The following is a 72089-nucleotide window of genomic DNA, read 5'->3' as shown; positions in this document are numbered from 1 at the left end:
ACTGGAAAACTTGTCATTTAGCATCATGATCTAGCCGATCCATGAATTTACATATGTTGCAAACTATCTATTGTAACAATAATGTTAAACAAATTTGATCTGAAGACAAACCTTTCAATTATATGTTTCTGTTGTATTTATATTAATTACTTTGTGCAGTATTCATTGATATTACATTATACAAGGTTATCAGCTCTTTATAGTTCTATGAGAGGCAATATAGTTGAGTTACTCAGAAGTTGTGCAAGCATGAGACAGTACAATCAATGATTTTGTCAAAATCAAGTCTTTTACTTCTTTAAATGAACATGTTTTTGTGTCATTAATGTGTATTTAAAATGCCTTGGTGCTTATGGAGGACTAAATGTGCCATAATATTAAATAAATAAATATATAAATAAATAAATATATAAATAAATATATAAATAAATAAATGCAACGCTGAGGGGCTTGGGTTGGATAGGTTGGAAAACAGGGTAAAAAAACAACAGGTAAATAGTCTCTCAATAGTATTCTGTTGGTCAGTTTAGACGGAACGGAACCATGTAACGGAAAAGCCTATTTTGGAAAAACATGGAAGGAGGAGAGTGTAGCTTTCAAAATGGCGGTTTTATTTTAATGACAAACTCAAACGCCAATTGGCATAGGCATTTGGTGGTTTAAGTGTTAAAGAGTTCTCAAAGGGACACAATTATGTATCCATAACAGACATGGAAACAATGGAACTCATTGTGTGCTACTAGACTTGATTGACATGCAGCGCTCATTGAATAGTTTGCACTCAAGTGCCCTATCACAGTGTTTCATGCATAAAACACTGCAGTCCAATGAGGACAGCTCAATGAAATGGGTTAGGTCCCACCCCATTGCATTTGGACAATGTACTACTTCACCATCCAAATGAAATTTCTATTGCATTTGGACAACACACAATTTCACAGCATAAAATATTACTTGAGTTGTGTCTGTTTTGTCCAGCCTGCCCGGACCTGGCCCAGCTCCCTCTATTTAACACCTTGTGTCTATTTATTCTATCGGCAACAAAAAAATATTCCTATGGTAAAATCTGTATTTTTCATACCTTGTAAAGACTTCTGCCTACTACTGAGCTATAGATTGGTGATGGCAGCCTGGCACAAACAAGACACACCCACTTCTCCAGTCCTCCACCTGATTACGCACTTGCCACAATGAAAGTAGTCTAACTGAAAACAGGCCAAATGCCAACAACATAAATTCTCAGGTTAAATAGTTCTCAAAGCGACCCAATTATGTATCCATAAAAGACAAGGGAGCACTGAAACTCGTTTGTGTGCTACATGATTGACAGCCCTCATCTGGTGGTTTCTTCTCAAGTGTCCAATCACTGTGTTCCAAGCATAAAACATGTGGTCAGCTCTATCAAATGGGTGAGTTCCTGCCCCATTGCATTTGGATGACGCACAACTTCACACCATCCAAATGAAATGTTTCATTTCATTTGGATGATGCATAAGTGTACACAATGCAATATTTATTTATTTATATATTTACGTATTTAATTATTTATATTTTTATGTATATATTTATTAATATATTCAATTATTTATATATGTATTTATTAATTTCATATTATGGCACATTTAGTCCTCCACAGGTGCTGCTGCCAATAACATTGTGGACATCACTGCATGGGCTCAGGAACCCTTCCGAAACACATTGTCTGTGAATACAGTACGTCGCTGCATCCACAGATGCAAGTTAAAACTCTACCATGCAAAGAAGAAACCAGACATAAACTAGATCCAGAAATGTCGCTACCTTCTCTGGGCCTGAGCTCATTTAAGATGTACTGAAGCAAAGTGGAAAACTGTCCTGTGGTCTGACATATCAAAAATGTATTCCCAAAATGAATCGGCATCCACTATTCTTTTTGGGAATCATAGATACTGTGTCCTCCGGGCTAAAGAGGAGAGGAACCATCTGGCTTGTTATCAGAGCACACTTGCCAGCACCTGTGATGGTACGGGGGCAGTGCACATGGCATGGGTGACTTGCACATCTGTGAAGGCACCATTAATGCTGAACAATATATATACGTTTTAGAACAACATTTGCTGCCATCCAGACAACATCTTTTTCAGGGACTGCCTTGCTTATTTCAGCAAGACAATGTCAAACCACATTCTGCACGTATTAATCCAGTCCTGACCAGTCACACATTGAAAACATTTGGCGCATTATGAAATGAAAAATAGGACAAAGGAGCCCCCAAACTGTTGAGCAGCTGAAATCCTACATCAAGCAAGAATGGGAAAACATTTCACTTTCAAAACTAAAGCAGTTGGTCTCCTCAGTTCCTAAACGCTTACAGAGTGTTGTTACAAGAAGAGGTGATGCAACACAGTAGTAAACATGCCCTGTCCCAAAATCTTTGATACGTGTTGCTGGCATCAAATTCAAAATGGGCATGTATTCATCCAAAAACAATTACATATCTCAGTTTCAACATTTGATATGTTGTATTTGTACTATTTTCAATTGAATATAGGAATAAATGATTTGCATCATTGCATTCAGTTTTTTTATTTTTTTATTTACATAGCATCCCAACATTTTGTATTGTACATATTGTATTTGACAAGACCTGGAACACTGTGAATGGGATTTTTAAAGCAGAATGTAGCCTATGTCACGTTTCTAATTAAATTGAAAATATTTGTAAATTAGGTAAAAAAAATAAGCTAACATGCGGGCTTGTAAGGAAAGGTGTGTAGAAATCAATCACAATTCAAATGTTTTACCTCTCACTACTTTTTCATAGCCATTGCCTACAGTAAGTAATGAAAGTCAACAACCTTTTGTCTCATTTCATTTTGTTCTCTGACCATGTGCTGGATTAAGAAAGATTTCCAAATAACTTGGATGCATAAGAAAAATATATGTATATTTAAGAAGATTTGGTTTATATGAATTCCTATGGGTGCTATTAATCTTAACACACTGTTTGTTTTTTGAGAAAAGGATTCATGATTAAGAATTTACTTTTATATATTATTTGTTACTCATCCTTCCCAAGGGGGGCAATAATTCTGGAAGGCACTGTATGACCCCACAATTTGTTCTTTTGAAATGAGTGACTGAAAGGGAATTTTCAATTATTTCTATAACCCCAGTTCACTGAAGAAAGGAACAGGGTATGAAACATGAAATTGTTAGCCCTGCACTGTCAAGGCGCTATGGATACCAGAGTTGAATTTGAATAGGAGGGCTGGGCTGTGATTACATCACATGTAAGGTGGGGTTTCCAGTGGTGCTAAAGCCCTCTTTGGCTTTGAAAGGCATGATTGTATACTGAGTTCAGATATTCATGTGGTGTAACCAAGGCCCTTCAGGGAACCAGTTTTATAAACATAATATAAAAAAAACTTGCAACAGAGAGACAACAGTGAAACCTCAAATACCCACTTAAGTCTTCCCTACCAAGGCCATTGGGTAGTGGATAGTGGGAAGCTGAAAAGTATTTGAGCTGTGAAAAATATGGTTTACCAAAAAGCAGCTTCTGGAAAGTATCTTTCATGTCATAACATCTTTAGCATATTTATTTCTGGTTGAAGATGTGTCATAAACGATATTGACCACGACCCTATGAATTAACTGAGTGTTTATTGTCTGTTTATTGCCTTGCCTAGGAAATAAAGAGACAATAAAACACTCAGCTTACTCTAAGTCTTTCAGTCATATCTTTATCAGTCTAGAACATTTAGGGATAATGATTTTTTTACCACAATCCCCTCAGTTGGTCTTCCTCTCTTAGTTTCTACCTTTATTAATATATTACTGAATAACAAAGGGGGAAAGAATAACACAAGAAAATATTCTATCCTCTCTTCTACCAGAATGAACCCTGATCTGGGAGATGTAATTCATGACCACCAGCAGAGACATGTGGGCTTCCAACAGTGCCAGGGACAAACCAATACGATGCTCATTGCACTGGAGAGCTGGCAAGAGCTAGTGTTTAGCAACAGGTGACAACAGTAATTCAAAGTATGTCTGGTACTTTTCATTTTCTTTATAGCGCTTTCATCAAATGAAGCAATCAAACCACGCTGAATGTATTCTTGAGGCTAAATGTGCAGACACGACATTTCCTGAGAAACAAACACATACACATACACATAGAGTACAAAAAATGTATTTGAAAAAAGGTCAGAAGAGGGCAATAGACAGATTTATATTGAAACAAGACACTCCTTACAATTATAGGCATAACATAAATAGTATTGCCTCTGACTTTTCCCACCAACAAATTGTTGTACCAAGTAATTTAGTGTCAGGCGTCATAGGCAGATTACATTCAACCCCTTCAAAGTGGGCATGCATCATTTAAAACATTTTGGAGAGAATGTAACAAATTTGACATTTTGCAGTGACTCAATTTACATGGATGGTGATTTGATCTCAATCGGTGTTCTGTGACTGATGAACTAAGTTCAGTGTACTTACAGCATACTGCATCTTTACCATTTCATGTCAGACTCCAACAGCATTATTTCAACTTCAGAAGAATAAAGTAACCAAAGTGTGTGTGATTATATACAGTACAAGTTTGGGGTCGCTTATAAATGTCCTTGTTTTTGAAAGAAAAGCTAAGTTTCTGTCCACTAAAATATTACCAAATCGATCTAAAATACAGTGTGGACATTGTTAATGTTGTGACCGACTAATGTACCTGAAAATGACAGATTTTCAATGGAATATCTACATAGATGTACAGAGGCCCACTATCAGCAACAATCACACCTGTTTTCCAATGACATGTTGTGTTTGTTCATCTAAGTTTATCAATTTAAAAGGCTAATGGATCATTAGAAAATCCTTGTGCAATTATGTTAGCACCACTGAAAACTGACCTTCTTAAGATTAGTTCAATATCTGGAGCATCTGTGTTTGTGGGTTCGACTACTGGCTCAAAATGACCAGAAAACTCGTCAGTCTATTCTTGTTCTGAGAAATAAAGGCTGTTCCATGTGACAAAATTGCCAAGAAACCGAAGATCTCGTACAACGATTTGTACTACTCTCTTCACAGAACAGAGCAAACTGACTCTAACCAGAATAGAATGAGGAGTGGGAGGCCCCGGAGCACAACTGAGCAAGAGGACAAATACATTAGAGTGTCTAATTTGAGAAACAGACGCCTCACAGGTCCTCAACTGGCAGCTTCATTAAATAGTACCCGCAAAACACCAGTCTCCACATCAACAGTAAAGAGGTGACTACGGGAGTTACAAAGAAAAATACTTATCTCTGACTGGCCAATAAAAATAAAAGATTAAGATGGGCAAAAGAACATAGATTCTAGACAAAGGAAGAACTCCTCCTCGAAGGCCAGCCTCCCAGAGTTGCCTCTTCACTGTTGCCTTTTTTAGTTTTTTAGTGCCTGGAGTTTCTTATTCTGCGTGCTGTGAGTCAAGCTAGTTGCCTGATGTGTTTTCATGTAAAGCTTTTTGGCATCAAAGTTCAATTAATAGCTGCAGATATTCAGAACATTGGCAGTACTTTTTATTAATTTACTAACCAGCCTTGCTAAAATATCAAAGAAATATGCTTGCTAAGTTATCTGGGGAAATTCAAAGAAATGTTATAGCTTGATGGTTAGCAGTTACCATTTACCAGTAGCTAACTGCATTTACTGTCCCATAAATTTGACAAAAATTCAATTTCTTTTTATTTTTTGTCATCCCAAAGCTTAACCCTGTCCCCTGTCAGTTTTGAATGTTTGCATATTTCCACAATGAATTTAGTAAGATCTCTTGGGTTTTAGTAAAATATCCTGTAGAGTTAATTCAACCCTATGAAGGTGTTTATTATGGTCAGGGGTTTCAACACCTTGAAACAATCTGGCTGGATTCGGGACAGCCCTGTCAAGTCATTACACATCATTACATATTCAGACCACATGTCGTTGCATATATTTAAACACATCGTTGCGTCCGTTAAACAGCTTTTTTAGTAGAGGTTAGGAGCTATTGGACTTGGTCACGGCCCTGATGTCCTCGTCGCATGCATGGCCAGCTCACTGGAATGCAGCAGACAAACTGCGGTCGGGATCTAATGTGAACATTAATCCATTAGAAAAATAAAATGAAGAGGTTTGTTTTCTGACAGGTGGTGATGTATGAAGTCTAGAAAGAATACTCAAAATAAGCAACATAATTATAAAGCCCAGCATATTTAACACTTTGCAGTATTTACACATTCATCAGACGGGGATAGAGGGAATGTGTAAATGCACTTACAAAGTGTGAATGTTGAACTATAGTCAATCAAAGAATTCTAACAAAGGCATTCTCCTCTTCTGCAGGAGCACATTTGGCTGTGTTAATGCTTATGCTGTGGCAGTTGGCACAAATTTAGGTCACAAAAAACTCAGTTCAAAGTTACCTAAATATACATCATTATGTAAAATGTAATTGAGACAATGATTTCCTAGGTATAATATGTACTCCTGCAAGGAGTCTTTCTTGAGCCCCTAGGAAAGGAAATAGCAAGCAAATTAGTGGGATCCATGAGGCATAGGCTAGAGATCTGATGATGTGTTATTTTTAACACTAACGTTGTTTCTCAATTTGCATAGAAGGTTTCTGCACCTATGAACCAGGGTCAGCAACCACAAAACTCACACATTCATAAATGAAACATCTGACACTTTCTTTCCTGGATCCATAAATTGTGAAATTCTCACCAAGTTCCTCTACACCCCCCCTCGCCCCCCGCCCCCAGCCTGTCTGCCCCCTAAAAGCCTCACACTTTGAAGTGCGAGGCACCAGCTGCGCTGAGGACCTAAATGGGTTTCACATTATATGCGCACTCGCCCAGTCCGGCAATTCACCAATGGGACCGCTGATGAGGCCGCTGCCATGAGAGCTGGTTTCACCTGGCAGTATGTGTGCCAGGCAGGAATTAAAACTGCAACACACAACACACCCCACAGAGATCTGATTAAAACAAACAAAAAACTATTCAGCAAGAAGCACTAGTCACCCATCTATAGAAATGATCCCATTCTACCAGTCCAATTCCACTTTTTTTAATACAGTAGAGGTCCTCAGAATAATATTAACAACACTAATAAAATAAAAAGTGGTTATTTTATCAAGGATTACAAATGGCAACATAGGCATGTGATTCAAGGAAAAATGTATAGAATTTCCAATTGTATTTACGTTCAGCCCAAGTCCTTTTTAAAATGCACAACAATAAAACATTTATAAAACATGCTATTCAAAGATTCATGAAATGATACTGTCATGATTTTGTACAGGTAATTTATGCTAAGTAGGCCTACTGAGATGAATATAGATGTAACACATTGCAACAGATTTGCAGTGTAATACAGCACAGGCGATGCACACACACACCAAGCTTCACACAGAAAGATAACCGTTGTCAATTAAAAGAAACACTCAAGATTTGAGTTCGAGCCCTGTACTTGTTTGCAAAGAGGTATACCTGACAAGCAAGATGGAGAAGAGGGCTACATACCAGGGTTTCCAACAGCCACATTAGTAATTTTATATGCACCACAAAAAAATTACAAAAGACAGACTACTTTGATTCTGACAAAATGTCTGTCGACTATTACAATGTGCCACCATTCTAATGTGAACCAGTAGCCTAAAGATGTAAGTGTACGAAAACAGGAAAGACACACTGACTGTACAATATCACTTTAATCTAGTCTAAATATATAATTTTGGCCTTTTAATTCAATATACCAGAGGAAGTAATTCAATTTACCAGGGGGTGCTGTAGAATATCCAGAATCAACTTCCCGCAACTCTGAATTGCAGGCTTTGCTTTCAGCCTTCAACTAACAGCGAACATATTGTCCGTACTACAAGGAGAGGGATAAGAAGAGATGTACTTTCTGCGTAAAGCAATAAGGATGACCGTGGTTCCATGTTTCACCAGTCTTTCATCTCTGTGTAAGCAAAGTGTATGGTCATTTTCTTTTATTTATAGCAATGGTTGTACTGTAGCAATCGGTCATTGAAAAACTACTGTGAAACAAGGGAGATGGGCTAAGAAAAAAAAATGTGTTGCAACTAAATATAAACAACATTCGGGAGCATGGTTCCAAAGGAATATACTGGAGACAGGAAGACACTGTATTTAGTGGCAGTGCAACTTCTAAGCTCTGAAACCTCAGTTGGCACAAATCATGTCAGCCTGTATTAAATCATCTGGCCACAGGGGACTTTGTCACTAGTTCTAATGCTTTGCTGTTTAATACCATTTTAAAAAGTCCCTGTTAGACTTTCCAAGGTAATAATAGCCACATGGGTACGTCAGTAAACGACCACAAATGACGTTTTTATGTAAATTCGACCCAGACTGTCACGTTCCTAGGAAGAAGACGGAGGCAGGCGCAGAGGTTGAGGCGTCTTTTAATGAGAAACAAAAGGAAAGAAACAAAACGGAGTGCTAAGCACTGCAAAACACACTCATAACATGCAAACACACAATGACCGACCAGGACCGGGAGAACATGGCTGAACTAAACACACAGGCTCACGAGGAGAACAGAAACAGGTGGGGGCTAAACACAGGTGAAAGGAATAGACTGATAAACTGACACAAGAACAGGAAGGACCATACAAGGACAAGACAAGCCAAGGACAAACAGAAAGCAGAAGCGTAATAGTCCCAAGCAAGCTGGGACCGTTACACAGACGTACAGTTTCTGTCCCGTGTGAGGGTGATTCATGACGTGGAATACCAGAGGGGAGATGAGATAGGAAACACTGAGGAGTTCGATATTCACTTCCCCTCTGCCCCTTGAATTCTCCCTTTCTTACATGTCCCTTAGGTTTTGTACACCACTTGGAGGGGCAGAGGGGAGGTGCCACCGGCCTCCTCATTCACTGGGTTTTGGGAGGGAGAAGGGGATGTGGGAGCTAGGAGAGATATTCCAGTTTCTGACATGGTCTCAGATGCATGGTGGTGGAGTAGCTGAAAGTGGAATACAAAAAACTATTATTTTGAGATAAAATTGATTTCACATCTTTTTGACCACTTTGTCAATCATGGCCTTTCCATGACAGAGGCTTGGGCAGTGGGTACAGAACAATTCCAGCAGATCAACTGTGGCCACAATATTAAGAATATTCAAGAATGAAAAAAGTTACATGTATTTTAGTTGATTTGATTTTTTTCTAATATCATTGTGTCTTGTGGAAAGTAGTTTGCGACAGTTTCGCAGACATACATAAGCAAGCATGAACAAAGAATGGCCACAAGCTTGTGTATTGGAACTGTGGATGAATTCATCAAAGATGGATTAGGGAGAGGAAGAGAAAGAACTGAAGATCTGAAATGACATTTGGTACACAGTTTTTCAAATCAAATCTATCCCTTTTTACATCAGCAGTTGTCACAAAGCGCTTTTACAAAACACTCAGCCTGAAACCCCAAGGAGCAAGCAACAACAGTGTTGAAGCACAGTGGCTAGGAAAAAACACCCTAAGAGGGGCCAAAATGAAGGAAGAGACCTAGAGAGGAACCAGGCTTGGAGGGGTGACTGGTTCTGGCTGTGCCGAGTGAACATTTAAAGAGTACAAGTTGTAATATTTAAGAAACGCATTTGGGCTGTGTGCAGAGTCTATAAAACCTAATCCAGGTCAGCGGCATGACCAGATGATCAAGGACTGGGACAACACGGGGGGGGTGGATGATCAGTAGACTGGCAGCTAGAATCAACAGGTATCGTCTTGATCTGAAACACAGCCAGAAGGACTTTGGACAAGGGTAGCAACGAATCTTTTGAGCCTGGTACTCGGGAGACCTCATGTCCTCCTAAGTAAAAACATTTTTTGGAAGAATTTTGTGTGCATTCCTTGGTTTTATAAGGAGAAAAAGAACTGACCCTACACCCCTGGCACAATAATATAGTAGCATAAAAACTTAGGGGTGGTCCCAAACAGGGCCCAGCAGCAGGAAGTCAATCCACCAACTGTACACCAACCAACCACAACCACCCTGGAATGAGGGCAGAATACTGCCAGCAGAGTTCACCTCAATTGCACAATGGGCATAACAGAGAGACAACAACAAGCCAGTGACTGCACCCCTGAATGGCATTGGAGAGAGGGCATCCCAGTGGCGATGAGAGCCCACCTGGCAAGACAGCAAGTGTGGACAGTATCAAGCCTTTCTGGTTACCTTCATGCCCCTGGGCCAGGCTGCACTTAATCAGAAACCGTGCTGAAGAGATGAGTCTTCAGTGGACATTTGAAAGTTAGAATCTTAATTGGCAGATCATTCCACAGCTCTATGGGGGAAAGCCATGCCTCCAGCTGTTTATTTGGAAATTCTAGGTACTATTAGAAGACCGGCATCTTGCGATCTTAGGTTACGTGTAGGTATGCATGGCTGGATCATTTCAGCATGGTAAGTAGGAGCAAGTCCATGTATTGATTTATAGGTTAACAATAAAACCATAAAATCAGCCATAGCCTTAACAGGCAGCCCATTTAATTAAATATGTATGGGTGGGATATGTGTGTGGTATGACGATGAAGCTGAACTGGGAGCACAGACAAAACTAAGCCTGTTTCACTGTTAAATCAATTGTCTGGACTAACCAAAATTAAAAAAGGGGTTACTTACTATAAACTTCTCAGACTTGTATGCTGACCAGGCTAAATGGTGACATTGGAAATCACTTTTTAATACATCTGTAAGAGCAAATACAATTTGATGGTGTCTGCATTAATAGACTATAAATTACTTTGGAACAGGATGTTTTTAGTAAGTCACCACAATTTACGTTTTCAGTCTAATTATGTACACATTGGAACAGGGATGACCCAAACCACCTACAGTAAACAAATGAACTGGTATTGAGAAAACTTTAATTTGCTTAATTAAAGATGAATACAAACACACAATGATCAGATTTTCCCTAAAAGCACGATATTTGTAACTTTTTACTTACATGAAATAGGTTGCTTAACATTACTTACATGATATAGGTTAACTTGAATAGAACCTGCAGACAATTTTTCATCTAAAGTTTCAGTTATGGGCTTTGTTTTGCTTCAACCCTTGAACAGGGTGGATCAAGGTGGGTCATAACATTTCACACAGCATGTGTCCCATGTCTGTCAGAATGTGTTCACACAAAGTGGTCTGTTCCCTGGTGTGACATAGCGTGTGACACACTTGATATGATCCATTTTGGACTTATTTGAATACAGGTTGACATGACCAGATGTCTTGATCTTGAAAAGGGAGATATGTCATGCAGTGTTCAGAGTTTTTATAAATTGTACTTAGATTTGACGTAGATACCAAATAGTATAGTATATTATATATACTATATATATATATATATATATATATATATATATATATATATATATATATATATATATATATATATATATATATATAAATGTGCTATATATATATATATATATATATATAAATGTGCTATATATATATATATATATATATATATATATATATATATATATATATATATATATATATATATATATATATATATGTGCATTTCCTAAAACATTTGGTAAAAAAAAAAATATATATAATTTTTATGCCAAAACCACTACTGGGTCAAGTGTGCAGAAAATAACCTGTTGTCTGTCTGTTGTATCTGTTGTAAAATACGGTGGTGGATCTTTGATATCATGGCACTATTTGGCTTCCACTGGTGCTGATGCACATGTTTTAGGTCAATGGGATTTTTCATTTAATTCAGTTATAGGATACCCCAAAAAACCTTGTTGCATCTGCCAGGAGGCTAGAACTTGTCCTAAAGTGGATTTTACTATAAGTCAGTAACCCCAAGGCACACATCAAAATCCTCAAGAAAATTTAATTGATCACAAAATCAACATTTTGCCATTTCCATCTCTGTCTCCAGACTTAAAAATTGTTGAAAACATGTGGTTTGAATTGAAGATGGCAATCCATAACCACATATCAAAGGACCTTTAAGATGAAAACAATTCTGCATGCTCGAATGATTTAAGAATCCTTTCAATTTATTCTTACAACTTGTAAATTTATAACTTGTATAAAATGTTGGGAAAAAGTTGCCATTTTGACTGGAACCACAAAGCTACAGCAATAATTTTAGGGACACGTTAAATTCTTTCAACTGTTCAATGAGGTTGTCGTGGAGTTTTATGTTAAACAAAGACAATTAAGTGGCAGACTCTGAAACTGTTCTGGAGAGCCCCTAATGCAACTGAAGGTTAAAAGGAACCCAGTATTTGTAGTGTCTACATGGTGCCTGGGAGGGCATTCCAGAGGCTGGGGGTGGTCCCCTCTAAAGCTTGAGTTTGCTCCTATAAGGCCATGGAGGAGCAGCCAATCCCTTGGAGCTTTAAAGGAGCTTCTAATATGTTGGTACTAAAATAATTTTGTATTGGAGGATTCCCAAATTGTTTAAGAGATTTTCTGTGGACCAAGGAAGAGTAACTGTTACTTTGTCACGAGCTAATGTGGATTAAAACTAAACATAATTAAAATAAACAGTGATTTTTATTTAAACTTTCATCAGCGAATGAGCCACAAAATTCAAGCGTTGCTATAAGGATTCAATTTGCTCATGGGCCAGTTTTGCGGACACATGTTTAAACTAATTAACTAGTTTTTATAACCTCTCATCAGGGACACGGTATGAAAACATAAAAATATCTGGGTAGACTGATGGACTTTGCATCGTGAACATCTTGTATCACTCGGTTCCTTCTCTTCCTTGCTCCTCATCATTATGCACCTCTAGTGAAAAATAACATATTTGCCAGAGACAAGAACTCTGCTCCAATTACTCTACAAGAGCACTGTAATCTAGGTCAGCCAGAGGAACACACACAAACCAGCCTGGAAAGCCAAGGTAGGTGCCATTATCTGGAACCTGTTTTGTTTATTCTGAACTAGGGTCATTATAATATTTATTTGTTTACAGTGTCTCAGGGCCTGCAGGGCTGCCTCTCTAGGCATCTCTATGTTTAGTTTTTTGGTTGTCCCTAATAAGAGGCAGCTGCCCTGCGTTGTCTCTAATTGGGGATCCTATATGAGCTGCTGTTTCTCTACTTAAGTTGGGGATTATTGTTTGTGCCTAATACGTTTCAGTTTTCAGTTGCTTATTGTGGTCTTAAATACATATACAGTGGGTAGAACAAGTATTTGATACAATGCAGATTTTACAATGCAGTACCCATAGGTACACCTCAACTGTGAGAGACGGAATCTGAAACAAATCCAGAAAATCACATTGTATTATTTTTAAATAATTAATTTGCATTTTATTGCATGACATAAGTATTTGATACATCAGTATTTGTATCAAATATTTGTTCTCCCCACTGTGTATATATATATCATCTCTCATTTCATCTTCATCCGCTTATCCGGTATCGGGTCGCGGGGACAGCAACTCCAGCAGCTCCAGCAGGGGACCCCAAACTTCCCTTTCCAGAGCCACATTTGCCAGCTCTGACTGGGGAATCCCGAGGCGTTCCCAGGCCAGTGTCGAAATATAATCTCTCCACCTAGTCCTGGGCCTACCCCGAGATCTCCTCCCAGCTGGACGTGCCTGGAACACCTCCCTAGGGAGACGTCCTGGGGGCATCCTTACCAGATGCACAAACCACCTCAACTGGCTCCTTTCGATGCAAAGGAGCAGCGGCTCTACTCCGAGTTCCTCACGGATGGCTGACCTTCTCACCTTATCCCTAAGGGAGAAGCCAGCCACCCTTCTGAGAAAACCCATTTCAGCCGCTTGTACTCGTGATCTTGTTCTTTTGGTGACCCAGCCTTCATGACCATATGTGTATATATATTATGCATAAGGAACCATTAAAAGGAATCTTTTCTCACAACCTCTCTGCACCACGGTCTTCCAACCATAATATATGGTAAATCATTATATCAAATAAAAAGTAAGCACCTGTTGTAATTATGATGAATCATATATTTTTAATTACCCATAATTGTATAATTACATGTATTCATATTTTCTCTTTCAATTATGGGTATGCAGGTATGAGGAGTTTTTGACTCAGGACATTGCCTTCATCTAGGTATTGAAAAGAGAATTTAAGACTGGTTCCAGTTTGTAACATGAGCCTGAGATGTGTCCCTGGTTTATGAAAAAACACAGCACCAAGTTCTCAAACATTTCCTTGGGCCTCTGCAGATTTCCTATGTAATCTTTAGTCCTAAACTTGCACACTTTTAATTTAATTAGTCACAGGATTGAGGATTGAAATGATTGTGTGACCGTTTAAGGTTAAAATACAATGTGAAATGTCTGGAGAGGCCTCGTCTCGTCTCAAATTCATTCGTTCAACGCAACTTGGAGCTCTCATGTGGTTCTTGTTCGTTCTGTGACCTGTTATTTTAGTTGACAATTGTAAATTAAGGGTAAAAAATAAACCTTTAGTAACCTTATGCGTATCTGAGGTTGTACTGAATGAGGGAAAATAGGAGTGATTTAAAGGGCCACCTATAAATGACATTTGACCACTTCCTGCAGGATGACTTCATTTAAAATACATAGAGTATATTTGCAAGCGGCAATGCTGGGGTTCAATCTGTGGATATATTGCACCACCATCAGGACAAGGTACTGTAGCTACGTTGCCCAATGATAACATGTCTCTGTCCTCCAAAGCAATTTTGCTAAATTACCTCTGCTTCAAACAGGTCATGCAATATGTTCGTATTTGATGTACACAGTATGTGTAAGGAATTTGTACAAACTCAACACCTGGTATCATATGAACACATGTAAAATCTGTACAGTAGCAGGAAATAAGATTTAAAACAGAACAAAAGGTAGTTTTGCTCCACGGCACAATGTTTAGGACTTCAGAAAGGGATCTATAATACAATTTATTTTGTTGTTTGTTTTTTCCTCTGCCATGCAGATACATATTAATATTCTGAACAGTCTGGGGTCACATGGGTTGCTAGGGAAATGTCTGTTAGTCTGATAATAAATCTTCTCAATTAATATTTGAGTGCCTCAGGTATATAGCATCTATGAAAATATTTCAAAATGTTGTATTTTGTAATGCTCTTGTTCCAACATTATACCCATTATGAGCCAATGTGCTTCAATTAATGTTCCCTGTCCATCAGTGCCCCCATACAGTCAAAACCATTCTGTATAACACTTATATCCCTTGAGCAAGTGTGTCAGATTTCATTCTGAGTCAAACAGTCTAAGATAACGCATGTCTGTTATAGCGCCACCTTTTGGTGGTTTTCAATGTGCTGGCGTAAGTCAGTGGTTGGACCATAGACTTTTCTAATTTAGATGCATTATGTTCCAGACCAAGCCAGCATAAATGTTTATTGTTACCATTGTTTATACCTCTGTTTTAACATAGTTTAATGAAAACCTTTGTATTTGCAGGGGGCTCCAGCAGGAAGACCGTGAGGTAACGCTAACTCTAAGCCCCTTTGTTCATCTTGCAAAACAGATTCTGAAGGTACATGATTTCACGTTCTCCACCACAAACTGTGATGACTCATACAAGTACCAGGCTCCATAGCCTCCCATCTACTATCAAATCAATACAGTACTGACATTACGTCACCTGTTTGGATGTTATTGACTTAAAAAGCGTAGTTTTTAACTTTAACACAAGATTTGGCTATTCATTACCAATGTGTTGTCGTTGTGTGTTCCGCACATTTGATCATTCTGTTGCTAATAAAGTTAACATGTGTTGTGGGTGGACAGTAATAATTGTATTTACACCACGATTATTCAGTGACCACACATTCCACTTTAATGAGATGCAAAATGAATAATGATGAGCCATTAAATATGTTTGGATGTTTTTTCTCAGGCCTTAATTTTTTCCCTCTAATGTTTCTTTATTAACATCAAGTCAGAATATGCATAATAGGGATTTCTACATGTCTCATTGTAAACTCAAAGAACCACTCGTTCACAAGTGAAAATACCACTGAGAAGAAAATCTGTGAAAATCCTGACACATTATTCTTTTTAATAATCTGTTTTGTTATATTGATGAAAAAAGTTATTGTAGTACTTTCTCTTAAAAAATATAGAACCAGGCAAATGTTGCAAGTGAGAAGAATGTGCCTCATTGCTTCTCGCAACACATTTACTTGTTGTAAGTAGCTCTCATGCCCCAAAAAAATGGAGACTCCTAGTTGATAGACATAGTATCCAATATACTACATCAAGTTTCCTGCCGAACCGCCATTTTGAGCCGAAGGAAAGTTTGTGGCAAATTTGCATTGCATTGCATGGGAGGGTGTGGCCCGATGGGCTGTACCACCACGCAGAATTGCAATCTCATATTCCTGAGCATCTCATAGGAATTTGACATGTTACTCAAATTTTACCCAGAAGGGCTATAATGAACTTAAAAAAAACCCCCACATAAACAGAGTGAAGCGAGTAAGACAGACAGAAAATGAGAGCAAGATGAAAGGATTTGGGGGGGCGGAGGGAGAGAGAGAACAAAGAGGTGTTTAAGGACTCTGCCTCCCAGTGAGGTACCAACGAGGAGAGGCGGTCACTCACATGAACTCACACCCACTAACACATCCACACTCATAGTACCATTTCCACAGTCAGACAGAGTTGGTTAAGGAGAGCTGACCATTGCATCGTGAACATCTTGTGTCACTCTGTTCCTTCTCTTCCTTGCTCCTCATCATTATGCACCTCTAGTGGAAAATAACATATTTGCCAGAGACAAGAACTCTGCTCCAATGACTCTACAAGTGGACTGTAATCTAGGTCAGCCAGATGAACACACGCAAACCAGCCCAGAAAGCCAAGGTAGGTGCCATTATCTGGAACCCGCTTTGTGTTTATTCTGATGTGAACTACTGTCATTACGATATTTTTATGACACTAATACATTATTGTAAATAATATTTACTAAGCAGTTCTCATAATTATGATGAAAGCTAAATGTTTTCCTTACAAGAATGATGTAATACATTGTTTGTAATACATTATCCACAAGTCTGTAAAACTCACACTGAAAGTAATGCTAGTGATATTATTAGAGTTGAGATTTTTTTTATGCATGAATAAAGACAGGTAATAACTAGGTTTACTTTGGTGGTCTGGATAATGAGAAGGTGGTAATTGTTACTGATGATGGCTCTTGTGTGTAACTGGATGCATGGCTAGTGAGAGCAAATATGAGCATTTTATTTTTTTATATTTTATTTATGAATTGATCCCTGGACATGTCAGATGTTTTTGAAACAATTTATGTGGCGTAGCTAGAACACAGAGCAGCATACATAAGCATCTACAGTCTCTTCTTGAACTAATTTACGTAGCTCAACAGGGCCCCTCTCATGTGGTTCTTTTCCATTCTTCTTTGAGCAGCGGTTTTGGTTTACAATTGTGAATATATGCCAGAAAATCTAACCTTTTATGGTTTTATACATATCTGAGGCTGTAGTAAATGTGTTGGAATGTTCAATGTTTTGAGAAAAGAGTTGTGATTCAATTTAGCAATTTAATCCTGCATCTAGCCCACATTTATGCTTGTTAAAGGGATCATTTTTGATCAAGATATTTTAGGTGTTATGCAAACACATGATTAGAAATTAATGGAATACACTCATGCACTTTCTGAAAATACAGATGCATAAGGTGCTTTGCATATCACTACATTTGTTTATTTTGAAATAAAAATAACATTTTTAATGTGCTACATTTCTAAGTTTATCTCGTTATTATCTCAATAATGAGATAATATATATATATATATATATATATATATATATATATATATATATATATATATGTATATATATGCATTTATATATATATATATATATATATATATATATATATATATATATATATATATATATATATAATTTAGTTTATCTTGTTATTATGAGATAGTATCTTGTTATAACAAGAAGCCATGCAAAGCTACCACAAAACATCACTGAATCTCATCCATGTTTAACTATGTGGAAGATGTTCTTGAAAGCCTTCATATTGTTGTCTGTAAATATAAAGATAACATGCTTTCCAAAAAGTTCCAAGTTGGTCTCATCAATTCACAGTACATTGTCTCAGAAGGACTGTAGCATGATCAGGTGTATTTTGGCAAATTGCTGTTGGGCTTTTTCATGTCTTTCAAGTTTCCTACTGTACAACCCATATTCACTGAGTTGGTGAGGGATGAGATGATTAAAAACTGTCAGACTTTGTACATGATTGTTTGACTTGCTCTGTCTGTCTGGCAAGTCTCTGTTTTTTACATGCTCATTGCGGTATACAATTGTGGTTTCAGATTTGAGGTTTTGTTGTAATGAAAACCGAAAAAAACATGTGGATTTCAAAAGATTTTTGAATTTCAACAGTTGCCTAGAGGAAATATTTAAGTGATATACAGTAGAAGGGTGCCAATTCTTTTGGCCGTGATTTTATTCCATGTGGCACTGTTTCCCCTGAAACTGTGCTGGATCCCTGCAGGAAGGAGTATAACTGCATTTCACTTGAAGTGTGTGTGTGCATGTGTGCATGTGTGTGTGAGTGCGTGTGCATGTGCATGTGTGATAGCGAGAATACATGTGGGAACCAGAGGTTTTGACACAAAGTGTTCAAGGTATAACTTACAATTGGTGGTTAGTGTTGGAATTGGGGTTACATGTATGCTTTGGTATCACTGGTTAGAGTAAGGCATAGGGGCTGGTAAAAGTTCAAACTAAAACCTTTAGGTTATATATAGATATGTGTGAGTGCAGAGTTTATGGAAAGTATTAAGAGCATGATCTCCACAGTTGTTGTGGTGATAAATGTATGTATAACCTATAATTTTTTTTAAAGGCAACATTTCCAAGGCAAGAATAATTATGTACATCAGCTTTGTATTTCCATTTTTTTTAATGTGTCTAAAAATATGTTTTTGCTTTTCATTATGTGGCACAGTGTGACTGCCCTGCAGGTTTCATTATGTGGTGCAGTGTGACTGCTCTGCAGGTTTCATTATATGGTACAGTGTGACTGCAGTGCAGGTTTCATTATGTGGTACAGTGTGACTGCAGTGTAGGTTTCATTATGTGGTACAGTGTGACAGCAGTGCAGGTTTCATTATGTGGTACAGTGTGACTGCAGTGCAGGTTTCATTATGTGGTACAGTGTGACTGCAGTGCAGGTTTCATTATGTGGTACAGTGTGACTGCTCTGCAGGTTTCATTATGTGGTACAGTGTGACTGCAGTGCAGGTTTCATTATGTGGTACAGTGTGACTGCTCTGCAGGTTTCATTATGTGGTTCAGTGTGACTGCAGTGTAGGTTTCATTATTTGGTACAGTGTGACTGCAGTGCAGGTTTCATTATCTGGTACAGTGTGACTGCAGTGTAGGTTTCATTATGTGGTACAGTGTGACTGCAGTGTAGGTTTCATTATGTGGTACAGTGTGATTGCTCTGCAGGTTTCATTATGTGGTACAGTGTGACTGCAGTGTAGGTTTCATTATTTGGTACAGTGTGACTGCAGTGCAGGTTTCATTGAGTTCAGCCCTAAGCCACCAAGTAATTTCTATGAAATCTTTGAAGGTCTTGAAATGGACCATTCAGCAATTTGATAAAGAATTTCAGGATGTCTGTGTTTGTGGTATATACACCGTACAGACGTGTACATGTTATTTGAACATTGCATTCCATTTTGCCTTACTGTATGTTTAGGCATCCTACCATAGAAAAACATTGCCACATATACTGATGGTAAAACTATAGTTAAGAAATACCTAAAGTACTGTTTAAAGTGTTTAAAATGCATTAAGAATGCAAAATGTTTCATATATATATATATATATATATATATATATATATATATATATATATATATATATATATATATATATATACAGTGGGGAGAACAAGTATTTGATACACTGCAGATTTTGCAGGTTTTTCTACTTACAAAGCATGTAGAAGTCTGTCATTTTTATCATAGGTACACTTCATCTGTGAGTGACGGAATCTAAAATGAAAATCCAGAAAATCACATTGTATGATTTTTAAATAATTATTTAGCATTTCATTGCATGACATGTGTTTTTGATCACCTACCAACCAATAAGAATTCCGGCTCTCACAGACCTGTTAGTTTTTCTTTAAGAAGTCCTCCTGTTCTCCACTCATTACCTGTATTAACTGCACCTGTTTGAAATCATTACCTGTATAAAAGACACCTGTCCACACCCTAAATCAAACAGACTCTAACCTCTCTACAATGGCCAAGAACAGAGAGCTGTGTAAGGACATCAGGGATCAAATTGTAGACCTGCACAAGGCTGGGATGAGCTACAGGACAATAGGCAAGCAGCTTGGTGAGAAGGAAACTACTGTTTGCACAATTATTAGAAACTGGAAGAAGTTCATGATGATGGTCAGTCTCCCTCGATCTGGGGCTCCATGCAAGATCTCACCTTGTGAGGCATCAATGATCAGCCCAGAACTACACGGCAGAGAGCTGGGACCACAGTCTCAAAGAAAACCATTAGTACCACATTACGCTGTCATGGATAAAAATCCTGCAGCGCACGCAAGGTCCCCCTGCTCAAGCCAGCGCATATCCACGCCCGTCTGAATTTTGCCAATTACCATCTGGATGATCCAGAGGAGGAATGGGAGAAGGTCATGTGGTCTGATGAGACATAAGAAACATCTCATGGTCCTAGAGTGGCCTAGCCAGTCTCCAGACCTGAACCCAATAGAAAATCTTTGGAGGGAGCTGAAAGTCCATATTGCCCAGCGAAAGCCCCAAAACCTGAAGGATCTGGAGAAGGTCTGTATGGAGGAGTGGGCCAAAATCCCTGCTGTAGTGTGTGCAAACCTGGTCAAGAACTACAGGAAACATATGATCTCTGTAATTGCAAACAAAAGTTTCTGTACCAAATATTACATTTTATCAAATACTTATGTCATGCAATAAAATGCAAATTAATTACTTACATTGTGATTTTCTGGATTTTTGTTTTAGATTCCGTCAATCACAGTTGAAGAGTACCTATGATAAAAATTAAAGACTTCTACATGCTTTGTAAGTGGGAAAACCTGCAAAATCGGCAATGTATCAAATACTTGTCCTCCCCACTGTATGTATATATATGTGTATATATATATATATAAACACACATACAGATGCATCTCAAAACATTTCAATCCTTTTTTCTTTCAATTTTGATGATTACGGCTTACAGCTTATTGAAATCAAAAATCCAGTATTTCAAAATATTAGAATAAAACATTTACAATGCAGAATTATCAACCTGAGAAGAGCTCTAATCAGCTAATTAACTCAAAACACTTTGGGGCTCCTTTTGCATGAATTACTGAATCAGTGCGGCGTAGCATGGAAGAATCAGCCTGTGGCACTGCTGATTATGGAAGCCCAGGTTGCTTTGATAGCGGCCTTTAGCTCGTCTGGGTGGTTGGATCTGGTGTATCTCACTGTCCTCTTGACAATACCCCATAGAATCTCAACCAAGCACAGTAAAACCATGGGCAGCAAACCAGTTACCAGTTGTTTTGTCACTTTGTGCCGGTGCCAAGTCTTACTGGAAAAGGAAATCAGCATCTCCATAAAGCTTGGCAGCAGATGGAAGAATGAAGTGCTCTAAAATCTCTTGGTAGACGGCTGCATTGACTCTGGACTTGATAAAACACAGTGGACCAACACCAGCAGATAACATGGCACCCCATATCATCACTGACTGTGGAAACTTCAAACTAGACTTCAAGCAACTTGGATTCTGTGTCCCTCCACTTTTCCTCCAGACTCTGGGAACTTGATTTCTAAAGGAAATGCAAAGTTTACTTTCATCTGAAGAGAGGACTTTGGACCACTGAGCAACGGTTCAGATCTTTTTCTCCTTCTCCCAGGTAAGACACTTCTGATGTTGTCTCTGGTTCAGGAGCGGCTTGACACTAGAAATGCAACACTTGTAGCCCATTTCCTAGACACGTCTGTGTGTGTTGGCTCTTGATGCACTCCAGCCTCAGTCCACTCCTTGTGAAGCTCCACCAAGTTCTTGAATCGGCTTTCCTTGACAATCCTCTCAAGGCTGCAGTCATCCGTGTTGATTGTGCACCTTTTCCTACCACATTTTTCCCTTCCAGTCAACTTTTCATGAACATGTTTTGATAAAGCACTCTGCGAACAGCCAGCCCTTTCAGCAATGACCTTCTGTGGCTTACCCTCTTCGTGCAGGGTGTCAATGAGTGTCTTCTGGACAAGTGTCAAGTCAGTAGTCTTCCTCAAGATTGTGGTTGTGTGTACTGAACCAGACCAAGAGATTGAAGGCTCAGGGAGTTAATTAGCTGATTAGAGCTCTTCTCAGGTCCACCTAGTATTGGTCTATATTTTGGGATACTGGATTTTTTTATTTTCATGAGCTGTAAGTCATAATCATCAAGACTGACACAAAATGTTTCACTTTATGTGCAATGAATCTAGAATGTATGAATGTGTCACTTTTTAAATTGAATTACGGGGAAAAAAAGATATTCTACGATATTCGCGCCTATATGTATTTATTTTCTTTACCTGGAAATGTATTCACATAATTTAGTTACCTAGTGTGGACAAAATATTTCATTGTAATTGAATTTTGGAATTTTATATTGGACAATATCAGAGCCAGTTAAATGGTAATTGTTGTTCTTTAAGGGACCATGTGGTTCAGAGTGAACAATGGAGGTGTTACATGGGGTAAATATTCTACAACTAAATGCTTTATACAGATACAACGCAACATTTCTAAATGCAGCACTCAGCCATTGTACAGTATATTGGTTATAGACCACAAATCTTATTGATATTATAAACCAAGTACCAATGCAATTATAACATTAAAAAGTTGTCATAACAATGGCATACTGCCTAATATGCCACAGCGTTCAGTCAATCAGCTTTAAAAATTCAAACCACACTATATGTAATGTTGTATCATATAGTATTATAATGTGTTTTCTAGTATTAGTAGTCACAGAAGTAGTATTAGTAGCTGTAGAAGTAGAAGTAATGCCGTGATAGTTATCTAATAACTTTGGTCTGTTGATTGCAGGCTAGGCATCTGTGCTTTGCCCTCCTCCTCCTTTACTTTCCAGTGGTGTGGTGTGGTGTTCCTGGTCCATGTCGGTACTCTCTGACAAAGAGTCACCTCGTCAACCTCAATCGCCTGGTGAGAATAACTCATACTAGACTGAATCCCACAGCAATATCGAAAGACTCAACAAACCAAGCATCTAACTGAGATACAATATCTAATTACTCAAAATGTCACAAGTCATGACTAAAACTGGAGTACTTGAATTCTGTATGGCTGCATGACAACTCTCACACTCTTACTGGGTAATTATATCTAGTCAATACACGGTTTCTAATTATATTGTTTGCACTTTTTGATTGCTTTGCAGATGGACAACCAGTTGGAGAATGGCTGTCCAATTACCTACGTATTTACTGAGCGTCAGAGTCTGGTGGGTCATTTTCCTACAACCCTGTAACAAATTACATTTGTATACAATAAGATATGCAAATAAATAATGTCAGACGCAAAATATACATCAGCCTTTAAGTTGCCCTGTGTTTGCAAGATATGCCAAACATAATACATTTTTGTAAATATTTGATTATATCTTTTCATATGACAACACTGTGGTAATTCACTCCAGTGCTCTAATGTTTGACAAGGGCTGTTCGTATCGGATCTTTAGCTCACGCTGGCCTTCACGCAAAGATGTAATTACATTTAAAATAAAAAGCATGTGGCAACACATAGTGAAGACCGCCAACCCCCCCCCGAGCTCAGCAATCAGTGTTTATGGTTTAACAAGGTCTTTGACAAAGTGATTAAAGGTTCTCTTGGCGATCCTCTGGGAATGTCAGGGGTTTATGAAGTGTTAAGAATGAGAGGAGAATATTCAGAACATGTGGGTGTGTTGTATCTGACAGGCCATATACCGTATCTCACAAAAGTGAGTACACCCCTCACATTTTTGTAAATATTTGATTCTATCGGTTCATGTGACAACACTGAAGAAATGACAGTTTGCTACAATGTAAAGTAGTGAGTGTACAGCTTCTATAATAGTGTACATCTGCTCTCCCCTCAAAATAACACAACACACAGCCATTAATGTCTAAACCGCTGGCAACAAAAGTGAATACACCCCTAAGTGTTTTCTATTAGCACAGCTCCCTTACAGTGTATTTGTATTGCAGGAGGGTATTGCTAAGAGAAGGAGGGTATTGCTAAGAAAACATTCCTGTTGCATAGCCACGGTGCTTGGAGTGCTGCTGCCCCCCCAAAACCCATCTCCCATCATAGTCTCAGCACCCTTTGACGAGACTCCCCCTGGCGTTGCACGCATGGTGACGTCTGTTTAATACCAACAGCATCCCCTGGTCTAAACACCTTTCTGTGTCTATGATGTGTTGACTGATGAGTGGGCAGGAGGTTCAAACCTCAAGGTACAATGTGGCAAAACGGATGTTACAATATATGAACAAAGCAATGAAAAGTATATTTTCCTTTCATCCACAGAGTGAAGTCTGTTATGTCAAAGCAGCCTTTCCACAAATCCTGGAGCTTCTGAACACCCACTTTAGGTTTGCTAGGAAGTCGGACAACGGGCGCTATGTCAAAGCCTTGAAAAAGGTCATGTATGACCTCTATTCACAGAACTGCATACCTGAAATCAACGAAGAGGTAGAAGTGAGTGTTAATTGTTTGTCAAATTTGCAACTCAGTGTTAACAAGGCATTCATATTATTATCGTTAACATTACATACACGTTTATAGCTGCATACACTCACAAGTAAATGTGCTTAGAAAATCCTTTGGGGGTGTGGCTTTGTCGAAGCTTTGCTTGTAGGTCTCTCATTAGCATGATTCCTGTTTGTCATGTTCTTACAAATTATAGTAATTTCACTTGAATAAATAACCCTCAACTTGGATCACTTAGTGATTTGAAAAATAGTTTTGAACCTAGTGTGAGCTTAGCTTTCACATACCTCCCTGCTCCAGCATGTTCCTTATCAGTACTTGGTCCTCTTACACATGACCAAAACAAATCCTTCATCTTTTGCTACTGCTAGAAATACAGTGATGACCCAAAACACCTCACTTGTGACGAAAGCGACATTGGGCTACACCCTAGGGGACATTGGGCTATAGCCTAGGGGACATTGGGCTACAGCTTAGGGGACGTTGGGCTACACACTAGGGAACATTGGGCTACAGCTTAGGGGACATTGGGCTACAGCTTAGGGGACATTGGGCTACAGCCTAGGGGACATTGGGCTACACCCTAGGGGACATTGGGCTACAGCTTAGGGGACATTGGGCTACAGCCTAGGGGACGTTGGGCTACACACTAGGGAACATTGGGCTACAGCTTAGGGGACATTGGGCTACAGCTTAGGGGACATTGGGCTACAGCCTAGGGGACATTGGGCTACACCCTAGGGGACATTGGGCTACAGCTTAGGGGACATTGGGCTACAGCCTAGGGGACATTGGGCTACACCCTAGGGGACGTTGGGCTACACACTAGGGGACATTGGGCTACAGCTTAGGGGACATTGGGTTACAGCTTAGGGGACGTTGGGCTATACACTAGGGAACATTGGGCTACACCCTAGGGGACATTGGGCTACACCCTAGGGGACATTGGGCTACACCCTAGGGGACGTTGGGCTACAGCCCATGTTTATGTTCCCTTAAGGTGCGGTTTTGCACTCAGGAGAGTGTGTCTGCCACAAGGGTGACACCACCTCTGATTACGTCTCACCCTTTCTTGGGGCAAGCTGTCCCTCCATATGTTGGGTTTGGTGGTGCCTTAGCACCTTCCAAGCTTGTTTGAAGAGAAAGAGGAGGTGACTGTGCTCCCGAGACTCCTTCATTAGACTCCCCGTGACCGTGGGTTCAAGGGGGCAGAAAGAGTGTTCTTTCATGGGCTCACTGGGCGTCAGTGTTCTCTCATCCTTTTGTTAGCCCTAGCCTGGTTGCTCAGCAGGAGTGGAAAAGCCCTTCTCTTTGGGTAAAAGAGGGTGCATAATAAAACGTACCTACCGTGCCGCATGAGGAGGGGATGTGAGAATTCCCCCTTCTTTCATTCCACTGACGTTGGAGAAGCTGGCCCCCCCCGGTGTCTTGGCCCGACCGGGGCCCCTTCCTCCCTGGCACACGTGGTTATTAATCACACGGGCACAGCACAGGGATTGTCTCTCCACAGGTGGGCGCTTGTCAGCCGAGGAAGCGTAAAATGTGAATGCGTACCATGTTCAAATCGACTGGGACAAAGTGAGGGCAAAACACAGAGAAACCCCTGAGGGCCCAACACTGCCTGAGTGCCTGTGAAAGCAAGGTTTTATAGCCTGGGAGTTGGGCCCTTCATCTTTCTTGACACCTGTTTGACCTTAAAAGACACCATTTTAATGGTGCTCACATGGGTCGTGAGTCTATGTGCGCTCTACCGTAGTGTTGTACCTTGTTCATGCCATTGCATTTGTTTGCCTCTTTTATGTTATCAGACAATGTGATCTCCTTTTAAAGATTTATCATTGATGTCCATGTCGTTTGAAGCAAAAATTAATCTACTTTATTTGTCTACCTGCAATGACAATATCATGTCTGCCTGTCTGCTGTTGGCAAGCATTATCTCTGTATTTAAGTGCTGGAAAAGATTAAATGTCACTGCCATGCTCTGTGCTTTTTTAACATGTTTCATTTATTCCATTGCTATTAAGGCTCTTCGCTACTTTACATTTTTAGTACTTCAACTGCAGTGACCCAAGGATTGGTAATATAGTAGTATAGAAATTATGGCCCAGAAATTACTTCAGCTTTTTAAATAGCCAAATTAAAATCAATGTTCATCCCACCCAGAAAGGCAATTTCAAGGCATTGGCTGCTGTCTGATCCAGTTTATGTATACTTCCCATGATTTCTGCCAGGGGTAAATTCTGTCTCCTCCATTCCTTACCTATGTGGAATACTTGAGGCCCTGCATCCAATAGTACTTGTGTTTATACAACCCCATAGTAGATTTTTTCATAATGAGCTGTGCTACATTTCAGTCCCTTGTGGTGGCTGGAGTAGTGAGTGCACATTCTGTATACAGATACAGGGAGTTTGGTTTTTTGGTGCAGTTTTGAGGTGGTCCATGTTTAGACAGATGGCTGGATGCCATAGCTAAGGAAAAAATAAACACTCAGGTGACAGAATGTTGTGTTCATTATTGACCCGTACTACCCACAGGGCCTGCTCTAACCATCTGTGAGCCCTAAGCAGATGGTTTTGGTGCTCCCTCCCCAAGCTGCACCTAGTGGTTGGGGCCATAAGCGACCGCTTATGTCGCTTATGCCTGGTTGGGGCCATAAGCGACCGCTTATGTCGCTTATGCCTGGAAATTGGACAAACAACCCACCCTCAGTCTGCCTGGTGGCAGAGAAGTTTTGCAACAGTGGCTGGCCAGTCTCAGCGTCTGTCTAGTGTAAAATAAACTGGACTGTCCATTTAGCTGTTTCCTTTACAGCAGGCTTGTGCTTGAGACCAAAACCAAATGCTGATGGAGGGGGGCGTGACTGAAGGGGCGGCGGGGCTGGAGGCAAGGCCTCTGTGGTGCCAGCTGGGGATCCTGCTGGAGGTTCTGCTGGCCTGGCTTGTGGTGTTGCATGGTGGAGGGCACCGACCGGAGCTGAGCCCTCCGGGAGTTCCGACACTGCTCCAGATTCCTCCTGGAACAGCGCCAGGAACTCCACATACAACCACCACTGTGTCTTACAGGTCCCAGCTCCATGCCCTCCCGCCCTACCACAGCAGGGCTCTCACTACCCCGTCCTGGGGCATCAGACACAGAAACTCAGTGCTGAAATGCAGTTACACCTGCCGCAAGAAAGCCCTGACTCTGGTTGGACCCCTTTTAGGGTGGCTGGCCGCACTCCCTCTTGTCCCAGTGGGTAAGGGGTTTGGTAGGAGGGCACCTCGTTCTCCTTCTCATCCTGCCCATAATCCCAGAGGTAATCCTAGGGTGTCTCCTCCTCTTTGTCCTGCATGTAATCCCTGGGGCCAATTCACAGCTTCTTCTCTGCTGTTTTTACAATGGGTCGGTCACTCTGTACCGTTGTGGAAGTAGAAGGACACAGGGGCTGAAGTGGCGGACCGAGGACATTGAATAAACAGGCTCAATAACAACAGGCTCATTTTGGTCGGTAGTCCAAGAGTCTCCTAATTGTTCAAAAGTATTTACAATTCAATAACAATATTATGGTGGATAACCTAAGGGATAACAGTTTGTTTATTGCTGTATATAATATGTTACAGCCTGACCCTGCTGGCTAAATTGATAATGTCACTTGGCTGCCCAGTTAGCTAAGATGAATATCTTAGAAAAGGTAATAAGACGGTGTTATTAAATAGGTTATTTCCCCTGGTCTTTTTTTCTGTTGCAGCTGAGAATTCTCCAGCTTTTTAGCTTTGTGTTGGAAGCCACTGGCTGAGTCATGCAGTGCTTGTATAAAAGCAGACTAGTAGTAAACATGAATGCTGATCTGTGACTGTGTATTGGCAGTACAAATTATTGGAACTTGTAGCCAGGCATATAACTGAGTTTAATTTGAAGGACATTTTGATTGTCGGTTTTCTTTCAAGGGGAAAATAATTTTAGATATTTATGATGTTACACAAGTTTCTGAAAATAAAAAGGTTTTTGACTTTTACAGCAAATGCCTTAGGAAAATGTTATGTTTTTATGTATAAGTTAAGTTATTCAACGGTCATTGTGGTCAACCCACTATCCTCAGGCAAACAAATTATGTTTTTTCATAATTTGATCTTGCCATAATTCATCCCACACAAACAGTTGCATTTATGCATTTTATTGAATACATAAATACTAACTCAATGCAAAATTCAGTCCACCAAATTATAATTAGAATCTAACTCTTTCTTCAAGACAATTACAGGATATGCTAATTCTATTAGCAAGAATGCTAATATAATTTCTGACGGCACGCTACCTGAATTACCTGAATTGAGGAAGTAAGAGGCTCCACGAGACAGCACCCACTGTCCTAATGTTTGGCCAGCACACTCCAGTAAATCTGGGAGAATCATTTGTCGATATTAGATTATGGCCAGAAAAGGGAGTGTTATCCCAGGATGTCTCTGGCTACCCTGTGACTGATTTTGGACAATGATCCCTCATTTCCTATCAGTCTCTTAAAGAGACCTTTGTCCAACATCTTGAAGAGATCTTTGTCAAACATCTTAAGTTTTTTGATGAAAATTATTCGACCCAAGTTAAGGTATTGAATGTATGATTTCTCAGTTGATTTCCATTTATTAAAATGGAGTTTGGTTAAAATATTTAAATACTGTTGCAATTATAGTGAGATATAAATAATCATTTAGAATATCCAGCTTCTCTGGTAACTCCCTTCACAAAGATTTGTATCATTACATTTGATAAAACATTTCAGTTTGTTCGGCATTTTATATTATTTGAGAGGTTCATTTTAAAACTAAAGTAAACCAAAGTTTCATGGCGTTTTGAATTGTTATTGTAATATCTCTTCTCTCTTGCTCTCCTCTAATCTGTGTCACAGGACAACCCAGTGAAGTTTGTCAGGATGCACAGCACCTCGCCCAGAGAGGCTCTAAGGAAAGCCTTGGGGCTAATGGAGATGTATATGACTCTGATTACCAGGAGCATTGAGCCCATCGACTGGAACTGTGAGGAAGAGTATGCTGAAGACTACTCAGAATTCACCACAGCCGTCTCCATCCCAATGACAGGTAAAGGAAGATTATCGATAATATATATATATGAATAGAAACTTTAAGCAATAGGTGATTTTGTTTCGTAGCATGGGTGTCAACCTTTAAACATGGAAACTGAATTGGTATTGTAAATGCTCTAAAACATAAATGACAATGTGATTTCTTTCGGTGCAGACTTTAATTAACACTAAACATAAATTGCTGTGTTAGACACTGTTGTGTAATTTAAAAATAACGAGAGAAAAAGTCACATTTTAGGTTAGGTCTGGAGAAGAGCATTACGGATCACCAAAACATATTGACATGTATCTGACCCAATACCTTGGTCCTGTCCATTAGCTTGTCTGCTAACAAGTGTGTTCAGTCATTTACTGGATGTTTTAGTCTCCCATCAGTCCCTCAGACATTATTGATTAATACTGCTGTTCAATGAAACAAAACAATGACTTATTTTCCAAAGCCAGAAGAGCCCTTGGCAATGATTTAGAGATTTTGTTCATGTTTACTTAGCAGCTTGATTAACCCAAGCTGTTAGTTTTTTTGTTTCTTTTGTCAAGCTTTCACCTTAATTATGATCATGTTACATCTTTCTCCTTTGCCTCTAGCTGAACCTGAAAGCCAGTGTGCATGTCCATCTGTGGGTCCAGTGGCTCCTAATGACTCCCTGATGTCCCACATAAAATGGAACAATCCATCACAGGCCACACTCTCCCCACCTACCTCAGCCATGCCTCCCAAACCACCCTACCCCCACTTGAGGACCAACAACGCTGACCCTGAGGTGTTTTTTAGGAGTCCTTCTAGCAAAGGTCCCCCCTCTCCCAGGGAGCAACAGAGGACTGTCCCAAATGGAAGTTCACTTGGAGGGAGTAGAGAGGAAGAGATTCACTGGGACTCTCGTCCAAATCCACCCACTGAAACTGAGTCAAAATCTGCAATCCATAGCCGAGTTGCCGACCGCCCATCTGCACAGAACCCGTCTCGGTATTCCCCTTCCAACCTGGTTCTCCAGGGAACCACTGGATCCAAAGACAATAATTTTTACTTCCCTGGGACTGAAAGGATAACAGAGGCATCCACTGTCAGATCTGCAGGGAGAGAAACTGACGGCTCACCCCCAAGTTCCTTTACTGTCCCCAGGACCAAAGGTGATTCACATGTCCCTTTCCTGTACAAGGTGGTTGGCATCACTCCCAGTAGTGACAGTGAGAGCTCTGCCTATTTGTTGGCTAAGAGGTCGCTGGATGCAAGGACCAATGAAATACGTCAAAATGGGCTTTCAACAGAGATTCCTCAGCAACAAACAAGAGAAACCCATCCAGGCACAGAGGTGTATTCACATGATGGGGACCTTGCAATTAGGAGAGCTACAACTGAGGCATCGCCACATTTGAAGATGACAGAGCCAGAAAGACCACTCACCGCTACAGAGGTCCTGGACCCAGTCATAAAGACAGAGTCAAAACATGCTCTCACATCTTATGAGGAAGTCTTCCCAGGTGAATAGCATAGCACACTATTTTAATTTGTTTTGGGGTCCTCCATTCCGGGCAAACACCAGACAGGCTAGTCTGTAACTTATTTTTGTTCAGCACTGCCCACAGAAGATGTGATCTATTGACTCTTTGTGAAAGGTCAGGCACCTGCAAGTTCAATCATGGTTGTTGGCCAGTGAATACATTCTCCTCCATCTGCTATGAAAAAAGGCTACCAATGTCTATTAAAAAGTAATTGCTTGACGAATTGATGTTACACTCAATATCTGGTAATTGACAGTCATGATTTCATTTATCCAACACACTCCCACAACATCACATACAGTGCATTCAGAAAGTATTCAGACCCCTTCCCATTTTGTTATGCTACATCGTTATTCTAAAATGTATTAAATCATTGTTTTCCTCATCAATATGCTCACAATATCACCCAGAATACCCCATTAACACTATAAAATATAAATGTCTCATTAGAAATCTCAGTACTTTGGCAGCAAAAACAGCCTTGAGTCTTCATAGGAATGATGCTACATTAAAGGCTTGGTAGACCTGTTTTTGGGGAGTATCTTCCATCTTCTCTGCATACCCTCTCAGGCACTTTCTGGTTGGATGAAGGAATTCTCAGGATTAAGGTATTTTCAGGTTTACCCAGAGATGTTTGATCTGAATCTTTGATCGGGATCATCAGACCAGAGGATCTTGTTTATCATGGTGTGAGAGTCATTCAGGTGATTTTGGCCAACTCCAAGTGGGCTGTCATGTGCTTTAACTGAGGAGTGGCCTGGATTGCTGCAGAGATGGCTGTCCGTCTGGAAGGTTCTCCTATCCCCAAACAAAACTTCTGGAGCTCTGTCAGAGTGGACATCAGATACTTGGTCACCTCTCTGACCAAGGGCCTTCTCCCTCAATTGCTCAGTTTTCCATCTCGAGCTCCCCCATTCTAAATTGAGTGTATGATCAAGCTGAAGAACAACAGTGACCATTTTACTAGGATAACATGTTTAAGACCAATATACAGCTCCGGAAAACATTAAGAGACCACTGCATCTTTTTCTTTCCGTTCCAAAAAAGTTGAAAAGGAAAGTTTTGAGTTAGGAACAGAAGCGTTCAATTTGCAGTGGTCTCTTAATTTTAACCTTTCTGTTTCTCACATATATATATATTATCACATAGTTGTTTGGTTCTATTTTAAATCATAATGATAACAGAAATCACCCAAATTGCCCAGAGCAAAAGTTTACATACCCTTGAATGTTTGGCCTTGTTACAGACACACAAGGTGACACACACAAGTGAATGGAAAATGGAAATAAAGGTGAATTTCCCACACCTGTGGCTTTTTAAATTGCAATTAGTGTCTGTGTATAGTCCATGTGTTTGTTAGCTCTCATGTGGAAGCACTGAGCAGGCTAGACACTGAGCCTTGGGGAGCAGAAAATAACTGTCAAAAGACCTGCGTAACAAGGTAATGGAACTTTATAAAGTATAGAGAGTAATTTAAAAAGATATCCAAAACCTTGCAAATGCCAGTCAGTACTGTTGAATCACTTATTAAGAAGTGGAAAATTCGGGGATCTCTTGATACCAAGCCAAGGTCAGGTAGACCAAGAAAGATTTCAACCAAAACTGCCAGAAGAATTGTTTGGGATACAAACAAAAACCCACATGTTACCTCAGGAGAAATACAGGCTGCTCTGGAAAAAGACTGTGTGGTTGTTTCAAGGAGCACAATACGACAATACTTGAACAAAAATTAGCTGCATAGTTGAGTTGCCAGAAAGAAGCCTTTACTGCGGCAATGCCACAAAAAAGCCTGGTTACAATGAGCCGACAACACCTAAACACCCCTCACAGCTTCTGGCACACTATAATCTGGAATGACGAGACCAAAATAGAGCTTTATGGTCAAAACCATAACCGTTATGTTTGGAAAGGGGTCAACAAGGCCTATAGTGAACAGAATACCATCACCACCATGAAGCATGGCTTACTGATGTTTTTGGGGGTGTGTGAGCTCTAAAGGCATGGGGAATCTTGTGAAAATGTATGGAAAGATGAATGCAGCATGTTATCAGAAAATACTGGCAGACAATTTGCATTGTTCTGCACGAAAGCTGCACATGGGACACTCTTGGACTTTCCAGCACGACAATGTTCCTAAGCCCAAGGCCAAGTTGACCCTACAGTGGTTACAGCAGAAAAAGGTGAAGGTTCTGGCCATCACAGACTCCTGACTTTAATATTATTGAGCCACTCTGGGGAGTTCTCAAATGTGCAGTTCATGCAAGACGACCAAAGACTTTACATGACCTGGAGGCATTTTGCCTAGATGAATGGGCAGCTATACCACCTGCAATAATTTTCTAATTTACTATTACGAAAGACTGCACGCTTTCATTGATGCTAATGATAGCAATACACATATTAAGAACTAAGGGTATGCAAACATTTGTACAGGGGTCAGTAAAAGAAATTCTTAGTTTTTCATGTTTTCTTTAAAATTGTGCCATTCTGTTATAACCAACAGTTAAATGTGAATCCCATAAGAAATAAAAGGCATGTGTTTTGCCTGCTCACACATATTTCTTTATAAATGCTACATATATTACCAATGCTCTAAGGGTGTGCAAACTTTTGAGCACAACTAAATATACATATATATATATATATATATATATATATATATATATATATATATATATATATATATATACATATATATTTAGTTGTGCTCAAAAGTATATACATATATATATATATATACACACACACACACACACACACACTACTGTTCAAAAGTTTGTGATCACTTGTGTGTACTTGTTTTTGAATGAATAGCACATTTTTTGTCCATTAAAATAAAATGTATCAGAAATACAATGTAGACATTATTAATGATGTAAATGACTCCTGTAGCTTGAAATAACAGTGTCTCAGTGGAATATCTACATAGGTGTACAGAGGCCCATTATCCACAACCATCACATCTGTGTTCCAATGGCACATTTTGTTTGCTACTCCAAGTTAATCATTTTATAAGGCTAATTGATCATTAGAGATCCCTTTTGCGATTATTAAGCAGCCTTAATGGGAGAGTTACACAAAGAAAGACTTTGTTGAAAATACAAACGCTAGAATATATACAGCTCCGGAAAAAAAATTAAGAGGCCACCGCACCTTTTTCTTTCCTTTCCAAAAAAAGTTTCCTTGAGTGAGGAACAGAAGCATTCAATTTGCAGTGGTCACTTAATTTTAACCCTCTGTTTCTCACTCAAACCCCTTCCTTTTCAACTTTTTTGGAAAGGAAAGAAAAAGGTTTCAGTGGTCTCTTGATTTTTTCTGGAGCTGGATGTGAGACACTCTCTGGAGGACGTGGAGGAAGATATTTGGTTCAATGAGACCAAAATGGACTAAACACTAAGTGTGTGTTTGGTGCCTAACACCACATATCCTGAGAACTCAATCTCTACCTTGAAGCATGGTTGTAGCAGCATCATGCTATGGGGATGTTTCTCAGCAGCAGGGACTGGGAGACTTGTTAGGATTAAGGGAAGGATGGACTGCGCAAATCACAGTGAGGTTCTTGAAGCAAAATGTCCCAAATTTGCTGAGTTCAGATATGCAGGTAGACTTTTTCAAATAGACTCATGGCTATTATTGCTGTCTAAGTTGTTGCTACAAAATATTGGGGTGAATACTTTGTTATTTTCTTTTTATTATGTGTATTTCACTTAGAATAATTTTGAGGTTTTTAACTTTGACTTATGCATTATGGATTTCTTTGGCTTGATCTGATATTTTTTTTTCATTTTGTCACACAATAAAATGTAGAAAGGTCCAAGTAAATACTGTAAAACAAATTTCCTTTCCAAACAACTTATAGTGTTCTTTCTCATCATCCTTTAGATAATCTGTCAAAGAGGACAAATGTGGATGATGCTCCTATTTCGGAGAAGCACATTGAAGACTCAGAAATAGAATTCCCGAAGGGGGATACTGGTCATTCAAGAATCTCCTACCAGACAGCCTTTATCATTGCAGCTGTGTGCATCGGTTTACTCCTGATTTCAATCCAACTATGTCTCAATGAGAGAAAGGTAAAAGGGGACACAAACTAAAGAAGTAATTGTAATGCACAACTCTCCTGTAATACAAATAAGCTGTTGGACAATTATTTAACATCTATGTTGGTGAAGATAATGCTAACCTCTCTGAGTCCTACACAGAAATCTCATTGAATATTTTATGTATTTTTCTAAGAAACTCCAAGCCCTTCTCCACAGTGACAGCATCATTGAAAACCAGAGGTATGTTTATTTAATAACAACAATTATTAATATTAAATTGTAAATGCCAAGGTAGAAAAAAGCGAAAACTGAATAGCACAGTCATTTAACACAATATAAATTCAGTAATGTGTAAAGGTCTTAGGTAACTAAAAGTCAAACTAAAGCCACTAATTTAGGGAGTGTTCATTTGCAAAAATGCATATTCAAATATATCAAATATGTACTGTATCATATAAGTGTACATATTGTTTGAAATAAACACTTGCTACCCAAATAAATGCCAATAGTTCGACTTTCAAGTGTATAAGACTTTTGCACATTACAGTATATAATGAAAACCAGAAAAACACACATTTTCACATTTACCTGTTTTCCCTGAAATTGAAACATTCTGGAATCAAGATCCTTCTTTATACTAATTAGATTATCTAGCAAACTACAAAACCATTTAAATGTTTGGGGTCTCTTGTTTTTGATAAAAAAAAAAAAAAGAATTGTCCATTGAAATAACATCAAATTGAATACAGTGTAGGCATTGCTGATGTTGTAAATAACTATTGTATCTGATTATGTGTATATGATTTTCAATGGAATATCCACACAGGGGTACAGAGGCCCATTATCAGCAACCATCAGTCTTGTGTTTCAATAGTGTGTTGCATTTGCTATTCTAAATTTATCATTTTAAAAGGCTAATTGTTTATTAGAAAACCCTTTTTGATTATTAGATTAGATTCAACTTATTAGATTCAACTTTATTGTCATTGAACAGTACAAGTACAGTACAACAAAATGCAGTTAGCCTCTAACCAGAAGTACAAATAGAGAAGGGCAGAAAAAAAAAGCGCAGAACATTTATGTATATACATCTACACATTTTTGCAGTTATGTTATCACCGCTGAAAACTGTTGTGCTAATTAAAGGAGCAATAAAACTGGCCTTCTTTAGACTAGTTCAGTATCTTCAGCATCAGCGTTTGTGTGTTTGTTACTGACTCAAAATGTATAAAAACAAATAACTTCTGAAACTTGTCAGTCTATTCTTGTCTGAGAAATAAAGGCTATTCCATGCAATACATTACCAAGAAACTGAGATTTCATACAACAATGTGTACTACTGTAGCCCCCTCACTCAACAGTGCAAACTGGCTCTAACCAGAATGGAATGAGGAGTGGGCATAACTGAGCAAGAGGACAAATACTTCTAGTTTGAGAAACAGATGCCCCAAAGGGTCCTCAGCTTCATTAAATAGTATCTGCAAAACACCAGTCTCTATGTTAACAGTGAAGAGGCGACTCTGGGATGCTGGCCATGTGTGGCGTCTGTTTCTCAAACTAGACACTAATGAACTAGTCTAAAGAGGGACAGTATTATTGCTTTGTTCGATTGCACAACAGTTTTCAGGGGTGCAAACATAATGGCAGAAGGGTTTTCTAATGATCAATCAGCCTTATAATATAACAAACTTGGCTTAGCAAAGACAATGTGTCATTGGAACCCAGGAGTAATGGTTGCTGATAATGGGCCTCTGTACACCTACAGTGGGGAGAACAAGTATTTGATACACTGCCGATTTTGCAGGTTTTCCTACTTACAAAGCATGTAGAGGTCTGACATTTTTTATCATAGGTACAAAAATCCAGAAAATCAAATTGTAAGATTTTTTTAATAATTAATTAGCATTTTATTGCATGACATAAGTATTTGATCACCTATCAACCAGTAAGAATTCCGGCTCTCACAGACCTGTTAGTTTTCTTTAAGAAGCCCTCCTGTTCTCCACTCATTACCTCTATTAACTGCACCTGTTGGAACTCATTACCTGTATAAAAGACTCCTGTCCACACACTCAATCAAACAGACTCCAACCTCTCCAGAATGGCTAAGACCAGAGAGCTGTGAAAGGACATCAGGGATAAAATTGTAGACCTGCACAAGGCTGGGATGGGCTACAGGACAATAGGCAAGCAGCTTGGTGAGAAGGCAACAACTGCTGGCACAATTATTAGAAAATGGAAGAAGTTCAAGATAACAGTCAATCTCCCTTGGTCTGGGCCTCCATGCAAGATCTCCATTAGAAAACCATTAGTTACACACATGTTACTAATGCAAGGTCCCTCTGCTCAAGCCAGCGCATGTCCAGGCCCCTCTGAAGTTTGCCAATGACCATCTGGATGATCCAGAGGAGGAATGGGAGAAGGTCATGTGGTCTGATGAGACGAAAATATCAAATCAAATCAAATAAAAAAATATAGCTTTTTGGTCTAAACTCCACTCGCCGTGTTTGGAGGAAGAAGAAGGATGAGTACAACCCCAAAAACACCATCCCAACCGTGAAGCATGGAGGCGGAAACATCATTCTTTGGGGATGCTTTTCTGGAAAGGGGAAAGGATGACTGCATCGTATTGAGGGGAGGATAGATGGGGCCATGTATCGCGAGATCTTGGCCAACAACTTCCTTCCCTCAGTAAGAGCATTGAAGATGGGTCGTGGCTGGGTCTTCCAGCATGACAATGACCCGAAACACACAGCCAGGGCAACTAAGGAGTGACTCCGTAAGAAGCATCTCAAGGTCCTGGAGTGGCCTAGCCAGTCTCCATACCTGAACCCAATAGAAAATCTTTCTGGAGAAGGTCTGTATGGAGGAGTGGGCCAAAATCCCTGCTGCGGTGTGTGCAAACCTGGTCAAGAACTACAGGAAATGCATGATCTCTGTAATTGCAAACAAAAGTTTCTGTACCAAATATTAAGTTCTGCTTTTCTGATATATCAAATACTTATGTCATGCAATAAAATGCAAATTAATTTCTTAAAAATCATGCAATGTGATTTTCTGGATTTTGTTGAAGAGTACCCATGATAATAATTACAGACTTCCACATGCTTTGTAAGTGGGAAAACCTGCTATATCGGGAGTGTATCAAATACTTGTTCTCCCCACTGTATATAGATATTCCATTAAAGATCAGCTGTTTCCAGCTACAACAGTCATTTAGAACTTTAACAACGACAACAACGTATATCAGATACATTTGATGTTATTTTACTGGCCAAATAATTTGCTTTTCATTCAAAAACGGGGGAAATTGTAAGTCACCCCAAACCTTTGAACGGTAGTGTTTATTTAGGTTACATTTTGTGCATTTTCATTCTGAGCCCAGTGATCCTAGTTTTGTTAGTACTGTGCCGTTGCCATGCGTCTTCTGTGTTGCCTGTATATTTATATTTAATCCTACTACCCATCATCCTCTACAGGAGGCCCTTTGCCTCCTGCCAGGCTGTCATGGTAAATAATGTTTTGTACTAATCGACTTAACTGGTAAAATAAAGGTGAAAAAAAGTTAACCAATAACATCCTGTACATTAATCTAGATAAAACGCACAGTTGTTGTTTTGTTGTGTTGCGTATATTCACAGAATTATTAAATGCTCACCCACAAAATGCTAATGATTAGTTTGCACGGAAACCTAACCAGTGTTGTAATGTGTTCCTCAGGGCATTCAGCAGCACTGAAAATGTTGAGCTGCAGTACATAGCCAAGGATCTGGTAAGAGCCACAACCCTTCCTTTTAGTATGTTCAGTGAAATTGAAAAGCACAATGATTCATGGATGCCATTAGAGAACATCTGCTATTTCTCTCCAAGCCCTCAGAATTGCAATGGAATGGTTTTGTTTTTGAGCATTTCATTTTAAATGTTATTTGTCTGTCTGAATTGTTGAAGATGGGAATCTTGGACTGAAGACCATTGTTGTGAATTGCCTGGGATTAATGCTCCCTTGTTGAGTTCTTATGAAAACAGTAAATGCTGGCTTCAAATCAAGATACGCTGTATCATTCAGTCAGTGACTTACACAAAACCTCTTTCTCTCTTTCTTTAGGGATTGATTTCATCTTGTCAATGAAGTCAAATGAAAATATATGGAAATTTGTCTGAACAACTCTATTACTCAAGATTTTAAAATGCCACACTGTTGTATATAAATAGTTAAAAATATCTAAAGTATTCTATTTTTGTACAAATTAAGTTTATTATTGCTTACCTTTTGGGAGGGTTTTCTACCACGGAATCTTATGCTTTAAAGGTTATACAGTATCAGCATGCTTCCGTTTTGTGCTGTTATAAAGGTTTTAATGATTGTATCGCTATTGGCACACAACACTAACTTGACTCTTAAAGACTGACTGGACGCTGTTATATACAACACACTATAAATATCTCTCAGTAGTGTGGACCACACTATCCTTCACATCTCTTTCAGGGCATTGATTAACTACTTTACCCTGATTGTTTCTACTGGCGGTCCCCTATGGTCAAACGTCTCCTAATGTGACCTCAGTCAGACTTCAGAGGGGAGCGATCCTTTTCTTCAAAAAGCAGCATCTGTGTTTGGACCTGCATGAGGCTCCCAGTGGCATTGACAGTCCAGAGTGCAAGACTGCAAGTCAACATACTGTATGAAACTCTATGAAGTCTGTGTGACTAGAATGCTCTCGATACTTGCTAAATGAGTTTGGGTTCTTGAGACAAAGTTATATCAGGTGCAATCCCTTCAAATCAACAGAGAAAGTATTGTTTATTTAGGGATTAACAAATTAAATACAAACTCAACACCCAAAGAAAGAATTTAACTCTCCACATACTGGATTAATTTGGCATTTAACATTCTTTTGTTTTGTCCCTTCCAAACATAAATATACACACATATACATATACATATATGTATATCACTTTTGTGAGATACTGTATATATATATATATATATATATATATATATATATATATATATATATATATACACAGTATCTCACAAAAGTGAGTACACCCCTCACATTTTTGTAAATATTTGATTATATGTGACAACACTGGCAAGACCGTGGTCGTCTTGGAGGTGTGTTTGGGGTCGTTATCATGTTGGAATACTGCCCTGCAGCCCAGTCAACAAAGGGAGGGGATCATGTTCTACTTCAGTATGTCACAGTACATGTTGGCATTCATGGTTCCCTCAATAAAATGTAGCTCCCCCAGTGCCGGCAGCACTCATGCAGCCCCAGACCCTGACACTCCCACCACCATTCTTGACTGTAGGCAAGACACACTTGTCTTTGTACTCCTCGCCTGGTTGCCGCCACACATGCTTGACACCATCTGAACCAAATAAGTTTATCCTGGACTCATCAGACCACAGGACATGGTTCCAGTAATCCAAGTCCTTAGTCTGGTTGTCTTCAGCAAACTGTTTGCAGGCTTTCTTGTGCATAATTTTTAGAAGAGGCTTCCTTCTGGGACGACAGCCATGCAGACCAATTTGATGCAGTGTGCAGCATATGGTCTGAACACTGACAGGCTGACCCCCCCACCCCTTCAACCTTTGCAGCAATGCTGGCAGCACTCATACATCTATTTCCCAAAGACAACCATGGCAAGGCCTGTTCTGAGTGGAACCTGTCCTTTTAAATTGATGTATGGTCTTGTCCACCGTGCTGCAGCTCAGTTTCAGGTTCTTGGCACTCATCTTATAGACTAGGCCATCTTTATGTAGAGCAACAATTCTTTTTTCCAGATCCTCAGAGAGTTCTTTGCCATGAGGTGCCATGTTGAACTTCCAGTGACCAGTATGAGGGAGTGTGAGAGCGATAACACCAAATTGAACACACCTTCTCCCCATTCACACCTTAGACCTTGTTACACTAACGAGTCACATGACACCGGGGAGGAAAAATGGCTAATTGCACCCAATTTGGACATTTTTACATAGTGGTGTACTCACTTTTATTGCCAGCAGTGTAGACATTAATGGCTGTGAGTTATTTTGAGGGGACAGCAAATTTACACTTTTATACAAGCAGTACACTCACAACTTTACATTGTAGCAAAATGTCATTTCCTCAGTGTTGTCAAATTAAAAGTTATAATCAAATATTTGCAAAAATGTGAGGGGTGTACACACTTTTGTGAGACACTGTATGTCTATATCATATTTTACCAAATACGTCATAAAATAACAGATCCTTAATTACAATGACTGCCTACTAAATTTAGGTGATTCAAAGCTGTTCTTTTAAATTAATATATTTTAAATTAATTCATTTATTCAAACCGCTGCAAATACCAAAAACATTTTACCTTGCTTTGACTAACTACACTATTATTAATGTAACCCATTTTGTATTTTGTCAGAGTCCAGGATTTTTGAGTTACACAATTTGTCACAATATTATTTTTAAGATACATTTTAGGGCCAACTGAGCATGTCTCAACAATACCTCAATGGTCACTGATGAAGGTTTGTGCTTAGTATTAGGCTGACTAGTAAAAATTGGAAAATTAGCAAAATAGGCAATTTTATTGCCATGATGATCACTGACTTGCAGTCATGAGGCTATGTTTTTGCACCCCTATAGTGTAATTTAGTCTAAACTTTCATTATCCCACAATTCTGGGTTTTGATTATCAGAACAACTTGGGATCAGAGGTGCAACCCATGATTCATAGTACAAATGTCTCTATTTCTATCATGCCAAGCCAATCAATGTTATTCTATGAATTGGGTGGACAATCCATTTTACTGATTTGCAAATGTATTTTCTTTACTCAACAAACTAAACAAATGAAATTAATTGAATTGTACAAATTAATGTTTGCCTTTGGAAGAAAGCACAAAGTTTGACCTGATACTGTATATGCTCAAATGTTGTGTAAACTCTCAATCAATTTAAGGTAGCTCAATATGAACAGGCTTGTTGAGAAAAATCAGTTAACAATATGTAATTCAATGTGCATGTGCTAATGATGCAGAGAGAAAAATTAAATGTTCTAAAGAAATCCAATATGCTAATGTGTGAACTTTTTTCATCCAACTTACAGTACTGCAAAAGTATCTCCATTTAATATTACAGACATGGCTGAGGTTTCAATAACCATAATTTAGTAATTCTTACAGTTTACAGAAGGTGATTAAAATGATGTATGAATATCATTACCCGTATGAATATCATTACACTGCCTGGTATACAATAGTAATTAGACCAGAATTGACATAATATACAGTTAAATGTACAGCCTTCCACCAATTTTGGTACAATAAAATATGTATTTGCTGTTTATAGTCTTGGTTCCTTCATTTAGAAAATGTACCACAAATTGAGGACTTTAGTTGAAGGAAAATTACAGAAAGAATTTACTGTGAAATAAAAAAATATATATCAGAAATATGCCACAATTATTGGCAACTCTAGAAATGTTTATTAATAACATCTAACTGAAGTATATTTGCATTCATATAAAAAAAAAAGTTTTGCCTGTATGATTAGGAATATTGAGTGGTAAGTCATGATTTCCTCCTTTTCTGGGGTACAAAAAATCCCCATTACCACCATCAGGGCATTAATTAAGCAGTTTAAAAAGATGTTTTTTGTGGTCTTATTGTTATTTACAATAGTATGGTGCAGGATTAAAAACTCCAAACTGATCTTACTTTATTGATTTGGCTTTAATTGGGTTTGTAAACACCCAACAGATCAGTGATTCAACAAGCACATTTGTTTAGGCATTAAAACATAACATAGTGCAATTCTTTTAGTTAAGTCTTAGAAACAATCAGTTAGTCCAAGATCAAACAACGTAGTGCACATTCAAAATGACTCTTTGAAGTACTAAAGGTAATCTGTTACAGTCTATTTCACAGAAAATGATTTCCATAAGTTCTATCCCATAATCAAAAGTGTGATCAATGTAGGCATCTTCGACAATCATTAATGCAAAAAAGGAACTTTTATTGCAACACATTTTTAATTTTTTATCTAATCAACTGTAGGAGGGTGACCTGCTCATGGGGATGACGGTCATAGACCTTCCACCTCCATAATGAATTGGAGCAGGTCTAGGGTCAGGAATCAGGGATTTCCAAACCATTCCTGAATCACCTCTAAATGGTGGAACACACAACTTCACTGAGGACCTCAATGAGGTGTTCAGCCACAGCATTGTAAGACCCAAGAAGGAGCTTATGTCCTCGCAACCCCTCTTCAGATATGCCTGCACACATCATAATGTTTCCCCCACGTTGACCAGGCACATAGACAGTTGCTCATTGGCCAGTGATATTGCGCCAACACCGTCAAGTTTTGGCCCAGTAGAAGCCTGCTTTATCAATAAAGATGCACTTGTGAAGGATCACAACATTTTGGTTTGTAGTTTTGACCCTGTACAGGGGCAATATAATTTACTCCTCTGACTTGTTGTCTATCCTGGCAACAACATTTTACTTTTACTGCAGCATGTTTTTTCATGTTGAAAGGCATTGCCAGTGTTCACATGGTTTTTATGCTTATATGCTTACCAGTGATGGTTACCACTATGGATGTGTAACAGAGGCCAGCGAGTGCTGTGCAATTGGTGAAAACCTCACTCCCCGACGCCATTAAGAGGCGCTCTAGTGATGGACGCTACAGTATGGCCAATGGGCTTGCCAGAGCGCCCGACTCCCATCCTGAGGATCCGGGTTTGAGTCCGAGTAGGACCTGTTACAGATGGCAATCATGTCCTGTATATGACAGTATTGTATTGCACACAGGCAATGCAGTGGTCTTGAGTCTCACACTTTCAACAGCGAGGTTGTGGTTTTGAATTCCATTGCGGTCATTAGGGTGGTGATTCTGTACTTTTCAATTTGCACATATTAGGCCAAATTATGTAGAATACATACAGTATGTTGTGAGTGATGATAAATTAGGACCAACTGGCATAGTGATAGTAAATGGTATTTTAACAATAGAGAGTCATGCCTGTACTTTGTATAATCAACTTATTTCAATGTGAAACATGTCTTTGTAGATGTTTGTTGTACTCAGACAATGTCAGATATGAAAAAAAGACTTTTCTGATGATTTGTCAAGTTTATTGTACTAAGAATGGTGAAATGTTACCACATATTCTATGAAGAGTACCAAAGCATCTAAAACAGTTAAGCATCAGCCTGGAAGAGGATGTGTGCTTATAAGGACATGTCACACTGCGAGGAGGATGGTTTGAGTGGCCAAAGAATCTCAAAGGATCACAGCTGGAGACTTGCAGATGTTAGTTGGGTCTTGGGGTCAGAAAGTCTCCAAAACTACCATCAGACGCAACCTCCATAACCGCATGTTGTTTGGGAGGATTGCCATAAACATGTTTTTGCTGTCAGCTTGTTTTCCAAATGTTGCTGGAACATTTAATAGGGCTGGGTTCTATGGTCAGATGAGAGCCTTTTGGAAACAAACACCAAAGGTGGGTTTTAGCATTGACAGAAACATCGTCCAGGAGGACAATGAACCAAGGCACACCTCAAAGTTCACACTGAAAGAGTTCTTACAACGGATTCATGGTTTTGCCATGGCTCTCCTTGTCCCCTGACTGAAAGTGAACTGGTGGGATGAGGTGAAGAGGAGATTCCACAAACGTGGACCTCGGGAATCTGTAGATTCTGGAGAGATTCTGTGTGGAGAAAGGTCTCTTATCCCTTTCTATGTGTTCTCCAAACTCATTATACATTATAGGAGAAGAGCTGTTATCTTAAAAAAGAGAGGTTGCAGAACATATTAAATGAAGAGCTGCCAATAGATGTGGCACACATATTTGAGAAACATATTTGTTTTATGTCATGATGTGAATACTTTTTTTCTTCCATTAGTTTTTCTTTAATTTGTGTAAATATTTTGACTGAAACATCAAGAGTACATCTCCAGAACAAATTAAGAGATCACTGTACCTTTTTCTTTCCTTTCCAAAAAAGTTGAAAAGGAAAGTTTTGAGTGAGGAACAGATGTGTACCATTCTCAGTGGTCTATTCATTTTAACCCTTTTTGACTTTTTTGGAAAGGAAAGAAAAAGGTGCAATGGTCTTTGAATTTGTTCCGGAGCTGTATACACAAGAAATAATAATAATCCAGCTCATTTTGCTCATTTACCAAGTCTGTCTATAATATAGTTGGAAAATATACAAATGTACAGCAATTTTGCTTAACATTTCATTTACAAACTCAAACTTACAATTCTATTGTAGCTGGGTTTATTAATCCAAATCTTTCTTTTTGCTGTGTTCAATTTTAAAGACAGACAGTGTTAACCAAGGAGTTGGTCAAATGTTTTATATTTGATTAGAATAAAAAACGTTTACCCCCTTTTTATCCCTTTACCAATTTTGACATAATAATTCCACATGTCAGGGAAAAATTAAGATCACTGCATGTCTTCCTCATGGGCAAGCACGATAAGCCATTCCTTTGATATGTGAGGGGAGCGCTTACTCACTTGACAATTTCAGATAGCTTTGCAGATGCTTGGGCCACCTGAGCAAGTGACTGAAGCACAATGAGACCAGCAAAACCCTACTGACGATGCCTCCCCGCACCCCAGGTGACACTTCCAAGCCACTTGTCAGCTAATAACACATTCAAGTCTCAGAAGTAGAATGTAGTGGTTGGTTTGCTGCAATGAGAGAAAGCCATAGGCCACTGTGCTACCCAGGAGGCCTTTTGTGCGCCCTTTGATCCAAGCCAAATGCAGAAAGATAATTTTCTTAAATGTATGAAATAGAAACAATGAATTATCCCTATTTTGTGTGTGATTTTTATGATTCCATTTCATTGGCTGTTACTCTGATGACATGGATGGTGTAACTGTTGACCTTGGCTGAATGTATATATTTTTATGATATTTGTATTTGGGGGGAGGGGGGGGGGGGCACACACTTTTGTGTGTATTGGACAATATTCAAAAAAAGTGTGAAATTGTAATGGGACCCACATGACACTATATTCATAGGACATATTCACTGTGTCTATTCAACATTATCTAACCCGATGGTTTTAAGGAGTGATGCAAACAAGTAATATCAATCATAACACAAATGAAACTGACAAGGGAATCATAAAGAAAATGGACTGACTTTCAATTAACACTGTAAATTAATTATCACATTAAGCAAAGCATGCGGCCTAAATGACAAAATAATATTATTCAAAACAAGAAGTACAATGAGACAAAAACATAATAGCCTGATGACCATGTTACAAACAATTCCAGAGAAAGAGATATTATCTCATTACAGAATCATCTACCAAACCACTGACCAGACCAGAAAGGCTACTATGATATTGAATAAACGGGAGAGAAAGTTGCTGTTTTTCACTGTAACAATTCACATGTAAGGACAGATAAGGTAAGAGAGGGTAGTGGGGAGGAATCAATGGATATGTGCATGACATTTTTTTTCCAGCCCCTTATGAACTTGCACTAACCAAATGTCCTTTCAAAGCCATTAGTTGTCCTATATCAAATATACTCTATATGTTCAAAAGTATGTGGACACCCAACCATCACACCTACATACAGTATATGAGCTTGTTGGAGACCCACAGTCATTAGAGCATCTGGCCAGAAGAAATGCACCTTGCTACATGTGAATTGGTAGAACCAAGAGAGGCCAGGCTCTAGAACCAAGAGAGGCCAGGCTCTAGAAACAAGAGAGGCCAGGCTCTAGAACCAAGAGAGGCCAGGCTCTAGAACCAAGAGCGGCCAAGCTCTAGAACCAAGAGAGGCCAAGCTCTAGAACCAAGAGAGGCCAGGCTCTACAAGGGTTCTCTCCATTCAGGCTATTGTGTGATCGCCCATGCAGAGGCATCATTGACGTTGCCAAGGAGAGACAGTCTGCTTCTGCTCAAGCGCAATAACTTGTTGCCAGACCATTCACCTTACTGTCCTTTAGATCCTCTCAACAAGATGATGTCATCGTTATTGTATTTTTGGTATTGAAAATTTGGCCTTATTGATATTGAATATTCATGTGTCTGCCTGTTCTACTAGGGCAAGAACTGTTGGGTACGCTTACATTATAACACTTTTTAATAATATGTTATTAATCAATGAAAAACAGTAACAGACTGTAGTGGATACAACAATTATATACATTTGACCATGATTGTAGATCTATAGTGGGTTTATATACACATTTAACCCAACAGGAAACTCTATAAAATCGTCATGTATTTTTTTGATGACACCATGCTGAGAGATTCTGGTCGCTTCCCTCTTCAGGGTCAGTAGATCTTGTTTTGGTGTTTGATCACCACAGTCGTGTAGTTAACAAAGCTATCATCATCATCATCATCATCATCACCGTCTCCCCCATCGTCCCTGTCTGGCAAGTCATCTCCTGTATCTCTCTCACCACTCTCTCTGTCTTCTGCTGGGCTGTCTATCCTGGTCGGAGCCTCTTCTGTCTTCACATGGTCAAATCCAGCATGTTCCTCCTCCTCTCTTAGCTGCTCCTTCACATTTTCATAGTCGTCTCCAGGGCTGTTCTGTCGACCGTTGCACATCGCTCCCAGGACGTTTTGATAGCTACCCCTCAGAGATGCTTCAGGGCAAACGTTGATGTAATCTTTGTCTTGGCCACGGGCTCTGACATTGGGACCAAAGGCGAAGTTGTCTGACTGGAAAAGTCACAAGGATGTGTTAACTTTATGTGTGTAATATGAAAGAGACTGACATGATGTTCTCCAGTTTAACATAACTACAGTAATGCTGTTTGATTTTGAGCGTCAAATTGTTTTGGCTGTGACTGAAGGCAGAGAAACGCATTCAACTTCCTGGGAGGTCACTCACCGAGTCATCAGAGCTAGTTGAGGAAGTCTCGCTGACAACACCTAAAACAATTTAGATATTTAGACGTTTGGACGTTTATACATTTAGAAATGTAGACATTTCCCTCAACAGTTTACTAAATTAGTGGTCCAGCTGTCATTAATTTCTTTGTTTTATCTGTTACTCCAATTATTTCTCCAGGGATTGATATGGGAATGTAACAGGAATGTAATCAAATGGGAATTTTACAAACAGGAGAGACATATGTTTACCTGCAGCACTGGTGAGATGATAGTGTTGATGGTACATAGAAAATGCAGTTCCCAGGTCAAATTTATTGCCATGGTCCATGCAAGTTGGATTGTTCCTGGAGAATCCTACTTGGAAGTTGGCTTCACTTTGGTTCAATGTGGTTGGAGTTACTAGCAGACAAGAGAGCTTGTTTTTATTAGGGACAGGAAATATTATGGAAAGTTTTTACATTTAAAAGTAAACTTGATATCTATATCATATATAATTTAGATTGATATATTGATATTTAGTCATTGAAATATTAAGGCAAGTCCTATTTCCTTTCTCTTTCTTTGTTGTGGATTCAGTTGCTGTTTCAGCCAATGTTGTTGTTCTCTACCATCCTGCGGCCACCATCTGTGGTAAATTCAATTGCTTGTACATGATTTGGAAAGGCACACACCTGTCCATAGAAAGTCACACAGTTGACAATATATGTCAGAGCAAAAACCTGGCCATATGTTCAAAAGAATTGTCCACAGAGCTCAGAAACAGGATTGTGTTGAGGAAAAAATCTTGGGAAAGGTAAAACAATATACTGCAAAAAAAACTTAAGGGAACACATCATGTATTAATGAACAAAATAAAGATCAAAATCTTATTTTTATAAACCAAATGACATGACATCAGTCAATGGAAATCAAAATCACCAAGCGACTGAGGGCTGGATTCAAACATCGAAAATCTAAGTAGACAATCGATATCACATGCTGTTCCAAATTATGTGAATTTCATCATGGCAACTCATAATGTGACTCAGTAGTGTGTGTTGACCCCATGTGCCTGTATGCACTCCTGACAAGGTCTGGGCATGCTCCTTGATGAGACGGCGGATGGTGACCTGGGGAATCTGTCCACCCATGCTGTCTTGCCAGGTGGGCTCTCATCGCCACTGGGATGCCCTCTCTCCAATGCCATTCAGGGGCGAAGTCACTGGTTTATTGTTGTTATCTGTTGCGCCCATTGTGCATTTGGGGTGTACTCTGATGGCAATATTTCTGGATGGTTGCGATTGGTTGGTGTCCCTTTGGTTGATGCTTGGCAATGCGGGTGGATTGACTTCCTGCCTGTAGGGTCCTGTCCGGGGCCTTCCCCGGATATGGTCACAGTGTCACTGGACCCTCCTGTCTCACCCCCAATGTTTTATGCTGCTATATTAATGTGCCAGGGCAGTAGGGTCAGTTATCCTTCTCCACTGTAAAACCTTGTAAACCTGAAGAATGCACTCTAAAAATGTTCTCCTGCTCCGTTCAAACTTAGGAGGACATGAGGTCTTGGCCCACACCTCCCAAGTACCAGGCTCTAAAGACTCGTTGCTGCCACTGTCCAAAGTCCTCATGGCCGTGTGGAAGATCAATATGATACCTGATAATTCCAGCTGCCAGTCTGATAACCACCCCCCCTCAACCCAGTTGTCACTGTCCTTGTCCATCTGGTCATGCTTCTGACCTGGCTTAGGATTTATAGACTCCGGACACACCCCAAAAGCATTTATTAATTATTACAACTTGTACTCTTAAAATGTTCATGCGGCACAGCCAGAAGAGGACTGGTTTCCCCACTGAGCCTTGTTCCTGTCTAGGTTTCTTCTTAAATTTCAGCCCCTCTTAGGTGTTTTTTCCTAGCCACTGTGCTTCAACATTGTTGTGTCTTGCTTCTTGGGGATCCAGGCTGGGTGTTTTGTAAAAGCACTTTGTAACAACTGCTGATGTAAAAAGGGCTTTATAAATACATTTGATTGATTGAATGATTAATTGAATCTCCTCCCAGACCTGGATCAGGGCATAAGTGAGCTCCTGGACAGTCTGTGGCGCTACTTCAAGACGTCAGATTAGATCACATTCAGATTAGATTCAACTTTATTGTTACTGAACAGTACAAGGACAGTACAACGAAATGCAGTTAGTATCTAACCAGAAGTGCAAATAAAAGAGGGCAGGAAATGTATTAAGCATAATGTATGTTACAAGTGGAACATATAGATGTGCAATGAAGGTAAATACAGTGCAAATGGCAATTCTAAATGAGCAATGAAGGAAAATAGGGGAAGGCAGAAAATGTACAAGTATTAAGTATATGTATGTACAAGTGAGAATGTAGAGTTGTGCGATGAGGCAAATGCAAGTACAAATTACAATTCGGACTGTACAATTGAGCAAGTAAGAGATGTAAGGTAGTCTGTGCAACTGAATTAAAGGGATAGCAGCAATGAGGTTTCCGAGGCAGACAAGTAGAACAAGGGAGTTGTGCAACAAGGTCCCTGAGAGGCAATACTAAGCGGTGGGTGGGTGGGTGTTGTTAGTGATGGGTCACAGAGTTCAGCAGGGTTACAGTGGATGGGAAAAAGACTGAGCCTGCTGGTGCGGGAACGAAGAGACCTGTACAGCCTGCTTCATGGTAGGAGGGCAAACAATTTGTGGCATGGATGTGCAGGGTCTTTGATTATGCCACACACCCTGTGCAGACACCGCTTGTGCTGCAGGTCTACGATGGCTGAGAACTGGCCACCAGTGATGTGCTGGGTGATTTTCATCACCTGTTATAGGGCCATCTGGTTGGCTGCGGAGCATCCGCCAAACCACACTATGGCACAATTTGTCCAAATTCTCTCAATTGTGCAGCAGTAGAATTTCACGTGAATCTGGAAGGACAGGTGGGCCTTCTTCAGCCTCCTCAAAAAGTACAGGAGCTGCTGCACCATTTTGAACAGGGTTGAGATGTTGAGGGTCCAGGAGAGGTTCTCGGAGTAGTGGACACCCAGGAATTAGATGCTTAATACACACTCCACCTCAGTGCCATCGATGAGAACTGGGGCGTGACTGCAGCCTTTAGACTTGCTGTAATCCGTAATGAGCTCCTTGGTCTTCTTTGCATTAAGGGCCAGGTTGTTGATAGCGCATCATGCTGCCAGGCACTTGACCCCCTCCCTGTAGATTCGTCATTATCACTGATCCTGCCCACCACCGTGGTGTCATCTGCAAACTTGACAATGGTGGAACTGTGTACAGGAACGTAGTCGTGGGTGTTGGTTAGGAAGTCCAAAGTCCAGTTACAGAGAGAAGGGCTAATCCCTAGGTCATGGAGTTTGTTGACCGGCCTAGAGGGGATGACCGTGTTGAATGTTGAGCTAAAATCTATGAATGGCATTCTCACATAGGTGTTAGGTTTGTCCAGGTGGGTCAGGGCAGAGTGTAAAGCTGTGGAGATGGCATCCTCTGCAGGCCTGTTCGACCGGTAGGCAATCTGGTAAGGATCCAGTTTTGGGAGGAGGCAGGACTTAAGGTGGGCAAGAAATAGTCTTTTGAAGCACTTCATGAACGTGGGGGAGAGTGGGACAGGTCGAAAGTCATTCAGGCTAGACGCGGTCAACTGCTTCAGCACTGGCACAATGGTTGTGGTCTTAAAGCACATTGGAACAACCCCCTGGGCCAGTGACAATGTCATTAAAGACCTCGGCCAGCTGCCCAGCACATGCTCTGAGCACACGACCAGGGACGACATCAGGACCAGCAGCCTTGCGTGCATTCACCCTGCTCAGTGCAGACAACACATCTGCGGTGGATAGTCTGGGGGTGGGAGGGGGCTCGTCTGTAGGGAGTTCAGCTGGATCTTTTCTGTCCCTGTCTGTTTAACTCGGTGAAGGAGATGTTGCTAGCTGTGGGAGTAGGGTTCTTTGGCAGTTCTTTGGTAATCTGTGATGGCTTGGATGCCCTGCCACATGGGTAGGGGTTTGGAGTGGTGACAATGCATGGTGACATTATTATTTATTTACCTATTTTACCAGGAAGTCCCATTGAGATCAAATATTTTACAAGAGAGACCTGGCCAAGATAGCAGCCGTATAAAAAGAATAAAAAACATATTGAAATGCAACATATACAACATGAAATACAATAAATCCACAATAAAAAATAAATAAATAAATGAAAATAATTAAAAATGTTATTACCAATTAGAAACTGTTTTAACTGTAAATTAAACTGGGATTCAATTATCTTAGCCAGGACTCTGGAGCTCTGAGGGGTCGTCACCTTTAAGTAAGAGGACAACATACGCAGCTTTCCAAATTTTAGGTGTTGAATTTGACATAAAACTCAAATAAAAAATGTGAGCAATAGACTCTATTTTCTGCTGCCAACTTTAAGAGATGAGCATCCAGATTGTCTGGACCTGCTCACTTTTTGAGGTCAATGTCTTTTAGAGCTTTCAAACTTGAGCAACTGAAATAGGTTTAAAATCAAACAAATCCAGATTTCCATCAGTTGCAGTTGCCGAACATGGGAAAGATATATTTATGTTTCAGCTGTCAAATACAGACCCAGCACAGATACATTGTTTATTTACCTGACTGACCATGACAATGTTATCCTTTATTTCATCTGAGCCAACCAGAATGTGTTCAGGGAGCCTTGAAGAAACATGTGTACTCGACAAATATTTTATTATTTTCCAATATTTTGAGGGGTTATACAGGTTCCCTGTAATTGATTTTAAATAAAACTCTGATTTGGATTTCTGATCATCAAGGCGCACTTGTTCCTTAGAGCTCTAAAAATAGTCCAATCAGCAGAGGAGTTTGAACATCTAGCTTGGGCCCACGATGTATTTCTTAAATGAATTAGCTCTGAAAGACTGTCTGTGAACCAGGGATTGTCCCTACTGCTGATCCTAAAACCTTTAAAATATATTGGGTATTTTTGTATTCCTAACACAATAAATTATACAATCATTACAAAATATGCCAGTTGACGTGCATTTGTAAGAGTATTTGTTATAATTAAATCAAGTAGGGTAGATTTATGTTGTGCCTTAGGATTTGGCTTTGTTGGTGCATTAATAAGATGCACAAGGTTTAAGGAGTCACACAGTTATTTAAAACAATCTGAGGTTCCTGAAAGCCAGTCCCAGTTTAGATCACAATTAAGGATGATTTAATTCATATTGAATTCTGAAATTTGAAAGCATTCTGCATCAACAAAAATTGTTGATGTACACTCACCTAAAGGATTATTAAGAACACCTGTTCAATTTCTCATTGATGCAATCATCTAATCAACCAATCACATGGCAGTTGCTTCAATGCACTTAGGGGTGTGGTCCTGGTCAAGACAATCTCCTGAACTCCAAACTGAATGTCAGAATGGGAAAGAAAGGTGATTTAAGCAATTTTGAGCGTGGCATGGTTGTTGGTGCCTGACGGGCCGGTCTGAGTATTTAACAATCTGCTCAGTTACTGGGATTTTCACGCACAACCATTTCTAGGGTTTACAAAGAATGGTGTGAAAAGGAAAAAACATCCAGTATGCGGCAGTCCTGTGGGCGAAAATGCCTTGTTGATGCTAGAGGTAAGAGGAGAATGGGCTGACTGATTCAAGCTGATAGAAGAGCAACTTTGACTGAAATAACCACTCGTTACAACCGAGGTATGCAGCAAAGCATTTGTGAAGCCACAACACGCACAACCTTGAGGCAGATGGGCTACAACAGCAGAAGACCCCACTGGGTACCACTCATCTCCACTACAAATAGGAAAAAGAGGCTACAATTTACACGAGAAGAATGTTGCCTGGTCTGATGAGTCTCGATTTCTGTTGAGACATTCAGATGGTAGAGACAGAATTTGGCATAAACAGAATGAGAACATGGATCCATCATGCTTTGATACTACTGTGCAGGCTGGTGGTGGTGGTGTGGGGGATGTTTTCTTGGCACACTTTCGGCCCCTTAGTGCCAATTGGGCATCGTTTAAATGCCACGGCCTACCTGAGAATTGTTTCTGACCATGTCCATCCCTTTATGACCACCATGTACCCATCCTCTGATGGCTACTTCCAGCAGGATAATGCACCATGTCACAAAGCTCGAATCATTTCAAATTGGTTTCTTGAACATGACAATGAGTTCACTGTACTGAAATGGCCCCCACAGTCACCAGATCTCAACCCAATAGAGCATCTTTGGGATGTGGTGGAACGGGAGCTTCGTGTCCTGGATGTGCATCCCACAAATTTCCATCAACTGCAAGATGCTATCCCATCAATATGGGCCAAACATTTTTTTAAATGCTTTCAGCACCTTGTTGAATCAATGCCACGTAGAATTAAGGCAGTTCTGAAGGCGAAGGGGGGTCAAACACAGTATTAGTATGGTGTTACTAATAATCCTTTAGGTGAGTGTAGATGTTGATGAAATCCAGAGTGGAGGAAGCATTTGTTTCAATGTCCATTATGGGAGTCAAGTGTGGCCTGAGTGACGAAACTCCAGTCTGTGTGTTAAAACTGGTGCTTTAGCAGTGATGCTTTCAGATGTTTAATGAGGGGTAAATACTTGGGGAGTAGGAACAGTGAAAGGTGATCAGATTGTCCCGGGTGGGGAAGGGGAATGGCTTTGTAAGCCTCCAGAATGTTTGTGCACACACGGTCTAGCGAATTGCGTCGTCTGGTGGGGCAGGAGATATTTAGGTGGAATTTGGGAAAAACTGTTTTCAGATTTGAATGGCTGAAATCCCCTGCAACACAAAAACACTATCCAGGTGTTCTGTGTGCTGTTTGCTAATGGCAGTCTGCAGTCGTTTTATTGCTAGTTTAGCATTAGCATCAGGGGTATACATACTGCAATAACAACAATAGATGTAAACTCCAGAGGCAAGTAAAAAGGCCTGCTCCTAATCATCAGGTACTCCAGATTGGTTGAGTAGTTAATGTTTGTACACAATTGTTTTGTTTACATAAATGCACAGTCCACTTCCTATGGTCTTACCAGAGTCCTCTGCTCTCCGATCAGCTCTGTAGACTGTGGACCCTTCCAGCTCAATTACATTTGTCAGGTTTGTTGTGGTTAAGCCATGTTTCTGAGAAAATCATGACGTTGCATTCTCGAGACCTAGGGACTAGAAGGTTCTATCTGCGCAAAGCATAGTTCTGAGATACTGATCATCAAAGTTTTCACATCCGAGACCTCAGACCTTTTTTTAAATGAATACTTCTTACATAACCCATTAATATCATCACTTTAAAGATACTTAAAGTGCAGAGTATCAAAATCCTGAGACATTAGTAAACCAGTTTTATTAGGTGGGTGCAATCGCAGATAGAACATTATGGCTCTGAAATGTCTCAATCTAGATTGAGCAGTAAGGTTCTATCTGACATTACTGAATCAGACATTTATATTTCAATACATAAATGATAGAATAACACTATTTTACCAAAATGGAGTCGCAACACATCATGAAATACATTACAGAAATGTAATTTGATGGTAAAATTATGTATATACCGTGGGGCAAAAAAGTATTTAGTCAGCCACCAATTGTGCAAGTTCTCCCATTTAAAAAGATGAGAGGGACCTGTAATTTTCATCATAGGTACACTTCAACTATGAGAGACAAAATGAGAAAAACAAATCCAGAAAATCACATTGTAGGATTTTTTATGAATTTATTGGTAAATTCCACTGTAAACTAAGTATTTGGTCACCTACAAACAAGCAAGATTTCTGGCTCTCACAGACCTGTAACTTCTTCTTTAAGAGGCTCTTCTGTCCTCCACTCGTTACCTGTATTAATGGCACCTGTTTGCAGCTTGGTGTGAAAAAATCAGCTGTGGTAGCAATTATAAGAAAATGGAAGACATAGAAGAACACTGATAACCTCCCTCGGGGCTCCACGCGAGATCTCACCCCCTGGGGTCAAGAACGGTGAGCAAAAATCCCAGAACCACACGGGGGGACCTAGTGAAAGACCTGCATAGAGGTGGGACCAAAGTAACAAAGGCTACCATCAGTAACACACAACGCCGCCAGGGACTCAAATCCTGCAGTGCCAGACATGTCCCCCTGCTTAAGCCAGTACAGGCACATCTGAGGTTTGCTAGAGAGCATTTGGATGATCCAGAAGAGGATTGGGAGAATGTCATATGGTCAGATCAAACCAAAATAGAACTTTTTGGTAAAAACTCAACTCGTCGTGTTTGGAGGAGAAAGAATGCTGAGTTGCATCCAAAGAAAACCATACCTACTGTGAAGCATGGGGGTGGAAATATCATGCTTTGGGGCTGTTTTTCTGCAAAGGGACCAGGATGACTGATCCGTGTAAAGGAAAGAATGAATGGGGCCATGTATTGTGAGATTTTGAGTGAAAACCTCCTTCCATCAGCAAGGGCATTGAAGATGAAACGTGGCTGGGTCTTTCAGCATGACAATGATCCCAAACACACCGCCCGGGCAACAAAGGAGTGGCTTCGTGTGAAACATTTCAATGTCCTGGAGTGGCCTAGCCAGTCAACCGGTTCTCAACCCCATAAAAAATCTTTGGAGGGAGTTGAAAGTCTGTGTTGCCCAGCGACAGCCCCAAAACATCATTGCTCTAGAGGAGATCTGCATGGAGGAATGGGCCAAAATACCAGCAACAGTGTGTGAAAACCTTGTGAAGACTTACAGAAAACGTTTGACCTCTGTCATTGCCAACAAAGGGTATATAACAAAGTATTGAGATTAACTTTTGTTATTGACCAAATACTTATTTTCCACCATAATTTACCAATAGATTCATTAAAAATCCAAAATGTGATTTTCTCATTTTGTCTCTCATAGTTGAAGTGTACCTGTGATGAAAATTACAGGCCTCTCTCATCTTTTTAAGTGGGAGAACTTGCACAATTGGTGGCTGACTAAATACTTTTTTGGTGGACACCTCTTGTTTGTGCTTTTTGACCCCTGATATCGACTGGAACAGGGGGCTGCCCATAAGCAGTGGAGTAATGCAGGCTGAATGGGCATTGGGTGAGGACAAATTGGGCCACTTGAGCAAACGGGATCTGTTTGTATTGAAAGTTTTTCGGGCAAAATTGGAAATCTTTAAAATCTGTCTCTCATTTGAAAGACAGTGTATGGGTGCTTTCGGTTTGCTTTGAGAAGGATGCGGATGAAAGATATAGGTGAAAAGAATTCAGCAGCGGCCATTGCTTTTTCAATGTTGCTGTGCATATTGTCCACTTATTGGACAGCTGAATGGCCTGGAGTTGAGAATTTCATGGTAACCTTTTCAAGTTTGTGATTTTGGTCAGAAAGTCCGCCACTGTAAAGGACATAATTGAGTTACGGTTTTGTGGCACACAACTGTCACTCCATGTTACTATTTCTTTTGCTTCTGGGTGGTCTTTCACCACCCTCTCCAAGATCTTTACCAGGGCACTTGCAATGTCATTTCCACCTCTTCCTGACAGGGTCTCTGTCCACACAGCACAGTACCCTTTTCTGGTAACTGAGCAGTGAGCTGTAAGGTTGTGTATATTCAGCTTTCTTTCGTAGAAGAACTGATTTCTGCATGTGGACATGAAATAACATTATCCAAATCAAAAGAAAGAGTAATCTGCTCTTTGTCATCTCTGTCTCTTGTGCCCTTTACACATTGCAGTTTTTTAAAGCATATGCTTCTTGTGAGCTGTCTCATGCTCCTGACTTACTAAGCCTTGTTTGGCAGCTGCTCCATAGGCCTCACATGCGCCTCCATAGGCCTCACTAAGATTGAGCTTTGTATTGAATATGTACCTATAGAATGATGCTTTAACAAGTGTATCCCCATCCCCAATACATTGAGCTGTGTATAGGTCATACATCTTAGCCACATTTAGTGTTGAGTCAAGGTAATGTCTCTGAGTTTTAGCACGGCAGTAATGGGATTCCACTGCAGGGAAGGAATTAATGTGGGCCTGAACTTTCTTTGTCTTGACTTCATACATCTTATTTTTGATGTATCCCCCTTGCATCAGATCGTGGCGTGCCGGTTACCTGCTGTTTTTTCATGTGTACATTATACACAAGCTTTTGATTGATAGCAAGTGTGCCTAAGTAGAATGGCTTCATGCAGATAGAACTTTCTAGTTTTTAAATTGTTTAAAATTTACTTTTTTCAAAAATCGAACTTAACAAAAATATGAAGAACCAACTAAAGATGAATTATATATGACTTACTCATGTTTGACAAAAATGTCAGCTAGAACCTTCTAGTCCAAAAGTCTCGATCTATAATCGATTTTAATCAGATGATTCTCATTCGTATTTCGTCCATTTTGTTCGCCAGTGACCGTACGTTAGCAAGGAAAAAGCTAGATATTGAAGCCACGCTTCCCACGCCTTTGTTTACGATCCACATAGTGCTAGTCTTGTTTAGCAACAACTTCAAAATTCCACAAAGCCTGATTCTCAAGTATAGTACAATGTTGACACTATTTTACTACACCATTTAATCCATACTTCTGTATGTGTAGCCACGCAGCCTGTGTAAAAAAAGCAAGAGATACAGTGGATATAAAAAATCTACACACCCCTGTTAAAATGCCAGGTTCTTGTGATGTAAAAGAATGAGACAAAGAACAATTCAATTGAAAAGCAAAAGAGAAATCTTAAAAAATAAAAAATAAAACTCACAATAACCTGGTTGCATAAGTGTGCACACCCTTAAACTAATCCTTTTTGAAGCACGTTTAATTTTATTACAGCACACAGTCTTTTTGGGTAGGAGTCTATTAGCATGGCACATCTTGACGTGGCAATATTTGGCCACTCTTCTTTGCAAAAGCGCACTAAATCTGTAAGATTGCGAGGACATCTCCTGTGCACAGCCCTCTTCAGATCACCCCACAGATGTTTAATTGGATTCAGGTCTGGGCTCTGGCTGATCCATTTCAAAATGTTAATCTTCTTCTGGTGAAGCTATGCTTTTGTGGATTTGGATGTGTGCTTTAGATCGTTGTCGTGCTGAAAGGTGAACTTCGTCTTCAGCTTTCTATCAGGCGCCTGAAAGTTTTGTGCCAAAATTGCCTGGAATTTGGAACTGTTCATAATTCCCTTCACCCTGACTATGGCCGGGGTTCCAGCTGAAGAAAAACAGCCCCAAAGCATGATGCTGCCACCACCATGCTTCACTGTGGGTATGGTGTCCTTTGGGTGATGTGCAGTGTTGATTTTACACCAAATATACCTTTTGGAATTATGGCCAAAAATGTCAACCTTGGTTTCATCTGAACACATTTTCCCACATGCTTTTGGGAGACTTGATGTTTGTTTTTTAAAACTTGAGCCGGGCTTGGATGTTTTTCTTTGTAAGCAAAGGCTTCCGTCTTGCCACCTTACCCCATAGCCCATTCATATGAAGAATACGGGAGATTGTTTTCACATGTAGCACACAGCCAGTACTTGCCAGAAATTCCTGCAGTTCCTTTATTGTTGCTGTAGACCTCTTGGAAGCCTCCCTGGTCAGTTTTCTTCTCGTTTTTTCATCAAGTTTGGAGGGACGTCCAGTTCTTGGTATGTCTCTGTTGTGCCATATTTTCTACACTTGATGATGGCTGTCTTCACTGTGTTCCATGGTATATCTAATGCTTTGGAAATTCTTTTGTACCCTTCTCCTGACTGATATCTTTCAACAATGAGATCCCTCTGATGCTTTGGAAGCTCTCTGCAGACCATGGCTTTTGCTCTGAGATGCAACTAAGAAAATGTCAGGAAAATCCTACAAGAACAGATTAACTTTATTTGTGATTAATCAGAGTCACTTTAATTGATAGCAGGTGTGTAATGACTTCTATTTAACATGAGTTTGAATGTGATTGGTTAATTCGGAACACAGCCACATCCCCAGTTATAAGAGGGTGTGCACACTTATGCAACCAGATTATTGTAAGGTTTTAATTTTTCCCCCTTTAAGATTTCAGTTTGTTTTTCAATTGAATTGTTCACATTATAGGTCACATTAAAAGTGGAAAACGTTCTGACATGATTTATCTATGTCTCATTCTTTTACATCACAAAAACCAGGGGTAGTTTTCAAAAGCCTTTTGTGTGTGTGTGTCTGAAAAGTACCCTGTTTTGTATTACAGTGTTTGAAAAAGAAGGACTGGCTTTTTCACTGGTGGCATCTTGCCAGTGTTATTCTGCTTACTGATTAAGTGGAGACGGCAGTAAGCATGATACAGTGAACATAAAAAGTCATTTTGGGATTCAGTCACTGCTTATTATGACATGTGCATGCAAATAGACTGCCAAATAAATCTTAGCAAATATCTGGATTATGCTTCAACACAAAACATATGTGGAAAATGAGGTCTAATATTATTTAAAAAAAATGAAATATTGCTTTAAAAATATTGTGTTCAATGTGTTTTTACACACTAATTTCAACACACTAATTACCTCATCAAAACCATGGTATGGTACCTCATCAACCTGATGTTTTCATTTACCTTAGAAATTGGAAATTAAGGGCAAACATTTTAATGATCATTCTTCATACTCACCTCTTCTCTTCAAAACCAGCATCACAATGCCAAAGATCAGGATGGTGAGTATGACAGTGGCTGCTACTATGATCACCAGGATAGATACATACATTCTGAAAAAGAATCTTTGGTCAGTAAGGAAAGACTGAATCTTTACATGTAATTGGTTTTTGTAATTTCAGTTTGTGCACATACTCTGTATGTGTAATTTACATCAATGCATTACATGCACACGTTTTCAATTTGGATTCTTTCCTGGCTTTCAAAATGGACATAGTCATAATAGAAAACCTACAGCTGTATCATATGACAGCTAATGTGACCTGATCGTATTCTGTTTATCGTCAACCACGTTTCCAGAAATGTTGGGATGCTGTGTAAAATAATAATTATAAAATCAGAATACAATGATGTGCAAATAATTTCATCCATATATTTAATTGAACATAGTAAAAAGACAACATATCAAATGTTAAACCAGATAGATCTTACCGTAAAAAATATAAATATTGCTGGTGCCAGCAAAAAGGTTTCAAAGTTGGGACAGGGGCATGGTTAGCAATGTGTTGGATCACCTCTTCTTTTAACACTACTCTGAAAGCATTTGGGAACTGAGGAGACTGCTTTGAATTGCTGTAGTTATGAAAGTGAAATGTTTTACCATTCTTGCTTGATGTAGGATTTCAGCTGCTCAACAGTTCGGGGTCACCTTTGTCGTATTTTTCATTTCATAATGTGCCAATTGTTTTCAATGGGTGACAGGTCAGGACTGCAGGCAGGCCAGTTTAGCATCCGGGCTCTTTTACTACGGAGCCATGCTGTTGTAAAATATGCAGAATGGGGTTTGACATTGTCTTGCTGAAAAAATCAAGGCCTACCCTGAAAAATATGTTGTCTGGATGGCAGCATATTTTGCTCCAAAATCTGTATATATTGTTCAGCATTAATGGTGCCTTCCCAGATGTGCAAATCACCTATGCCATGTGCACTAATGCACCCCCATACATCACAGATGTTGGATTTTGAACTGTGCGTTGATGGTTCCTTTCCTTTTTAGCATGGCATCCATGTTTCCCAAAAATTATTTAAAATGTTGATTAGCCAGACCACAGGACAGTTTTCCACATCACCTCAGTCCATCTTAAATGAGCTTGGGCCCAGAGAAGGTAGCAGTGTTTCTGGGCCTTGTTTATATCTGGTTTCTTCTTTGCATGGTAGAGCTTTAACTTGCATTTGTAGATGCAATGAAAAACTGTTTTCACAGACAGTTGTTTTGGGAGGTGTTTCTGAGCCCATGCTCTGAGCCCGTACAGAATCATGACTGCTTTTAATGCAGTGCCGCTTGATGGCCCAAAGATCACATATTGGTTTTCGGGCCTTGTCCCTTGCATACATAGATTATTCCGGATGCTCTGAATCTTTTAATGATATAATACAGCGTAGATTATGAGATCCCCAATCGCTTTGCAATTTTACACAGATACATTTTTTCTTAAATTGTTGCATTATTTGCCCGTGTAGTCTTTTACAGAGTGGTGAACCCCTCCCCATCTTTATTTCTGAGAGATTCATCCTCTCTGGGATGCTCTATTCATACCCAATCATGTTATTCACCTGTTGCCAGTTTAGATTAGATTCAACTTTAGTGTCATTGAACAGTGCCTGTACAGTACAATGAAATGCAGTTAGTATTTAACAAGAAGTACAAATAGAGGGCAGAATAGTTACAAGTATTTACAAGTATTTAGTATATGTACATTACAAGTGGAATATGTAGATGCGCAATGAAGGCAAATGCAGTAGGGCAGAAAGTTCACAAGTTTTAGGTATAGTGTATGTTACAAGTGGGAAAATAGTTGTATGGGTGCAAATGGCAATTTCTAAATGGCATTCTAGATGTGCCAACAAGGCAAATGAAGGAGGGATGTAGTAGGGTAGCATGAGCATCCGGGATGCAGAGATAGCAGCACTAATGCCCTCAAGGCAGACGTGTGTAACAACTGTACAAATGCAAGCACAATGGCAATTCTAAGTGTGCAAAATGTAGATGTGCAAAGAAGCAATTGAATGTACAAGGTGCATGTGCAACTGAAATGCAGGGATAGCAGCGGTAAGGTACCTGAGGTAGACACGGACCTGCAACAACTGAAAAACTTCCATTATCAGGCTTTGCAAAGCAGTATCAGGGAAATACAAAGGAGTAGTGCAACAAAGACATGAGAGGTTGGGTTGGTTATGGTAAGTGATGAGTCACAGAGTTCACAGAGTTCTCTGAGTGAGAGAGTTTGGGATCCTGGAGGACTGTTGCACCGTTTTGACCAGAGCTGAGGTGTTGAGGGTCCAGGAGAGGTCCTCGGAGATGTGGACACCCAGGAATTTGAAGCTGGACATGCTCCACCTCAGTACCATTGATGAGGACTGGGGCGTGACTGCAGCCTCTGGGCTTCCTGTAATCCACAATGAGTTATTTGGTTTTCGTTGTGTTGAGGGCCAGGTTGTTGCCAGCGCACCATGCCGCCAGGTGCATGACCACTTCCCTGTAGGCTAACTCATCATTGTCACTGATCAGGCCTACCACCATGGTGTCATCTGTCTCAGTGACATGTTGAAAATGTCGGTAAAGACCTCGGCCAGCTGCCCAGCACATGTTCTGAGCACACGCCCGGGGACACCATCAGGACCAGTAGCCTTTACGTGCATTCACCCTGCTCAGTGCCAACAACACTTCTGTGGTGGATAGTCTGAGGTGGGGGGCTTCTGGGGGGAGTTCAGGTTTAATAGCTGGCTTGTTGTTCAGGTTTAATAGCTGGCTGTTGAAGCGTGTGTAGAACCTGTTTAACTTTTTTCAGTCTTTTGTTTCCTCTGACACAGCTTTTTTTTAAACATGTTACTCAAATTCAAAGTGGGCATGTACTGTATTTTTCAAGGAACAATGAAATTGTTCAGTTTCAGCATTTGATATGTTGTCTTTGTACTACTTCCCATTTAATATAGGGTTTAAATTATCTGCACATCTTTGCATTCTGTTTACATTTCCATTTTGTACAGCGTCTCACAATTTTTGGAAACAGGGTTGTAAAAAAAATCTAAAAATAGCAAGTACAACCTCTCTCCACCGCTGGGTCCTGGACTGTTGGCTGACATTGTCGTGGTTCCTGTTGGTTCCACTTTGCCTATTTTTCCATGGAACCAGGAGTAGAAGGGGAGAGGTGTTTATAAAAGTTATAGTTTGGTTATTTTCCTGAGGAATATGTACATTACATGTAATTAAGACTTTTAATTCATTCTCATTTTTGTAAGATCAATAAGGGAAACTTTGGAATATAGTAAAAGATTGTGAGATGATTTTCAAAAGCAACAGGTGAAACTCAGTAGTCAAGCTACAAGCTTTATTCTTGGCCAAATCATCATGACAGTTCTTTTCATATTCAACACCGGCTGCTTGATTTAATTCAATCAAGCAATCAATCAAATGTATTTATAAAGCTCTTTTTGCATCAGCAGTTGTCACAAAGTGCTTTTATAAAACCCCTGGCATTTAACTCCTTGATTTAATTTATTTTCCAGCCATGAGCTGTGGTTTTGTATTAATAAAGTGCCCTCAGAGAGCTTTGGGAAAGAAAGCATTTATTTTTGATTTTGGGTCTATACTTGAAAGGTCTGCATTTAGGTTGAAGTGTTTTTTTTTAGCATTTTTCCCGGACTGCATAAGGGGATCCAGCCCAGAACCGTGAATGTCTCTTACTGACTGAGTGACTGAGGGACTGACTGACTACCCCTTGTTAAATAGCGTAGTGGTTAAATACGAGGACAATGTATCAACTAGTCCTGTGTTTGACTCTCATCACAGTCAAAACACATTATGCCTCAGGTTTTGTTCAGGACAGACAAAATCTTTGTTGGCTACAACCTTCAGTAGCTATGTTATACGAAGCCTAAAATAAAACAGTTCTGTTGGATATTAGGATTTGTTCAGGTTAGACAAACACTTCGCTGGCTACACGATTCTCTCATCTTTTCACTTGACAAAAAATTGCTAATTAGCTGTTTGAACACCCAGTGGTAAAAGCCATACAGTTAAAAGCCATACAGTTCATAGATGCTATTTATGGTGGAGGTAAACTTAATAAGAAACGTTATTCAGTTTAACATAATGCTTAATGGTGTCTAGCGAAGTATTGAAACTCGGCGTGTTGTTAATAATCTAATGTTGAAATGCTTTGCCAACACAGTCTTGTACATGGGAGACCCGGGTTCGAATCCAGGGAGGACATCAACGATTATCGCTTTTTATTGTGGGCCGGCTGAACTAGGCTTGCCTGGTTTCTTGTTTAACTTTAATAACCCAGAGTGGTGTGGTGCCTCTTCACTGTTGACATTAATATTGGTGTTTTGCGGGTTGCAGACATGTCTTTAAGTTACTTCAGACTAAGTCAAGTCTCAAGTCACTGCACGCAAGTCCAAGTCAAGTCTCAAGTTTTTTAAGCACTATAGGCCATAGTTATAGTCTATTAGTCCATAGCAATTCCTTTCAACTTAAGGTGCCCTTTTTGGGATGACTAATATTTTATGGGCTATTTTAAATCCGCAGTTGATATTCTAGTACACTAATACTGAATTGCAAAATGTATTTATTATAGCAAACATGCATTTAATCTTTAATTGAAGTATGATCATGTTGACGCTGGGGCCGGCCTATTTTATCTACTATTCTATCTGCCATTAGCCAAATAGTCTGACTATTTTATATAGCTTAGCCATGAGCTAACAACTCTTTGTGTTCTGTATGGTTATACAATATCTCACAAAAGTGAGTACACCCCTCACATTTTTGGAAATATTTGATTATATCTTTTCATGTGACAAAACTGAAGAAATGACACTTTGTTACAATGTAAAGTAGTGAATGTACAGCTTGTATAACAGTGTATTTGCTGTCCCCTCAAAATAACACAACACACAGCCATTAATGTCTAAACCGCTGGCAAATGTGAGGGGTGTACTCACTTTTGTGAGATACTGTATGTGTTATTAGCTACTGTAACTAACTAACAGGCAAAGATTATAAACAGGGCCAATTCTTAACAGCGACTCTTGCAGGTTTTATTTATTGAAGCTGCCAGATGAGGACCTGTGAGACCTCTGTTTCTCAAACTAGACACTCTGAAGTATTTGTCATCTTGCTCAGTTGTGCACCCGGGAACTCCCACTTGCCTTTCCATTCTGGTTCTCACCCTTTTTTGAAGGGAGTAGTACACAGCGTTGTACGAGAGCTTCAGTTTCTTGGATTATTCATGAAAAAGTATTTATTTCTCCGAACAACTTTCAGAAGAAAGTTCTTTGTTTCTGGTCATTTTGAACCTGCAATCAAACCCACAATTGTTGAAGCTCAAGATAACTAGTCTAACAGATTGTTTTATTGATTCTTTAATCAGCACAAATGTTTTCAGCTGTTTTAACATAATTATAAAAAGGTTTTCTAATGATCACATAGCATTTTTAAATGATTAACCTGAATTGGCAAACACAACGTGCCATTGGAACACTGAACTGATGGTGGCTGATAATGGGCATACCTATGCTCCATTAAAAATCATCAGTTTCAAGCTATGATTGTCATTTACATCATTTACAATGTCTACACTGTACTTCTGATTGATTCTATATTATTTTTATGGGCAGAAAGTGTGCTTTTCTTTCTAAAACAAGGACATTTCTAAGTGACCCCAAACTTTTGAACAGTAGTGTGGGTAATTTGTATTATATTAGTTTTTTTAAAACACTTAGGAACTACTAACAAAAGTATGGTGCAGTGTTACAAAACTCTTTGTACAAAACGGCAAACTGATTATACTTGTAAACCATTAAATCTCACATTAAAAAACAACTGATTTTGTGTTCTTTTGGTTAGTAAACATCTTTTATCACAAAATAATAGTCATCCAAAATATTTTGTGAAATACAATTGCATTCGCCATCAAAATACACAGGTTTCAAAATGCCTATTTGAAGTCCTAAACATAATCTGTTACAGTAATTTCACTTTTCACATTAGGCAAAACTCTAACTGTACATTACCCATTACAATTGACAGAAATTAATTTCCATATTCTCCAACCCATAATTGTAATGAATACAATTTGTTCTGGTCCTTTTTGAATTTGATGTCAGCAACACATTTCAAAAAAGCTGGGACAAAAGACTGTAAAAGTTGTGTAATGCAAAATAAAAACCCTGATGGAACATCTCACAACTAATTTGGTGAATTGGCAACAGGTCAGTAGCATGAAAAGGTTATAAAAAGAACATCTCAGAGAGGATGAGTCATTCAGAAGTAAAGATGGGGAGGGGTTCACCACTCTGCGAAAGACAGCGTGGGCAAATCATGCAACAATTTAAGAATAACGTCTCTCAACATAAAATTGCAAAGAGTTTTGGGATCTCATCATCTACAGTACATAATATCATAAAAAGATTCAGAGAATCTTTCAAAGTGAAAACCTGTCCTGTGGTCTGTAAAATCAAAATCTGAAATAATATTTGGGAATCATGGATGCTGCGCTGAAGATGAGAGGGACCCTCTGGCTTGTTATCAGTTCACAGTTCAAACACCAGCATCTGTGATGGCATGGCTGACTTGCACATCTGTGAAGGCATGGTTGACTTGCACATCTGTGAAGGCATGGTTGACTTGCACATCTGTGAAGGCACCATTAATGCTGAACAATATTAACAAGTTTTATAGCAACATATGCTGCCATCTAGACATCTTTTTCAGCTTATTTCAGCAAGACCATACCAAACCACATTCTGCACATCTTACAGCAGCATGGATTCGTAGTAAAAGAGTCCATGTGCTAAATCTTCCTTCCGGCTGTCCAGACCCAAAACTGTTGAGCAGCCGAAATCATCGAGCGAGAATGGGAATACATTCCACTTTCAAAACTACAGCAATTGATGTCCTCAGTTCCTAAACTCTTACAGAGTATTGTTAAAAGAAAAGGTGAACAAGCCCCTGTTCCAACTTTTTTGAAATGTTTTGCTGGCATCAAATTCAAAATGGACATTTCTCAGTTTCAGCATTTGATATGTTGTCTTTGTACTATTAAATTAAATACAGGAATAAATGATTTGCACATCATTACATTCTGTTTTTATTTGCTATTTACGCAGCGGCCCAACTTTTTTGGGGTTGTAAAACAAATCCCCAAACAGATCTTCTGAAACTTGTGTGTGTCATAGAAAAAAAAATCTAGAGTTCTTAAGAATCTACTAATGAAACTATTTGTTTTTAGCCAAACCCAATGATTTGTTCACAACAGCTGATTTTAAGGGCAACCTTTACAGAAACAAATCTTTTTTTGTTTCAGGTTTTAGACACGATCTTGCTAGTAAAGTAATTTATATACGAGCACTATTAATATATAAGACAAATGCAATGTATGATCCTATGTCTGTATGTAAATTGCTGTGATTAAATGCAATGAAATAATAATGTATTGATCTGTTGGGGAAAAAGATTCATAATTAATTATATGGCAAAATGTGCTAAATAAAAAACACACTAACCCCCCCCCCCCCCCCCCCCCCCCCCCACATGCACACACACATTTGAGAATGTAGATGTTAGTCTCATACATTTAAAAATAGATATTAGGATCTTTTAGCCATTTGAGCCATTTAATTCTATGCATTCTCTTTTCGGAACCAGTGCCTTACCTACAAAATGTAAAAACAGCTGCATCCAAACAAAAAAAACAGAATACACTCTCATTCTGAACTTCATCTAGTTTCTAGGTCTTAGACTTCAGTTCCAGTTGCCTTTGGGGATCTTTAAACCTGGTTAGTCTGTCTGATTAAAAAAAACTGACAAACTGTATTTTCAGTAATTCTTATAAAGCATTAGCAGTTAACAGAAAAATAGATGAAAAAAATACAAGCCAGCCTCCTGTGGTTGATCAACAGCTCTGACGAGAGGAAACTGTGTTGATGCTCTGATAACCCACGACGTTGGGTTTTCTAACAAGTATAGCTAATGTTTTCTTTTATAAAATTATATTTGGTTCTGTCAGGGTGAGTCATTTAGCCAACACTCTTAACCAGAGAGATGTACAGTTAATGTATTCTTCTTGAGATAGCTAGGTAGGGCAAACACACAACCCAGTAATAGTTGGAAAATTACATTGCAGTCTGCTTGATGGTGGTACTTTTTTTTTTTATAATCAGAAAACTGCCATGGTTATTGGTTTCATCTACAGCATGTTGTAGTACATTCAGTAGCTGTAGCTGAGTTAGCTCATGCGGGCTTTGTAAACGATAAAAGTCTTAACCAAATTCATCAGTGGCTTTCATGAATGTTCACCTTTGTTAAAATAGTAATTCTTCAAGTAAATGTTTTGGATGTGTTTCTGCTTTTCACACATGTGGTAGATACAGCTGCATAATATTTACAGGAGCGGTGGTGGGGTTTTTTCGTGTACCACCACCGCACAACTCTGAATAACTCAACCCTTAGCAGTGGATTATGTCAACAGATTTAAGAGCTGGAAGTTTCACTGTTAAATCAATATCTCCATACAAAATTTTACTGACATTGTAACAGTCAACACAGCCAAAATAATGCAAGTTTGTCACCCTTTATGTTTTGGTTAATAAAGGATAGAAAATGTATATATCTGAGAAAAATGCTATCACGGGTCTGAAGTAGCACTCATGTAAAGCCTAACTTTGATCTTTAAATGACAGATAATGTAATCTTAAGCCATATATTTACTGACAATATTCAATGCACATACTGTACAGTCTCTATAAAAGTGTTGTCTGAGGCAGCTAGCAAGTTAGGCCTTTGTTAGCAAAGCTGATAACATCAGAACCAGATTGAGCTGCAGCATGTTTGGGGGTTAGCGTCAGCAACATTTTCATTCTGAAACAATTCAATTTTAATTGCAGGGAGAAAGATATATGAAGTCCAATATATTAAGATAGCATTAATGCACTACTTTGTAATAATCCTCAGGGTAGACCAATAAAGCACAGTAAATGATACGGCTTACCCATTTTTTGTCTCTCCCTTCTTGAATTCGACACAAGTGAATGGAGACTGCACTGTATGACTGAAGGGTCTAAATGCAAAAGGCAACTTCATGTATAAGGGACATTTGTGGTAGCATGGCAACATGCCGCTATTAAATTCAATCAGTTCCTTTTTGTGAGGAGATGAAAGATGAAACCGGCACAGCAAACAGTGGAAACAGTGGGAAAGGTTGGCGTATTAAACTCCCCTAGTTTATGAAATATTCCCAGAGCTGCTCAATTTCTTCTCCGCAAACATATGAACTCACACCGAATGAAACGTACATAGAGACTATAGTGTCTTTCACAGACATACGGTGAGCTCTCCAGTGAAGCCTGATACAAATGAAAGGTTTTCAGGTTCTTAATCACTGGTATCACTGTATATTAAAGCTCCTGTTGAATCAAATCTTGCACCAGCCTTCCATTTTGGATCCACAGAATATTTTCAATAAACAGTTCATCTTGAATAAAATTCCTACCAATACCCCAGATATCTGCAGATATTGGTTCTGATGATGGGAAGCCTAGCTGTTAGTGCAGCAGGTGTCTTCTATCTCCCTGGCCTCAGCCACTCAGCTAAACAGCTCATTGAAAACTAATGAGGCCTGTAACCACATAGTCTATCTGTCATCCATGCTCATGCACTCTGATCCAGTCAAACACTCTGGTAGCACAATGCAGCGATCGGGTAACAAAGGAAGAATGCCCACTCTTCCTGGGGTCAAACCACATCATATAACATGATATGATAACACCAGTACCTCACCAGACAATTACATTGCAAACAAATTCCAATATATTAATAGAAAAGTTTAGCGCAATGTCATAAATACCTAACTATGCCACCGAGTTGGAGAATTTGAGCCCCAGGAGTCTGACATGGCTCAGTCAGAAGTGACCAGCTGGGAACCCTTGTGGCCCATATACATTAGCATGACCTAATCAAAAAAGATTACTTTGTTTAACCAGCCAGCTTATTCCCCAAAATGAAAACTCTGACTCCAAACAAAACCAAATTGTATGCTCTCATGGCAACTGTTCTAAATGTAACTTTATTCCAACTTACGAGCAATTACTTTGCCAACTTACAGGAACACATCTTTAAATGAAGTACTGTTACAGAAATGTCCTTCGGGTAATGGTGTTGCTAGAGGTCGCCGCCAACCCGACACGGCAGTTTGTTTCTGCTTGTGACCCCCCCCTCCCCCCCACACACACCACTTCCCTCACGCTTCTATTCATGTTCCTAAAAAGACCACCAGGGTCAATGTGCTCTGTGTCTTTGTGTCTCTCTGCGTTACACTGGTTGGACGTCCTAGTAAGCTTACTTGAAGGCAACCAGATTGGTGTCCTTCTCTCTCTGACAGTCCATTAAGGATGATATTTGTACTGTAAGGCTTCTGGTTAGGATATGTATATACAGTCACAGTGGGGAAAATGTCATCAATGTCCTTGTTTATGGCGGTAGTGACTGCTGTGGTTTCGTATATATCAGATTCACCAACTGTTTCACCTGACCACTTCCTTGTTGAGGGCATCTCCTTTACTTCCTGTTTTTGGTTTTGGTTGTAGGCAGGAAATACTATGCAAATGTCTTGTGCCAAATGACTGTCACAACTCCCGGGAGTCAGGACAGAGGTAGGATCCAAAAGCAGATACAGACACAGGGGTAAAAAGGACAATGACAATGTTTATTGTAGTAGTCTGAGATGACAGTGGAGATACGTAAGAAATACGTAGACGGGTATGAGTGTATTGTTGGAGGGTGAATAGTAGGTAGCAGTGGTACGAAGTCCGGGAGGCAAGAATGGTCAGAGGGTCAGGCAGGGTTTGGTCAACAGAGCGGGGAGTCAGTCCAGGCGAAAGTCGATAACAAGAAGGCAGATAGGTGATCCAGGTAGTTGGGAGGGAGGTGCAGGACGGGTCTCGGAACAAGGGTCAGGAAACGAACGGAAAAAACACAGTGAGCAGAAGATAACAAAAACAGGATACTCTGGGAATTCGGATAGCTTGTTTAATTAGGTAGAGAACACTGTAATAATTACGTGGCTGTACAATAATAAATCCGGCAGGGACTGAAAGCAGACCTCTCCCATTTATAGGGACAGTGGCAATCAGCCCCCCCAGGTGTGTAGACTGGTGCAGGTGCTCAGGATCAGTGGTGATTACGGGTGCTCCGGTGCAGGGGTG

General features: G+C 39.5%; 2 protein-coding genes across 2 annotated transcripts; one reads left to right on the top strand and one right to left on the bottom strand.

The window, feature by feature from the left end:
• The first annotated feature begins 16637 nt into the window (after positions 1-16637).
• On the top strand, positions 16638-40327 carry csf1a (colony stimulating factor 1a (macrophage)). Its single transcript, XM_010880877.3, has 10 exons — positions 16638-16848; positions 23121-23237; positions 23473-23535; positions 24603-24773; positions 29669-29858; positions 30449-31342; positions 35246-35436; positions 35600-35646; positions 39127-39178; positions 39512-40327. Exons 1-10 carry the CDS (start codon positions 16816-16818, stop codon positions 39533-39535), a joined length of 1782 nt encoding a protein of 593 aa, XP_010879179.2. The 5' UTR covers positions 16638-16815; the 3' UTR covers positions 39536-40327.
• A 7109-nt stretch (positions 40328-47436) lies between these two features.
• On the bottom strand, positions 47437-68682 carry LOC105016803. Its single transcript, XM_010880876.3, has 6 exons — positions 68544-68682; positions 63931-63997; positions 60843-60937; positions 48528-48677; positions 48277-48317; positions 47437-48104 (listed from the first exon to the last, which is right to left on the bottom strand). Exons 1-6 carry the CDS (start codon positions 68608-68610, stop codon positions 47709-47711), a joined length of 816 nt encoding a protein of 271 aa, XP_010879178.2. The 5' UTR covers positions 68611-68682; the 3' UTR covers positions 47437-47708.
• Positions 68683-72089: the final 3407 nt, after the last annotated feature.

Source organism: Esox lucius, chromosome 17 (genome assembly GCF_011004845.1).
Source record: "Esox lucius isolate fEsoLuc1 chromosome 17, fEsoLuc1.pri, whole genome shotgun sequence".
Lineage (NCBI taxonomy): Eukaryota > Metazoa > Chordata > Actinopteri > Esociformes > Esocidae > Esox > Esox lucius.
This window is presented reverse-complemented; position numbering and strand designations above follow the sequence as displayed.

Excerpts from the sequence above, each read along its gene's own strand:
- csf1a (XM_010880877.3), top strand. The coding sequence starts at position 16,816 with ATGAACACACGCAAACCAGCCCAGAAAGCCAAG. Across the intron at positions 31,343-35,245 it reads TTATGAGGAAGTCTTCCCAG|ATAATCTGTCAAAGAGGACA; the intron begins GTGAATAGCATA and ends ATCATCCTTTAG. Across the intron at positions 39,179-39,511 it reads AGTACATAGCCAAGGATCTG|GGATTGATTTCATCTTGTCA; the intron begins GTAAGAGCCACA and ends CTCTTTCTTTAG.
- LOC105016803 (XM_010880876.3), bottom strand. The coding sequence starts at position 68,610 with ATGAAGTTCAGAATGAGAGTGTATTCTGTTTTTTTTGTTTGGATGCAG. Across the intron at positions 63,998-68,543 it reads GCTGTTTTTACATTTTGTAG|GCAAAGTGGAACCAACAGGA; the intron begins GTAAGGCACTGG and ends ATGGAAAAATAG. Across the intron at positions 48,105-48,276 it reads CAACTAGCTCTGATGACTCG|TCAGACAACTTCGCCTTTGG; the intron begins GTGAGTGACCTC and ends TGACTTTTCCAG.